Source organism: Clupea harengus, chromosome 8, assembly GCF_900700415.2.
Source record: "Clupea harengus chromosome 8, Ch_v2.0.2, whole genome shotgun sequence".
Taxonomy (NCBI): Eukaryota; Metazoa; Chordata; class Actinopteri; order Clupeiformes; family Clupeidae; genus Clupea; species Clupea harengus.
Genome location: NC_045159.1, coordinates 23,431,399 through 23,503,487, shown reverse-complemented (window position 1 = coordinate 23,503,487; position 72,089 = coordinate 23,431,399). Strand labels below are relative to the sequence as shown.

General features: G+C 45.0%; 2 protein-coding genes across 9 annotated transcripts in view; both read right to left on the bottom strand.

The window, feature by feature from the left end:
* The window catches only part of usp25 (ubiquitin specific peptidase 25), a 30,749-nt gene extending 7,878 nt beyond the window's left edge, over positions 1 to 22,871 (bottom strand). The window contains exons 1-20 of one of the 6 annotated variants that reach the window (XM_042708552.1): positions 22,648 to 22,871; positions 20,448 to 20,516; positions 20,084 to 20,228; positions 19,539 to 19,662; positions 18,934 to 19,096; positions 16,892 to 16,978; positions 15,515 to 15,652; positions 14,920 to 14,996; positions 14,631 to 14,717; positions 13,569 to 13,642; positions 13,304 to 13,455; positions 10,253 to 10,380; positions 9,834 to 9,929; positions 9,199 to 9,366; positions 8,086 to 8,294; positions 7,819 to 7,889; positions 6,069 to 6,297; positions 5,345 to 5,638; positions 3,652 to 3,791; positions 2,110 to 2,310 (exon numbers count right to left, since the gene is read on the bottom strand). In XM_042708552.1, the coding sequence (XP_042564486.1) occupies positions 2,110 to 2,310; positions 3,652 to 3,791; positions 5,345 to 5,638; positions 6,069 to 6,297; positions 7,819 to 7,889; positions 8,086 to 8,294; positions 9,199 to 9,366; positions 9,834 to 9,929; positions 10,253 to 10,380; positions 13,304 to 13,455; positions 13,569 to 13,642; positions 14,631 to 14,717; positions 14,920 to 14,996; positions 15,515 to 15,652; positions 16,892 to 16,978; positions 18,934 to 19,096; positions 19,539 to 19,662; positions 20,084 to 20,228; positions 20,448 to 20,516; positions 22,648 to 22,689 (2,694 nt within the window). In that variant the 5' untranslated portion in view covers positions 22,690 to 22,871. The remainder of the gene's footprint in view (positions 1 to 2,109; positions 2,311 to 3,651; positions 3,792 to 5,344; positions 5,639 to 6,068; positions 6,298 to 7,818; positions 7,890 to 8,085; positions 8,295 to 9,198; positions 9,367 to 9,833; positions 9,930 to 10,252; positions 10,381 to 13,303; positions 13,456 to 13,568; positions 13,643 to 14,630; positions 14,718 to 14,919; positions 14,997 to 15,514; positions 15,653 to 16,891; positions 16,979 to 18,933; positions 19,097 to 19,538; positions 19,663 to 20,083; positions 20,229 to 20,447; positions 20,517 to 22,647) is intronic. The other 5 variants (XM_042708553.1, XM_042708555.1, XM_042708554.1 and 2 more) reach the window with 5 other exon arrangements.
* A 10,737-nt stretch (positions 22,872 to 33,608) lies between these two features.
* On the bottom strand, positions 33,609 to 64,687 carry LOC105904441 (nuclear receptor-interacting protein 1-like). Of its 3 annotated transcripts, none has more exons than XM_012832326.3 (2): positions 64,455 to 64,687; positions 33,609 to 38,452 (listed from the first exon to the last, which is right to left on the bottom strand). In XM_012832326.3, the coding sequence occupies exon 2, from the start codon at positions 38,034 to 38,036 to the stop codon at positions 34,392 to 34,394; it is 3,645 nt and encodes a 1,214-aa protein (XP_012687780.2). In that variant the 5' UTR covers positions 38,037 to 38,452; positions 64,455 to 64,687; the 3' UTR covers positions 33,609 to 34,391. The 3 variants fall into 3 exon arrangements, with proteins under 3 accessions (XP_012687780.2, XP_031428258.1, XP_031428259.1); XM_031572398.1 differs by lacking the exon at positions 64,455 to 64,687 and adding an exon at positions 47,742 to 48,173; XM_031572399.1 differs by lacking the exon at positions 64,455 to 64,687 and adding an exon at positions 47,844 to 48,173.
* Between the last annotated feature and the right edge of the window lie 7,402 nt (positions 64,688 to 72,089).

Below are 72,089 nucleotides of genomic sequence, written 5' to 3'. Positions count from 1 at the left end.
GTAAATTCTGTGAAACCTGCTCATCACTAGTAAGCACAACCGATCAAAACTGAGATTAGTCTGTTGGCATCTTATTTTTAACAACATTATTTTGTTTAGCCGCATTAGTGTAGTAGCCTAGTCTATTATAAGACAGACTCCATGTTAAGAGCCACCTTGGGAAATCTGTCAACAAACTCACAATGGTTGCACATTTATTTGATCACATTGTTTCTTCTGAAATGTTTTTTACGGGCTTCGGAAAAACAACGTAAGAAAGAGACATCCGACAAATTCATGAACGCTTGAAAATGTGTTCCTACACAGCAGAAGTGTTCTGAGCTGTGCTCCACCGGAAGAGTTTTCTTAAATTGAAAGCGCGTTCTCGTGCTCCTGAATTTGCATACATACATGCCCCGCCAGCTCCTTATAAGGTCACACAACCGTGGTTAAGTATGCTGTCGGAATCTACCGAGTCCACGCGAAAGCAACTCGTAAACGAGTCATGTTAAAAGCGGAAAGCGAACACCGTTGAGTAAACGCAGAGCGACGTACATGGGAGAGAACAGTCAAGCTACGAGCAATAGAGATCTAGTGTAACAATAAATACTACTTTACATAAGAAATAGAAAAACTAAATAGAAAATAAAAACGAAGTGCAGGAATGTAACTGCTGTAAGTGCAAGTTAAGCACTAGTCGAAGTGCCAGTTAGGAAGGGAGGTGCTCTCTGAAGAGTTGGGTCTTCAAAAGCTTCTTAAAAGGTAGAGGGGGACACCCCTGCTCTGGTAGTGCTAGGCAGTTAGTTCCACCAACGTGGAACTACAAATGAAAATTCTGGATTGCCGTACTTGCACAGACGGCAGTGCCAAACGACACTCATTAGACCACCGCAGCATTCTGGTGTAGTCCTTTTATTTATTTTATGACATCACGGTACCTCGTAGAATCATGACTATACATGTGAAACGTAATTGTTAATGATACAAATATTCTCGTAATTATTATTAATATAATTAATTTAATCCGAGGATGTCTGTAGAGTTGATGTGAACGCAATCACCAACGATTTTTCACAAATTCATTAACACTTCTAACACGGAGAGTTTTCTTAAATGCGATTCCTCAAAAAACCACAAGATGGCCCCGTTTTTTAAGGAATCGCATTTGAGAAAACTCTGGGCGAATTACGACTGCTATTTCGAGTTCGGAAAGTCTTCTGAAGTTCAGAACAAATCCCAGATGAGAAAACTTTCATGAATGCCAAATGTTTTCCTAAATCCAATTCAGAAGAACTTCCTTCTTAAATTCTTCTTAACTGCGTTCGAGAATGAGGCCCAATGACATTTGTGAAATAATATTTGCCATTTTCTGATTTTATCAAATTACTTCCAACCAATTGACGGACCCTTTTCTGCTGTGGACATCCTTCCTCTTGTTTACCAAGGGCTATCACTGAACATGAGTGTGCATGAGATGCAGCGGCATGTGATTAACGAGTACTCAATGTTAATGTAGAACCTCGAGAGTTGATGTAACTGCTTGAGCACCTTGTGCAACCCCTGTACTGAACAGGATTCTGGGTAATGACCCCAAGATGGAGCAGGGTCCGGCTGGGTCCTTCCTGTTCCCTTGTGGTGTGTGGTAGGTTGAGGCAGAAGAACATGTATGCACACTCAGACGATGCAGAGCTATGCAGCCACACTACAGACTCTACACTACACACCAACTTCCTGCCACGCAGACACATTCAGGCTTATATTCCCATTTCTGCTGACCAACAAGACAAAAAGCTCAAAGCAAATAAATCATTTCACTTGACAAAAAGCTGCTCACCAACAGCAACAACAAAAACAACAAGCTAAACAAGATCAAGAACAAAGTACTCCTTCAGTCCGATCTGCCCATGCTCTGCCCCAGTCACATGACCTCACCTTCCTCATATAGTTTAGCTTTGATGCACATCACATTCACGTCTAGTACAGAAGCACATGAAGCTCATGTCTATGGATCAGCTGAAAGATCCCAGACTCCCCGGGTGCAAGCAAAAGGGCAAAGGTCACAGGCCACCATAGAGATATCATCCGACAGGCAAGGGTGGGGAAAACAAGGGAGCGAGGTGGGGGTGCTACCTCGTCATCGTACCCCCCCTCCTCTGTCTCAATGACGAAGGTTCCTACTTGAGGGATGGCTATCTCTGCTACCTGGGTGGTGGAGGGGGGATCTGCACCCTCCTGTTCAGAAAGAGGGGAGGCCTCAGGGCAAGAGGCAGGTGGGGGCACCTGAACAGGAGCTTGGGAGGGGGGGGTCGGGGAAGCAGGGATGGAACTGGACTGTGGAGAGAGAGAAAGAGAGAGAGAGAGAGAAATGTCTGGAGTGAAGGAGACAGGGTTATGTATGGAGAACAATAGGGAACAGATGTATAAACTCGGATCGAGAGAGAGAGAGAGAGAGAGAGAGAGAGAGAGAGAGAGCGAGAGAGAAAGAAAAAGAGACAGACAGACAGACACAGAGAAATGTCTGGAGTGTAGGAGACAGGGTTCTGTATGGAGAACAACAGGGAACAGATGTATGAGAGGGAGAGAGAGAGCGAGAGAGAGAGAGAACAAGCAGAGGAGAGGGTGACTGTGGAGTCATTGGAGGGCCATGCTGACAAACACAAATCCAGGTCAGTGGCCTAATATTCAGCAGCTAATCATCAAGACTGGAAAATGGGATTGGATCGGAGCACAACCCAAAAGGCTGCTTTTCCGAAACGTGTCAGAGGAACACTAAATCCTCAGAGTATGAAAAGCAATTTCTACAGGATCTACCAATTAAAGAGAGACTTGTACCCTAAGAATAACTATATGATCATTTCTTTATATGTCTTAGATCATAAGAAAATTGTAGAAATTGTAGAAAGTAGAGTTCAGTGAAATGAATTATTATGGCTTCTTGTCAAAAGAAGAACATTTTAGTTCAGCTACTTAGGTCATTCATGTAAGGATTAAGCTCTTTTTGATTTAAAGAACAGCACAATTGATGCAATGCAACTCTCAAAAACAACCAATGACCGCTACACATTTCTATGTTTACCCACCCTTCACTACAGGGTGCAGCAGAAGCTGACTGTGAAATGACTAAAGTAGGGCCAAAAAGAATCAAGTCTCCTCAAGCCCAATGGAGCTGTGTAGGACGGTATGAAGTCACTGATGACAGTAGCAGGACAGAATAAGGAGCAGATGATGTGAAATGACCACAGACGGATGCTTGACAGCCATTCAATCCACGGGGCGGGGCATGTGCGCAGTAACTATGGGCCTGCTGCAAATCATCTGCAATTGGCCCCTAGTAAGGCCCAGAGAGAGGTTTCTCCCTCAGAGAAGTGTGTGTGTGTGTGTGTCCTAGTAAGGCCAAGAGAGTGGCGTCATGGAGTCATGCTGGGCGGCCGCTTTGCAGATGGCCCTCTGTGTGTGTGTGTGTGTGTGTGACAGAGAGAGAGAGAGCGAGAGATGGAGAGTATATGTGTTTGGCATGATCCTACTGCACAGAGCAGAACTTCAGGGTCCTTGGCGTCATGCTCACTGTCTGCAATGCAGATGGGCCTCTTGGTCCCTCCCTCAGAGAGGTGTGTGTGTGTGTGTGTGTGTGTGTGTGTGTGTGTGTGTGTGTGTGTGTGTGTGTGTTCATACCGCGTTGAGCAGGACTTCAGGGCCCTTGGGGTCGTGCTCTGCGGCTGCCTGGGAGATGGCCCTCTCGGTCTCCTCCCTCAAGTGCCGAGAGTCGTCTATGGGAGACTGCTGCTCCATATACTCAGGGTCCAGCTGCTGGGCTGCAGGACAGGACAAGGAGGAGGAAGAGGAAGATGATGAGGTGGAGGAAGAGGAGGATGAGGGGGATGAGGAAGATGATGAGGAGGAGGAGGAGGAAGAAAGGGAAGAAAATATCACCCAACTATCAACAGCCTAAGCACAACACCGGAGCCTCTCACAGTAGCCGTGAGGTAAAGGTCCTGGTCAAGTCCGGTGTCATGCAGTCACTGTGTGACAGACCAGTACAGTTGGAGTGTGCATCACAGGTCATTTAACACACGCTCACTGTGTGACTGACCAGTACAGTTGGAGTGTGCATCACAGGTCATTTAACACACGGTCACTGTGTGACTGACCAGTACAGTTGGAGTGTGCATCACAGGTCATTTAACACACGCTCACTGTGTGACTGACCAGTACAGTTGGAGTGTGCATCACAGGTCCTTTAACACACGGTCACTGTGTGACTGACCAGTACAGTTGGAGTGTGCATCACAGGTCCTTTAACACACGGTCACTGTGTGACTGACCAGTACAGTTGGAGTGTGCATCACAGGTCCTTTAACACACGCTCACTGTGTGACTGACCAGTACAGTTGGAGTGTGCATCACAGGTCATTTAACACACGCTCACTGTGTGACTGACCAGTACAGTTGGAGTGTGCATCACAGGTCATTTAACACACGGTCACTGTGTGACTGACCAGTACAGTTGGAGTGTGCATCACAGGTCATTTAACACACGGTCACTGTGTGACTGACCAGTACAGTTGGAGTGTGCATCACAGGTCATTTAACACACGCTCACTGTGTGACTGACCAGTACAGTTGGAGTGTGCATCACAGGTCCTTTAACACACGGTCACTGTGTGACTGACCAGTACAGTTGGAGTGTGCATCACAGGTCCTTTAACACACGGTCACTGTGTGACTGACCAGTACAGTTGGAGTGTGCATCACAGGTCCTTTAACACACGCTCACTGTGTGACTGACCAGTACAGTTGGAGTGTGCATCACAGGTCATTTAACACACGCTCACTGTGTGACTGACCAGTACAGTTGGAGTGTGCATCACAGGTCATTTAACACACGGTCACTGTGTGACTGACCAGTACAGTTGGAGTGTGCATCACAGGTCATTTAACACACGCTCACTGTGTGACTGAAGGTGTGATTGAGTGTGTGACTGACGGCCCCACCATGACTCCATCTCTGAGCAACACATCCATGTTATTATCAGAGGGGGTTCATCTCAGGGACTCATCACCAAAACCCAGAGAGTACAACTAATGAACAGGGAACAGGAAACAGGAAGGACAGGGGGGTCACTGTAAACCTTGTCTGCATTGGAGAAGAGTTCCTGTTTGCTCTGTGTGTGATTACAAACAAGTGTTTGCCTTCCTTTGAGCACTGCTACTGCCCCATTCCTCCCCTCCATCTCCCACTTCTCTCCTCTCTTCATGTCCAATGCCCCACTCCATCTCATCTAGTCTGCTCCTGTCCTCTCCTCTCTCCCACTCCTTTAATCCTGTCCTCCTCTCCAGCCTGTGTGTAAAGTGCTAACTAACTCACCTGTACTGTCTGTTTGTGTGGTGTCTTTGCCCACTCCTGCTCCCGCTCCTGATTCTGTGCCCGTGCCCGTGCCCGTGCCAGCTGGATGTGCGGCGGTGGTGGTGGTGGCGGCGGCAGCAGCAGCAGCGGAGGCCAGAGCCTGCTTCTCCTGATGGGCCTTGCGGGCCTGCAGCATGTCCCAGACCTTCAGCTCGCGCTCAAACTGCAGGTTGTCCTCCTTCACGTAGTTCTGCAAGTCTCCCGGGAGCTTGGCCAGCCCAGTCACCATCAGGCCCGTCTCCACGTCAAACTCCTCTGTGGGGGGTGGGGGTGGGGCGAGAGAGACCGTGAGCAGATAGAAGCCATATAGGAGTGGAGTTATGCGTTATGTAACTGTGTTATACAAGTCCTGTGCAGCGTGACATAACACAACAAAGCATGTTTTTCTTCTACACTGCCATTCAGCGGATGCTTTTATCCTACATGACTTGCGGCACAGATACACATGAAATCATGTATGCTCCAGTAACTACTAGGCAGCTATGAGTCTCATTATTTCATTTCTGAGGATTATTCACAGCCATGTGCCTCAATAAGATCTTCGTCATCATTATCATCATCATCATCATCATCCTCCTGACAATCGTCCTACTTCCTCCCCCCGGCTCACCCTCTATGAGGAAGCCATGTGCCTCAATAAGATCTTCGTCATCATTATCATCATCATCATCATCATCATCCTCACCCTCTATGAGGAAGCGCTTCTTGTCGTTGATGTACATGAGGCAGTACGCGCTGGCGTTGCGGTAGCCTCCGAACGAGTCCCTCATGAGCTCCTCCCAGGAGGACTTGGTGACGGAGATGTCGTTGTACTTCATCCAGCCGTTCTGGCGCGGGTCGAAGATGTAGGCCCAGTAGTGGCCCGCAATGGCCTGGCCCTCATGAACCAACACCGCATGGAGCCGGTACGGCACCTGGGCCAAACACCAAACAAGTTCTTACATTTCTGTCTTCAAGCATTTTTAGGTGTAAAAAAAACTAATGTGTTTATTTAAAGCAATATGTCAATTCAATATTTCTCAATATCTCTGTGCATTCACTATGTGTTTTTTGTTTCAGTTTCAAGCCCTTTTTTTGCATCTTTTTGCGTTTTTCTGTCCATGTGCAGTTCAAAATAATAATGTAGAAGATTATCTTTTCACTTTCACATTTGCATCATAATGGGAGGTCTGAAAACACACACATACTGTATGTAAAAAAAAAAACACTTTTAAAATAACCCTATTGGGCTCCAAAGACCTTGCAAGTTTGAAAATAAGTAGGATTATCTGGATCATAGCTAGACACAACAAAGATGGCAGCAGAAGTGGGACAAAGTCCTTATTTTGGCAGGTACAAGTAGGTCTGAATAAGTCCTACTGAAGAAGTCCCGACTGAAGTACCAAGTCAACACAGAGAGTTCCAAGCAAGTCTCAAATGAAAGATTACCAGGTCCAAGTGTTTAACCTTATGTTGAGGCCAAATGTTTAAGCTTATGTTTCAAGCCGAAGTGTTTAACCTTATGTTTCGAATCCAAGTGTTTAACCTTATGTTTTGTTTCCAAGTGTTTAAAACGTATGTTTCGAGTCCAAGTGTTCGAGTCATAATCAAGTAACTGTGCATTCTTCGACTGATTTCATGCTCTTGCCATAGTGAATTGCGAATGCCTTTTACAATGTTCAAATTAACTTTAGAAAAGAAGGACTGATTAAACAGCATATTTTCAATTTTACACATCAAGATGTTCAAACGTTCCACACTGAATGGGCCAACAATAAGGAACCCAAACACTAACAAAGTTCTCTTCATTTTCTCAGACGAAACAAGTGGGACTGAATACTAAATACAGGGTTTGGCTTCTGAGCAGAGTGCTACTGAATACTGCATCATGCGAATAAAGCAACTTGACGTGAGTGGGCGAGTGAGGTGCGTGAGTAAGTGAGGTGTGTGTGTGTGTGTGTGTGTGTGTGTGTGTGTGTGTGTGTGTGTAAGTGAGTGAATAAGTGAAGTGTGTGCGGGTGAATGAATGAATGAGTGAGGTGAGCGAGTTGCTTTTACAGCGTTCACATTGAACAAAAGTCTGTTAGAAGTATGCTGACCAGTGGCTTAGCGAGCTTTTTCTATGAGGCCGCAACGTTATCCATCACTTTTTTCATTACATAAATAAATAATTTATTTTTTACCTATGAAATATGTCAAGTCATCCCAAGTCAAAGAGGTGAAGTCCGAGTGAAGTTATTTATTTAAGTCAAAACTGAGCTGCAAGTCATTTCTAATTGGGCAAGCCGAGGCTGATGTCATCAAAATCATGACTTGATTCCGATTCGGGTACAAGTCATGTGACTAGAGTCCACACCTCTGGTTTGCAGTGTGTGAAATACACATTCTTCAGCCAAGTTAAGCGCTTGTTTTAAAAGCTCATTGGAAAGGCTAGGGGGGTAAATATGACGTCATACCTGCATCATGCTTTTGTCTGAGTACATGAGCTCAATGGTCCTGTGGATCCGGGATATACTGCTCTGAAGATCTGTAAAGAAATAACAAACACACCACTCTTCAGTACCCAAACCGTATCAAACACGTGTGTGGTTATGTGTGTGTGTGTGTGTGTGTGTGTGTGTGTGTGTGTATACGTGTGTATGCATGTGTCTGTAACTGTTTGGCACCCCTTGAGGACCCTAAACTGTTGTGTGTGTGTGTGTGTGTGTGTCTTGTAACCTCACCTCGTGTGTCATTCTCCACCTCACTCCTCCAGCGGTGCAGGCACCCCTCCAGGACCCTGAGCTCGTCGTCTGAGATGTGGCGGGGGGCGGGGTGCATGGGCAGGTTGGGGGGCAGGCAGGACTGGGTAAAGGGCTTGAAGGGGGGGGTCTTCTGCTGGGAGGGGGGGGCGGCACCCTCCACGGACCCTGACGCACCCTGCTCCGCTGGGCTGCAACACAAGGAAGGACTCGCTGAAAACAGGGACAGCTCAGCGCTTCCGCTAGGATTCTCTCTTGCCGGCCCAAACACGTTTCAAACTTACCAACGCATGTTTAAATAACAATCTACGTGACAAACGTTTATTCAAATCTGATGCAACCAAAAGCTGTCAAACTGTCCTGCTTAGCACCCATAGAAGTGAAACTAAAGAAGTAAAGACGTAAAACTGAAGAAAGGAACTTAAGCTCAGCTTTAAACGCACACTTATCCAAGCATTCCAAGACGAAAATGACCACAGATGTGCATGTCGTATTAGAGAAAGGTCATGATGCTATTAGAATCAGTTTGAGAACCAGTTGAAAGGTTTTCAGTTGATTTTCGGAGATTGTTAAGAAATAGACAATAGAGTAAAGAAATGAAAACAGCAGTTATTGTGCTGTGTATACGTAACATGAAATACAGACACACTGGTTACACTTGGAGGAAAAGACAGTGCCTCTCCAGCTAAATAAAATATACTGCTTGTTTAGGGGAAAGCAAACGGACAATACTACTGCAGTGGGCAGTAAGGCACTTTCTAGAATACTAACACCTTTCATGCACAGCTGCTGTTTATAGGCATAGCAAAGGAAAGAAAGACAATGGAGCCCTCATATCAACAGTAAAAGGAGACATTAATCTAAATGATGAAAAGGTCGTACACAAACTAAAATTACTACAGATAAAACAGTCGCCGAGTGACGTTGAAGAGCACAATAATCTCAGTAATCAGAGTCATGAAAGAGAAACAAGCCTCCACCTTCATGTTCAATTTGAAATCACCAAAATTATGCAACATTCTCACAAACATCTTCAAATCAGCCGTTACAGTGATATGTGTTAAGGTACAGTGAGTAAGTGAAGTGAGTGAATACCTTGTGTGTGGGGGAGGCTGTTTTGCCGTTGCTCCACTAGGGGGCGTTGCCGAGTCGATGTCTTCTACCGGGGATGTGCAGACGGGCTTACTGGAGGCAAACTCCAGGGCGTACTGCAGGACGTCTGCCAACGGGAACCTCTTGGGGCCTGACCCGTAACTCAGATACCTACGGAGCAAACGGATAAAACACACTGACCCTGAAAACCAGCCTGACGCCACACACAGGCGCAAACGCAGAGACCGTAGCCAGCACGGCCAGCTTTGACTGAAAAGCTTTTATTGTATTTGCATACAACGCAATTTGGAGCGCTGCTTCTGTTGGTGCCACGAGGGACAACATATAACGACACAACAATACAATAAGCTAAAAAAGATTAAGACTACAGCAAAGTGCAGTGGTATAGAGTACAAGTACCTAAGGTACGTTGCAAATAAATAAGAGTAACAATCGCCCATGGGGGCCTCTTAAGTCTTAAGCTATTACAGAGGCTTGTCCCCATTATGATCTGAACTTTGGGGCTCCTCGCTTGAGAAAATAATGAGAGCAGAGCCAGAGCGCTGCCGTCCCGCTGCGGCCTGGTTCCGTCCCAGATCTGGGCCAGGTCCGGCTGGCGTGCAGGCCGAGACCCGTACCTCTCCAGGCGCTGCTGCAGAACAGTCAGGTGCTCCTTCAGCCTCCGGATCTCCTCGCGCTTGATCCGCGTGATGTCCCGGTTCTTGTCCATGTACCTGCAGTATGGAACACGGTATGGTCAGGTGATCGGCGCAGATGGAAAACAACCTGTGGAGAGCTCTACTACAGTTGTACTATACTATTGTACTATAATGTTACTAATTATCAACCCATTTCAATAATTTCACCCTCTGATGAGAGTGAAATGGTACATGATGAGACTAAAGTAATAATTATTTGTGTTTCTTAAAAATACATAATCCACCAAAACAAACTCAAGTCAACAAACAAACAAACAAACATGTCACTCAAAAAACAAAACAAACTAAGTCAACACACGAACAAACAAACAGATTGTTAATGCAGTGTGGCTGCGGACCTGTCCATGTAAAGCATGGGTGGGAAGTCCAGTTTGTTGTGGATCTTCTCCGGTCGCCCCAGGGCCTGGTTGAACTCAAACCTGGACAGCTCAAACGTCAGCACGGGCGGCAGCTCAGTGAACCAGTGCTGATGGGAAACACACAGAAGAGATTATATACACTTTTCCCCACAGTCATTCATCCACATATTACATGTTACACAAATCATCTGAAACGCCCATCTCATACACTTAGACCATTTTTACTTTTAAATCTCTTTAAATTCAACCTCTTGAAAACCATCTGCCTTTGGAACAATACTGGTGGCACAAAAATAAAAGCTGTAAAAAAAAAAAAGGTTTTGATTCTTTTCCCCACAAAGTAATAAAAGGGAAAGTTCTGCATCTTAAGTATTATGTTATCAAACACTCTGCACTCTTAAATCTCCTGCATCACATTCTCCTAACTCAAATGTCATAACTGCATGTTCTCATTCACTCTGCACTCTTAAATCTCCTGCATCACATTCTCCTAACTCAAATGTCATAACTGCATGTTCTCATTCACTCTGCACTCTTAAATCTCCTGCATCACATTCTCCTAACTCAAATGTCATAACTGCATGTTCTCATTCACTCTGTACTCTTAAATCTCCTGCATCACATTCTCCTAACTCAAATGTCATAACTGCATGTTCTCATTCACTCTGTACTCTTAAATCTCCTGCATCACATTCTCCTAACTCAAATGTCATAACTGCATGTTCTCATTCACTCTGTACTCTTAAATCTCCTGCATCACATTCTCCTAACTCAAATGTCATAACTGCATGTTCTGAGCCAAGAAAAGCAGAGCAGCTGCAAAGCTGCCTTAAGCCAAAGGTCTCATTATCATATTCATCGTTTCATCGGGTTTGTGTGTGCTTGGACAAACGCTCGGTGTCCATCAGCGGGACCACACTCCTCTCCTCCGAATTGGGTGTGATCCATTGGCTGCGCCCTACATCCATATGTGCCTGGCAGTGCAAACACAAGCTTTGGCGTCGCCCGCAGCGGGTCAGCCGCAGTCCGCAGAGCCAGAGCCAGAGCCAAGAATGGGTACAGATAGTACCGGACTCTGGAACGGAACCAGCCGTGTTGTGGTGTGGCTCCACACCAGATCAGAACAGGGGGTCAGGGAGCAGACCCAGACAGCTGTGGACACCAGAACACAGAGTCTACCTCTCTACTGCGCTAGAGCCATGGTTCCGCTTTAGCCAGAACACAGAGAGTCTACCTCTCTACTGCGCTAGAGCCATGGTTCCGCTTTAGCCAGAACACAGAGAGTCTACCTCTCTACTGCGCTAGAGCCATGGTTCCGCTTTAGCCAGAACACAGAGAGTCTACCTCTCTACTGCGCTAGAGCCATGGTTCCGCTTTAGCCAGAACACAGAGAGTCTACCTCTCTACTGCGCTAGAGCCATGGTTCCGCTTTAGCCAGAACACAGAGAGTCTACCTCTCTACTGCGCTAGAGCCATGGTTCCGCTTTAGCCAGAACACAGAGAGTCTACCTCTCTACTGCGCTAGAGCCATGGTTCCGCTTTAGCCAGAACACAGAGAGTCTACCTCTCTACTGCGCTAGAGCCATGGTTCCGCTTTAGCCAGAACACAGAGTCTACCTCTCTACTGCGCTAGAGCCATGGTCAGTCATGGAGCCACGGGAGAACCGTCCCAAGCTGCAGTAGATTCTGGAACCCATCCTGCCTGGTTCTGGCGATGGTCTGTACAGGGTCAGGACTGGTTCTGTTTGGGAGAGAGCTAGCGGGAGGGGCCAGACAGATGGCATCATACTGCAGTCATGCCCCTAAGAATACCACTCCCGAGGAGAGGGCTGGCATCCTGCATGGCTGCCTTCACTAGCTGTGGGTGGGTAAGGGAGGGAGGGAGGGTGTGTGTGTGCGTATGTGTGTGAGAGAGGGAGGGAGTGTGTGTGTGTGTGTGTGTGTGAGACAGGGAGGGCGAGAGTGTATGTGTGTGTGTGAGACAGGGAGGGCGAGAGTGTATGTGTGTGTGTGTGTGTGTGTGTGTGTGTGTGAGTGAGTGAGTGAGTGAGTGAGTGAGTGAGTGAGTGAGTGAGTGAGTGAGTGAGGTAGGGAGTGTATGTGTGTGCGTGTATGCGTGCGTGTATGCGCGCGTGTGTGTTTGTGAGAGAGAGCGAGGGAGGGTGTGTGCGTGTGAAGGTATGGAATCTGTTGTACTCAGAGGAGTAGACTTGCACTGTGTACATTTATTTTATTCATCTGACCTTCATTTACCCAGGGAAGATTTACAGCACTCTGGTCTCTCTGGAACACCCTGCCACACACAAGCTTACGCGCACACACACACAGGCAGGCTCGCGCACGCGCACACGCACACACCTGCCATTCAAACAGGCCTTTGCCATTCAGGCTTCAGTACTTTAGTTTTCATACAAACAGACACATCGCAGCAATTCTGCACCTTCATCCATATTGGGGCATTGCCCTAACTTTCACATAAATAAGAGAAAATATCTGAATCTGTATCTGAAAATATCAGAGTATCTGCTGCTCTGAACTTCAGTTTACTCCACTTAATGGATGGAAAAGCATCAGCAATGACCGGAGTAAAATAATTGGGTAACTATGCAGTTTAACCACCATCATTACAATGACATTACCTAGTCCTAAACAGCTTATGGCCAACGCCATATGACTTAAGTCATAAGAACTATATCCAATAACTCTTATCATGTGATCATTAGTCAACAGACTGGATGCGAGACTATGTGATATACTTACAAGCAGTTACAGCAGACATCATTTTGAAAGCGGTTTGGCCAATTATCAATAATAGTCACATGACACTGGTAAAATCAAGACAGGCTATGCGCCTGGACACGGCTATATCAGTTTTATGACTGAAGGGTTCAAATAAAGGGTCACCATGATTCACACTAATTTCACACTTGGTGCTGTCGGGTTGATGTCTTACAGTTATCTCACACACACACACACACACACACACAACCACACACCCGCACACCCGCACACCCACACTCTCCCTCTCACCTCCTGCCCAGAGCGGGCCGAGTTCTCGGCCGAGTGAAGGGATTCAATCTCGCCCTCCACCATGGCCGCCTCCAGACACTCGTGCAGGTCCCTGAAGCCGTTTACCTGCAGAGGGTACTGGCCAAACATCTCTGTGTTCTCAAACTTCTTACCTGGGGGGCATATAGATTACTGCATCATTTCAGGGTCAGAAATCAAAAAAAGTCTTAAAGGAAAATGCCTCAGCAAGTTACAGTCAACTCCGCCCCAGTTCACCATCACTCACCCTCCAGAACGCCCACTGCCACAAACCGGCCGTAGAACAGCTCCACCATCGGGTTCTTTGGCTCTCTGGGTTCTCTGTGCAGGGAGGGAGGGAGGTGAAATGTGAATGCTGACAAGATAACAGAACGTTGTGGCAGATGTGAAGATTTCCTTTTTCATACTTCAGGCATTAAAACTGGGAATGACCACAGCCCAAAACAGCTTAGAAGTGGTGGAAAGAATTAGACTAAAACTTAGACTAGAATTAGATCAAACTGATTGATATTTATAATTTTGGCATCACATAAGCAACCCAAGTAACTGCACTTTTTGTTACATGAAGGGTAGAACACACCATATACACCTGTCAACTAAGACCAGTGCTGCATATACAGACTTGGATTGCATATTACATATACATAGAAAGGTTCTCAAATGATTTTTTATTTTTTAAAGATAGTGGGTACAGAAATACTAAATTGAAACCCTCTGCATATTAAACCACACTGACAACCCTGGCCTTTCCTTCCTGTCTGTCTGTCTGTCTGTCTGTCTGTCTTTGGCAACAAACGCCAGTGCGGTGGTGACGACACTCCAAATGTCTCAGCGCCACGCTGCGAGAGGCACAACACTGAGCTCAGTCTGCTCTCACCGTCAGGTCTGCAGAGGCTTCAGATGGCCTCACAGTCTGACATTGACTTTGACTCCCTGCCACATTTTCTATGTTAACTCACTTTGGATTAAAAAAAAAAAAAAGTCTGCTAAATGAATTAATGGAGCTGTGTTCCACAGAAAATGCCATGGAGACACGAGAATATAATGCGCTCTCCTTCACAAACAAACCGTTCTTAGAGACAGAGTGCACAGCAAAACATCCTCTCTTCCTCTCTGAGGAAAATACTATTTGCTCTACGACAAAGATGGAAATCACACAAATGCATTACAGTCAAGCCTGTGCTGTACATCAAGATGGCCTCAAGTCCTACATTTGTTCAGATATTTTATGAGTATATGATGACTCATGCATATTTGCATTTACGAGGCTTTTATTTATATGGAAGACGCTTGAGTGCGGCATATTTACATGTTATCAGTCTGAGAGTCTTCTGGGAACAAATCCATGAGCTTGGTGCTGCAGGAACCCTGCCCTAGTGCCTGGACAGCAGTGTGTCTGGATTGAGCAAAGAATGACTCATTTGTATGTTTAAGGCAGCAGTACGGGGTTTTGTCTCAAACTAGCGAGCCAGTATAAAAACATGTCAAAAGAGGCAATGTTTTTGCGTACTGTTGCTTTAACATGAGGGGACATTTGCAATGAGGAAAATGGGAAAAGGAGTGCCCTATTCAAACAGGTAGATGTTTATGAGATTTACCTGGCTTCTTCTGCTGTCACCTGAAAGGCATCTTCCAACCAGTCCAGCAGCTTGTGGGTAAACTCACACACGTCCTGCTGTTGACACACACACACACACACACACACACACACACACACACACACACACACACACACACACACACACACACACACACACACACACACACACACACACACACACACACAAATATATCAACCAGTCCAGGCTATATTTCTTTGAGGAAAACGACTTCTAGACACATCTTCCTATATTGTAATTATGGTGGCATTTAAAGTTTTACAGTGCTTTACGGTGGTTTCCTTTTTGGAAATGACCATCGCTGAATGGAGAGTAAACAACGTTGCTTTGTTTCCCTGTCTTGTTAAAGGGTCTCAGGACTGAGGGTTTGGTGTAACCTCTCTGACTGAGGGCTGTGGGTCTGTGTGTTTGTACCTGCTGGGAGTCTGAGGGCTGTGGGTCTGTGTGTTTTTACCTGCTGGGAGTCTGAGGACTGGGGGTCTGTGTGTTTGTACCTGCTGGGAGTCTGAGGACTGTGGGTCTGTGTGTTTGTACCTGCTGGGAGTCTGAGGACTGTGGGTCTGTGTGTTTTTACCTGCTGGGAGTCTGAGGACTGGAAGGCCTCCTGCAGGATCTCCACAGCTCTGGATGGGTCCACATACTTCCTGTTAGAGCCCACCATCAGAGAGAAGAGATTCCTCAGCTCCTGCATGAAGGGCAGGTTCCTGCGCTCCTGCGGGGCAGACAGAGAGGCTGGTCATGTGACTACAGAGAGGCTGGTCATGTGACATTCCGTATGACTACACTAATTTAAGGGCACAGAGAAGGATCATGTGACATCGCATGTGACTACTTCCCAAAACCAACAAACCTCCAGACCACCGACCCAAGACCACGGCAAAGGAAATATTTGTCTGGTATTTGTGTGTGTCTGGTCTTTAACATTTGTTTAACATCAGTTCATTAACATGAACCTCTAGTGTGGCTGTCAACACCACTGGCTTTTTTTCCATGTTAAAGGAATTGGTAAGAGTGCGGCCGAACATTTGGGACATGGATAAACAAAAAGAATGTTATCAGACAAGACCTCAGTCTTATACATATGAGCAGTGCTGAAGTTCAATGACAACACAGGAGAGAAGAGGAAGAGAGGGAGAGAGAGAGAGAGAGAAAGAAAGAAAGAAAGAGAGAGAGGGAGGGAGAGATGGAGGGGGAAAAAAAGATCCTCATCAGCTCTTAGAACCAAGATTGGGTTCACATCAGAGAAGTGCTTATATTGATAACGGATTATGGGCTAAGTCCTCAGAGAGCTTCAGTGGAGGCGGCGGTGGAGAAAGCTGGGGAATTGGACAGAGTGTTCAATCTTGGCCTGGCAGCCTCTATAGTGACTGCGGCAGCTTAGCTGAGCTGAGATTAGAGGCACAGGGGTGGGGGGCTGCTGGGGTGGGCGCACAGGGGTGGGGGGCGGTTCGGCAGGGGCGACACGCAGAGGATTCACATCGTAGCTACAAGGAGGATAAATCAACATGGGATCACAGAGCCTGGCAAAGAGCAGATCATTATCACTGCATGATATTGACACACACAAAAAACATCTGTATATAAAGCTTTTCTTAATTTCTTGGGTCTTAGTAGCTCAGAAAAAAAGAAAAAGGGGTATCTTCACCAGGCCTCCAATCGGCTTGAGTTATAGCTGTTAGCGGTGGAAACGGGTAACAATGTATCTGGGTGAGATTTTCTTTAAAGATAGGGACTGAATTTGAGATAAGAAATAAAGTACACACACAGAAATGTCGTTTTTCCAGGCAAAAGAGCAGTGCTCGTCATTTGTTAACACCTTCATAAGGCATCAGATAATCTAAATAGGCGATTGATGCTGGTCATTTCTTATGAAATATTACCCATGGCTGCTCTAAAATTCATGCTACCTACTGTAGCTTTACCTATGTAGCTTGTTGGCTCCTGATCTTACCTTCTGATTGCGCGGCGGGTCCTGAGCACGTGCAGCCGGGGAGTAGTGTAGAACAAGCCTCTGGAACTCCAGCAGGTTGAACAGGGACTGCAAACAAACAAGGTCAACAGAAGAAAATGTTCAGTCGTGACACACTAAACCAGGGGTTTTCAACAGGTGGTCCGCGGCGGCATTACAGGGGGTCCGCGACATGAGCCTATGTTGATCAGGTCACCATTGAATTTTTTTATTTAAAAAAAAAACACTTTGGTATTTCAACACATTTCCAGATTACACTTTACAAACACACACACGCGCGCGCGTGCGTGCAGGCACATCAGTGGGCCGCAAATTACTTTCTAGTCAGAATGGTGGTCCCTGGGACAAAACCAGTTGAAAACCCCTGCCCTAAACGACCACTCTCATTGGCATTTCAGCATCCATTCTGTGGGACTATGGCTCTTATAGAGAACCAAGTTCCCAGCAAGTCAACTCTAAATACACAGTGTGACTTAAATGAAAATACCAGACATGAGTTTGATGTTGCAATCCTGTGGGAAACAGTGTGAGGGGCACCCATGATGTCAAATTTGCTTCAGTGGTAGCATGTTAGCTACTTCCTGTTTTAGAAACCACATATCTCACAGCATCTTCACTCATGAGAGTCCATCGCTACTGCCTACAGAGCTATTTAATCCACACCCTTATTCGTTATTCAATGCAATTCAATTCAGTTTTATCTATATAGCACCAAAACAAATAAATTGTCTTCATTGTCTTTACAGATCCCAGGGCCTGAACCCCCTTAGAGCAAGCACAATGACGACAAGGGCAAGAGAAAACTCCCTGTTAATCAGGAAGAAACCTTAAGCCGCGGCACATAAGGGAGGCCGCCTCTGCCTGACTAGCCTGCTATGCTCTATGTTCTTTTGCTGCCCAGCCCACAGCCTCTCTGCTCAGGCCCACCGCAGACACCAGATCAGCCATCAACTCCACATTAGAATCGTGGTTCTGTTTCTGTTCTCGTCTAAATCTCTATTAGGGTCAGTTCCTAAATATCCAATCAATTTGAGATGGGTCTTCCTCTGACTTAAAGTGTATCGATTAAGCTAAAACACTTAGCTTCACTATCTTATGCCTCTTATGGGTACGTCAGTTCCTCTCTCACTCTCCCCCTCTCTCCCTTTCCCCCCTCTCTCACACACTCACACACACACACACAGTCATCAGACCATCTGGTCTTGACCCCATAGTCAAGGCTCACTCATTATCTTTGACAGAGAAATAAACATTCAGGCATTTTCACAACAGCCGCTTTGCTGTTTGCATGCACCAACCATTACACAATCTTTAGCAGTCTTTCATTTTGTCATTTTTAGTTGGCCATTTTAAGTACATATTCATTTTTATAATATATAATGCCTGTAAAGCAGATACTATAAATATAAATATTCTAAACATTCAGACAGTGTTAGCTGGCATAAGCTTCATCTATAATAAAAGTTTCAGATAAAAATTCTACTCTTCGTCTACTGCAGCCAGTATGTTTACTCAGCACTGAAGCTACCCCACTGACTTAATTTAGTATTTCCCAAAACTGATTCTCCAATCTGTAGAGCCTCCTTCAGGGTCAGATTACACACAGAAGGCAAACAACATGTGACCATGTCTCCAGTGATCCCAAGGTACATTACATTCATATTAAGTTCACCAGCCAGCAGGGCGTGACCCGCAGTAAATCGACACAAACTGAGACATTTACAACTCCTGGCTTCATTAAATGGGATAACATTAGTGAACCTTTTTATTACAATACATCTAAATCAAAGAAAATAATGCAACTTCTTTTCTTCTTCCATCTTTTTTTGTTTTTTTTTGGACCCACACAAACAAGAGGAGGCTGTGACTGATCTGATCCTCAATCAAATCTCTATGTGGACACTGGTGACATATTAATACCAGTAATTACCTGTAATCAGGTAAGAAATCATATCTTGATACGATGTCTGTTGACTTGGCCAATGATGCACATGTGACGGACGGGCTACAGGTGAGAGACACACCTGTATTACTGCACTGAACCAGCAGGTATTGCCCACGTTCTTCAGTCCAACAGGACAGGTGTCCTGCCTCTTTCTGTCGTAGGGGTTGGGAGAGTCCCTCCATACTTCGGTGTGTGACCTCTTCAAGGTGGCCTTATTCTCTGCTATACTGGCCTCCAATATCCTACAACAGAGCAACATCAAAATCACCACTTAAAATTAGAACACAATCAAAATATCTATCTCCATAACTTCATTTGTAATACTCCATCGTATAATAATGATGCCATGGATTCATTTGAAGCAGTTCGCCATGTTTGCTGAAACACAGTGACATTGTCAAGCTGTAGAAATGACTGCCATACATCCCCAACGCCACACCCCAAATTCAGACACACACTCACAGCAGACAAATACATGCAGACACACACACGGCAGAGAGGAAACACACAGGGCAGAGAGGACACACACACACACAGCAGAGAGGACACACACATTCATCCACACACGGCAGAGTGGACACACACACACACACACACACACGGCAGAGTGGACACACACACACACACACACACACACACACACACACACGGCAGAGAGGACACACACACACATATATCTCTAACCTGCTGATGGCCTGTTCCTCCTCTGTGATGCCGGTCTCCCTGAAGGCCCTGTTCGACTCCTCCAGACTAAGAGCGATGGCTCTCTGAAGGTCATCCTTGTCGTCTCCAGTCAGATCGATCACGTCTGAAATAACAGCCAGAAAAGTGTTCAGCTAAAAAGATCACCAGTAGGCATGGATTGAGGGCTTGTCATACCCTTCAAACTAGCAGCCCTTTTTCAAAAGACCAAGGGAAATGATGTCAACATGTCTTCACTGATGTCAGCTACTCAATATTTCTCTACTGATAATATGCATTCGTATGCCTAGCCACTAACACAGCAGAGTGTTAAGGAACACAAAAACAACCTCTGATTTTTAATAGCAAATTCAACTCCATGGTCTTTATGTCAGTGGAATGGTCTTTACATCGGTGTTAAAACTATGGACATGTTCACTGTTGTTCTGTCAAATGTATGACTAACCAATTAGTCAGTGCTACGTGCCCCACAGAGAAGCACCCATGTGATGCCCTGCAAGGCCAGAAAAAGGGATTTAAATGCCTACTTGTGTCCGCCTGGCTGCCCACGCTGATGTATCGGTCGTTGCCAATCTGTGCCGTCTGGTAGTACGTCGTCTCACACACATTAGGGACCTTGGTGTTCTTCTCAGTCAGAAAGGCCACAGCCTCAGCCAGGTCACCATTGCTGACCTGTCAATTAGATCAGGGACGGCACTTACAACAACAACAATAATAATTGCACTAGTAGTAACAGTAGTAGTAGTCGGAATCATTCAGTTCAAAGTAGAACCACAGCAGAAAAGTAACACAGGATAGCTTCTTTAATTTGTAATTGAGAGCCATATCTATAAGTGTGCTGAGCAGCACCTCAAAGAACCAAGGACATTATACAATATGAAAATAATTTACCTGCAGGGCCTGCTGCAAGAGCTGGGAGTCTGTAGTTCCGGTCACTTCCTTCAGCTGGTTCAGTAGTGTCTAACAGTACACACAAATTGCACAACATTAAAGAGGCATACATGTCTTCATAAAAAAAGGAAAATGTTTCCCTCAAGTAAACTGTCTATGCAACACTACCAAGCAATCACAGAGCCACAGTATGTAACCTGTGCTGATGGCAATGGAAATCCTTTAAACTAAAATGTAACGGGACATAAAAGTATGAAAATGTTTGTTTATGTGTGCATATGTAATTACACTAACGTTATTTTGTTGTCACCGCAAGTGAAATCTTTTTGTGTATGCCGGGTACCAGAGCGCATATTATTTTATTGAGGAAATATCAACTGTTTAGCCTACAGGGAGGTGGACAACATCCTATGACATTTCCATTAAGGACTGTCCACATCCTCAGAGGAAAACAAATATATATATTTCCAAGAGACTGGATGAAAACTCTCATTTTCCGGTTTATGAAATGCCATCATTTGACACTAGTTAGCGGTTCATGCCCCTAAGCTAATAAAGACATTAACAGCAAACATGAAATCCAGCCGTCACTGCTATTACGTAACATGCTAACGCTAGAATGGCTAACAACAATGAGAACCACATTCGTTCTTGACCAGTCTGATCTAAATAAGAATTTATTTTTTTCTATTCACTCTTCACCGTTAGTAAACAGTCAAACACGGTATGTGCCCCCTTATTAGTCAACTAGCTAATCGAACAACCATCTCGTTGCGAACTATATTGAGAAGAAGCCAGGAGAAGGGTGAGATGTAAACAAACGTTTCACAACTGTAACTTGAGTTGGAACCTAACACAGGCACTTTGCCAAACAAGCTTTACCGAGCCAGAGAGCTAACAGGCTAGCACAAATATCGTTGGCCAACCAAGCACACGTTTCACTCGTTTCAGTAGTTTTGCTGAGTGTCGCTGTCAGTGTAATTCAACGTTATAACCGAGATCGGTATACGTTTACAAAGCCTTTCAGTACCGTTAGGGTGTAGTTAATGGGCAGGACAGGAGCACAAACAAAGACTAATGCCACCTTGAAATCATGTTGCATTTAAAGTTTTGTATTAAAGACAGCACAACAGTAACGTTAATTGGCCAAATCAGATATGACTAACTTAGATCAGCCATCAAATCTTGTATAACATTAACTTAGCTGCGATAGCTAACTAAGGTCAATCGTCCATCGCAAAGAATTCCAGAATTGACATTACGTTGGCGTTACCGACGCTGGCATAAAAAAAAGTAGCGACCCTACTTTAAAGACAGAAGTATGACAAGGATTTTTCTGAATAAATTAACTCTTTAAATACGTTAATGCTGGGTTGCTTAGTTATCAAATATTGAATTCACCCTTTAGTCAGTGCCCACCCAACCCATGTAGCTAGTGTAGATAACATGATTAAGGTAACTGGCTAGCGATATATATCCATTTCCATGCAAAACATCAACGTAAACCAGGATCACATGTCAAAAACCATTAACGGACCAGCCGTGTCGTTGATGCATCTATGACAAATGTTTATATACAGAATGTTTATTGCTACAACCATTGACAACTTACAATAATAATAGCAAAGGACTAGCGTTACCTAATGTGAGCTAGCTAGTCAGCAGTTTATTGCGCTGAAAAACTTGGCTAGCAAGCTAGTAAACCTTACCATTACCTAATGTAGCGATTGTTCTTATAACATAACCAATTATCTAACTGAGACGTTTACGGACCATGACGCCTTGATATTGTTATTTGACTTAAACTATTGAGTGAGCTACTGTCCATTTCAAAACAAACTTAGGCGTGTCATTTGTTTATTTGGCCAACGTTGACGTAAGCTATCTGCTTGCTAGCTAATTACGTAGCGAATAGCTGGCAGGGGTGTTCTGGTGAAGTTGCCATCTAGCTTGCTACATTGAGTGCACCGTGCAATAATTATAATTAACAGAAGCAACACGACAGTGCAGCTCACTACTGGTAAGAAACACAAGAGACATATCGGCGACAGTTTTGTTTGGGAAAAAAATCACATTCAGTTATAGCATGATGGATTGCTAGCTGGCTAGCTAACTTTCCTTTGCAGATCCTGGCGCAGGGTAAATAGCTATCGCTAGCTAGCTTCTGTGAGTTACTCATAAGCGTATGGACTTCACATACCTTCTGCGAATGCTGCTGGAGGACATTCTGCTCCACGGTCATGGCCGGTTACAATTTAAAAAAATAAAATAAATTAAAATCTGTTGTAAAACATGTAGTTTAACCAACTAAGATACGTTAGCTAATATGTCCCCCTACTTATCAGCAGTAGCGGGCGCCATGGGAAATGCAGTCATGGGGGGGAAATAGCTACAAATGCAGTTGGCAGGCTTTCCGTGTATTTCTTCTTCTTGCTTTTAGGCGGAACTGGGCGCTTTTGCAGCCCATTGCTGCCTCTCACCGTCAGTTGATGGAACTAATTACTCAGAAATAGTCATGAAGTCTCGTAGTTGGAGAAAACACGTAGAACTGCTCTTTGTACTGCAGGTTCTCCTCCTAAAATTGTTTCCAGTGAATATGTGTCCTTACCAAACTACAGTTGAAGAATGTGCAATCTAGAATTGCATGTTTTGGCCCCCATCACAATCAGAAAACTACACTAATCACTCCTGCCTTGTCAACCCAATGTAATGCCCTTAATAATGGCACTAATTCTGCTGTAAATACTGAAACTGAATAATTTACTCAAATCTGAAGTGAGGGCGGCAGGCCTACTGTATTCCGAATCCAACCTAGCTCTTTTGGAATCCCTGGAACCATAATAATAATAATAATAATAATTAAATTTTGTATAGCGCTTTTCTATATACCCAAAGTCGCTTTAACATTGTAGGGCAAGCAAGACAAGACAACAGTAAAATATAAGAAAAAGGGTCGAACAAAACAGACAAACAGAACATTATATAAAAAAGAAAAGTAGCAACTAAGTCTATTAGTGGAGGGGAGGGAGCAGGGGATGGTCAGGTGAAGGCGAGGTTGAACAGGTGAGTTTTGAGGGAGTGTTTAAATAGTTCTATGTTGGGAGCCAGGCGGATGGGGAGAGGGAGGTCGTTCCAGAGGGAGGGTGCAGCAGCAGAAAAGGCCCTGTCACCCCAGGTCCGGCGCTTAGTCCTGATGTTTTTGAGAGTGTTTGCGCTGGCGGACCTGAGGAAACGGGTAGGGGCGTGGAGGGGGAGGAGGTCAGGGAGGTAGGAAGGGGCCAGGTTATTGAGGGCTTTGAAGGTGATGAGTAGTATTTTAAAGTTGATCCTGTGTTTGACCGGGAGCCAGTGGAGGTTTCGGAGGACCGGGGTGATGTGTTCATAGCGGCGGGTGGAGGTGAGCAGGCGAGCGGCAGAGTTTTGGACATATTGAAGTTTATTGAGGACAGTGTTTGGGGAGCCATATAGAATGCTGTTACAGTAATCCAGTCTGGAGGTTATGAGGGCATGAATCAGAGTTTGGGTGGTGGCGAAGGACAGAGAGGGCTGGAGGCGTGCAATGTTCTTGAGGTGGAAGAAGGCGGTTTTGGTGACGTGGTTGGCGTGGGGTAAGAAAGAGAGGGTGGGATTTAAGATGATACCAAGGTTACGGACCTGGGTGGAGGGGGTGATGGTGGAGCCGTCAATGTTGAGGGAGAAAGTCTGGGCTGAGTGGGTGAGGTGTTTTGGGCCGATAATGAGTATTTCAGATTTATTGCAGATGAGTTTGAGAAAATTTTGTTGCATCCAAGATTTAATATCAGCAAGGCAGATGGTGAGAGTGGAGTGAGTGGTTGAGGTGATGGTCTTAGATGAGAGGTAGAGTTGGGTGTCGTCAGCATAGCTATGGAAGTCGAGGCCGTGGCGACGGATGATTTGTCCAAGGGGAAGGATGTAAATGATGAAGAGGAGGGGACCAAGCACGGAACCTTGGGGAACACCGTGGGTGACTGGGGAGGTGGAGGATTTACAGTTGTTTATGGAAATGAATTGATGTCGGTCTGAGAGATAGGAGGTGAACCAGGAGAGGGCAGTGTCAGTTATGCCAAGGAAGTGCTGGAGACGTGAGAGGATGATGGAGTGGTTGATGGTGTCAAATGCGGCGCTAAGGTCATCCATATATATTTGCAAGTGGGAGCCCCAGTGTTGCTGTAGGTGCCTTTCAACCACTCTTTTAGGACTCACATAGTCTGTTAATCTCCCCATGACCCTCAAATCTACATCAACCCCTTGTTAAAAGCCACTTTCCAACACATGGGGGCTCCCACCAACACATTACTAATCTTGCTCCCTCTCATCTTTTTGCATGGTATTTTTTGCATGGCATTTCTATCATTAACCCCTCTAAATTCCCAATGCTCCTTTAGTATGTCTTTGGTAGGAATGATTGGGTCATGTCCTCTCAGTTTCAATCCAAAATGCATTGTAAATTTAATTCGGCGTAAACTCAGCAGTGTCTCCCCCATTTCAGCTAACAGAGCTAGGGCGAGTTAACCCTGAGATCCTTTGTCTGTGCCACATCTAATTTATTCAGCATGGTTGAAGCTGCTGAGCCAAACACCAAATACCCATAATCAGAAACAGATCTAATCATAGCTATTTAAAGCTATTATAATATACAAGGTGTCCCTATCAGCAGCTCAAGAGCATCCTGAGATACATCGCATCAAATTAATAACTTTTTCACATTTCACTTTAGTCTTCTCAATGGTGGACTTTCCATCTTTGTATTTGATCAAATCACACTCTCAAATTTAAAAAAGGGCACTCTCTATTGCAACGCCTGAACTGATTTCCTCTTTCACCTATATTTAGTTTTCTTAACTGAAATCTTGAACCCCCATTCATTAGCCTACAGCACCACTTTATCCAAGGCTACCTGGATCTGCTTTATTATACTAAACATTCTACCTTTTACCCCAGCATTAATTTAATCAAAAGCCCTTCTCTCCTCAGTGAGTCATAGGCTTTTTCAATATCTAAAATTGCTGTAACCTCTGCCCCTTTAGTAACTAAAGCCTTCTTCACTTCTAAATCCAACATTAATGCAGAGTCCATCTTTGATCACCAAAATCTAAAGCCACTCTGATAAGGAACAAAAGACCCTTTCCTTTCAAGAAAATGCACCAACCGGTCTGTGACCCTTCTCTCCATAATCTTGCATAATACAGCTGTTAATGCTGTAGGCCCATATGACCCCAGTCTTGATGCTTCCGTTCCTGGCTTTAACATTGACATCACCACAGCACGTTTCCCTTCCGGGGGGGACTTCCCCTTTCTCCCATACAGAATTTGTTAAAGACAATAGCTCTTCTAAGGCTAAATCCCCCACGTTTTTTAAAACACTAGATCCCAGCCCATCTTTACCTAACCCTCCTCCATAACCTGCTTTAGTTCTTACATTGCGAAAGAAACATGAATTGGCTCTTTATTATACATTTATTATACATTATTTATGATGAGTCTGTTTAAAATTAAACTCTGTGGTTATTTGAATTATGGACAGCCTGAAAGACCTTAACAAACATGTGAGCCTTATCCACATCACTTATGGCTTCAACTCCATTATCTAGTAACCAGGCCAATGCCCTCCTGTGTACTACTGACCACACTTTACTGAGAGGGGTTTCGGGCTGTAATGTCTCACAACATATCCGCCAGCTGTTCTTTTTAGCCATTGCAATAACTCTACGAGCCGCTGCCCTTAACCTCTTGTACTCAATTGCATAAAGCTCTACTGGATATTTTCTAAGCTTACTAAATGCCTGATTCCTAGCTGCAACTGCCTTTGTGCAGGCCTTGCTCCCCCAAAGGACCAGCCTTTTTCTTCTTAAGTGTTTCTTTCTTTCCCTTTTTTTCATAGCAGCGCAATGATTTGCTCCACAAAATGTGGAGCTCCACTCTCTTAACCCTCCTATTATGTTTGGGGTCAATTTGACCCCATTCAATGTTTAACGTCTCTAAATAAATGTTTGACATAATTTGTTTTGCTTCATATTTAATGACTTTTCCTAATTTAATGGGGACAACTGGGTAAACACAAAATTAACATGATGATATGTTTTCAATGTCCTGTACACATACTTTACGCATAGGTGTTGTTTGGGGTCAATTTGACCCCAGGCTGTTTTAATTGTATAAAATATATAAGAAATATCAACTTTTTTCATCACATTGTTACTTTTCTTGATAAAAGAAATAGTTTTTTATTCCAAATGTTATAGATAACAACAATATGTACTTAGAAATAATATGAAGCCATAAAAACACCAGAAGGATATCTCTTTCCAATTTTAGGTCAATCAGTGAGATTTTATGGGGATCTGCATATTTCTCCATAGTCGCGTAACATGTATTCTGGATGTATAAAGGGAGTGGGTGGGGATATTGTTTTATTTTTAAGGGCTATTTAGGTAGTCAACAAGCAAACCTAAAGTACCTGACACATAAACTTGGGTAAAAAAAAATATTATAATCATTTTTTGGAGGTTTAAATTGCTGGGGTCAAATTGACCCCAAGCATAATAGATGTGGGTAAAATTTGAACATAATAGGAGGGTTAAGTTAACATTGCTATTCATATCACAAATGATTTCTGAACATTTCTCCTCTAATTGTTCGCAGTCAGCTCTGGCAAAATAAAAATTCTGAGGACCTCTTCTTACCTCACTGACTAGAGTTCTACCGAAACTACTCAATATGGGAAATAAATCACTTACCACTGAGCTCTGACCTAAACCGTCCCCTGCCCCACTGCTGGCTAGTTCATCTGAAGCTATAGTTAAACCAACACGTTTCTGAACCACTAACTATTTGAAAAAAGTCTACCGTCATTTATGATAGTTATCCTGCCTCTGACACGCCATACCTTAATCATTATACATTCCACGTGTGCCTCAACTAACCATGATGACACCAATTTCTTTTTTATTTTAATATAACGCCAAATAAAAGATTGGGGTCAAATCAGGCAGATGAATGGGTCTATGTGTGGTCTCAGTAAAGATCAGAAGGGAGAACGTATTGCTCCTATTAAAAATACTGATATTTGTAGTTCCAGGTCACTCTAGTTCATTTTAGATTTATTATCATAATATATACGTATATACTGTATATACATTAAATATATGTATAGGATATGATACGGGATGTTAACTGTAGAGGACAGATAAAGAGAGTAAGATGGAGAGGAAGACTGAGGCTGCAGTCTTAACCACCAGATGGCGATGTGATACTTCACTGCAGTGTGACTTTTAACTGAGCTGTGGAGGAAACGTGAAACTGTATAAGAGGGCATGGAAAGATCTTCAGGCCATTAAGTACTGTGCATAGACTCGCTCTATCAGTACAAAAGTAATAGAGAGTAGAATAGAGACTTTCATTTCTCGGAATATTCTATTATGGTGAACATTAACACCTCAGTAAAAGATCATGGTACAATGTGACCTGGGCCATAAAGATCATGGTGCAACTTGACATGCAACATAAAAGCACACTGAAGTTATAGTTGATAGTTAAAGGCGCAGTACGCCATTCTAATCCCAGAAACCTTTGGTCAAATTAAGCTAATTGCTCTTCACACTTCTCTAGCTGTCTGTTCAATGTTTGATTATAAAAGCTCAGTCCTGGCTCTGTAAATAGGAAAAACCATAAACAATCCTAGCAAATCAACATGGTGTTTCAGGAGCATGGAAGGGAGGGTTGTAATTTGATTGGCTGTTGAGCACAAATATCAACAACACACACACACAAATGAAAAATGTATTGTAAAACAAAAATGATGGAGACCCATGATTTGCCATGTCTGACAATACTGCATGGTTCTAACACCATTACATTTGGTATTACCAGACATTCCCCAGAAATATATTTTTGACCTGAGTATTGACATGTAGTTAAAGCGTAATTACTTACCTGTGTACACAATAGATAACAAAATAGTGATTCCTCCTGAGTGTTGTAAATAAATGAGACACGCATACAGAAATGACAAATGCGACACTTAAACACTGAATTTGAATAATTAAAATGTTCCTGTAACGTTAACCTAAGACTTCATACAATAGCAAACCCCAGCTGTTAATAAGTCTTAATAACAAAACATATTCAGATCTTCAGCTACACAGAACAATGGGCTTCCTGCTACAGAGAAGAGTTAACTGCTTCAAGAGGACCCCCTCGAAAATGAGATGCTGCATCTCAAGGGGTTATCCTCCAAACAATAAAAAAAAAAAAAAAAAAAAAAGTCAAGTTTCAGTTTTTGTTGAGAATGATAAATGTCTAGAATTAGTCTTGGTTATGGTAACATATATCAGATATAATTGCATATGTGTAACATGTTTTAATAAACAATATTAATACAATGATATTACACAAAACACAAGAGGCTCAAGTGATAGAGCAAAGTGATAATAATATGAAGGTCATAATAACATCAAGGGGATAATAACCTCAAGGTCATGGGTTTGATAACCAGGGATGACCACATAATGATAATAATGTATGTCTCTTACAGTCACAATGGATTAAAGCACCTTTTAAATGATTAAATGTAAATATGAATGTAAACTACTACAGAATAGATGTTATCAGAGAAAATATAATTAATCGGTGAATGATTATTTTTTTTTAAACTTCAACACACGCCTTTATATCAGTTACATGTGGTGAATGAATTTTCCTTTAATTATTAGACATTTAATTGTGACATTTAACTTTGTTGAAGGTAAAGTCCTTCGAACGTCCTTTCATGCTTTCAAATTCTAGATCCCTGGAGACCCAATTTGGCTCCCACAGAAAATGAAACACCAACTTAAGCCTACCAGGAAAGAAGGCACTCTATTCATTAGAAGCAGGTCGGGCACAAATTTCACAGCTAGCTTTGTTAAATGTTTGTTCAAACCGTAAAATGGAACAAGTGCCGAGAAATCTTCATTTACGTTATAAAATGCAAACATTGTGTGGCCTGAAGTGAAGGGATTGATTGATTGAGCTTAACAACACAAACCCTTCTGTTGTTATTGGTAGGAAGAGTGGGATAATGTCTGTCTGTTGTCGTATTTATGGGGATATTCGAAGAGTCGTGAGGAGAGGCTGGGGGACTCACAGCTGCAGGTCAACAGTTGATCCCCTGGAGCTGTGTCTGCGAGGGGGAGCAAAGGTCATGACCCCTGGGGGAGAGGAATAGAGTTCAGCAGAGATGCCCTCCAGAGCAGTACACAGCGAAGAAGCAAGGAAAGAGTCACAAGCCAGGGGCTTTTTTTTCTTTCTTTTTTTAAAAGCTTATAACATCAAGCCCTTGTTGTGCACTTAAGTCTACTAATAAGAGGACACAGAGGCTGGCACTCTATCATCTCCTCACTTAATTCATTTTTTTTTGTTGGCATAAATTACTATTCAATTGATTCTCCTTAAATCAAGTGGACCTCTGTATGACATCCAGCTCTCTGGCTGCCAGAGGAGGTCGGAATATCAAAGACTGAATCGGAGACAATCGCTTTATTGTCCAGTTTTGAGCCGTGACCTCAGTTTAAACTTGTGACTTGTTCGTTTATTTTCTCCCTCTGTTTTGCAGGCAGAGGAAGCGGGGGTTACTGGCAGGTCATGCGTGATAAGAATCTCTGGCTGGAGAAGTTCAGGGAGAGGAAAGGTTATGCGAAATTGAAGAGAAGAGGAGTCATTAGAGGATAAAAGGGAAGGAGAAGTCAGCGAGCGGGTAACAGTCAGAGTTCAAATACTGTAGGGTATTCACACACACTCACTGTTCAAAATCATTACAGATTTCCTCACACCCTGGACACACATTTTTCTACTCCTTCCCTCCGGCAGGCGCTACAAAACCCTGCATACCAAAACTACCAGACACAGGAGCAGTTTCTTTCCTCATGCCATCACCCTCATATATAGCTGACCAGAATCAGTTCTGATACATCCAAATGTCATTCCCATATGTGATTCACATTACTGTTGTTTCCACACACACACACACACACACACACACACACACACACACACACACACACACACACACACACACACACACACACACACACACACACACACACACACACACACACACACACACACACACACACACACACTTGCACTTGATGTACATTGTTTATCTTTTATATAATCTGTGTATTGCTTGTATATTGTATATTGTCTGTAAATAATATGGACATTGACTGTATATTGTCTGAATTGCTTGAGAGTCACCAACGGCCGGAACCAAATTCCTTGCGTGCTTCAACTTACTTGGCTAATAAATGTAATACATCTTAATCTGTTATCTAATATAAATATATATAAATCCAATCTAATATCTAATATAAATATATAAAAATCGTCAATTAATAAAATTAATCAAACAAATCAATTTATCAATGCCAAGAATATAGTTCACTGAATGGTGGCTGAGATCTTTATAGTTTATAGTTCTACAAGGACACCACACAAAACTACACTGAATAGGTAATGTTGTAAATGTTGTTGTATTTGACCACTCTGGACACACTCTGGACGTTCAGCAGAAATATAGAACCACAGGTGGAAGATCTTATCAACTAACACAGCATCATCAAACCACATGATCTCCCATGATCAAATTTACAGTAAGGGGCTTTGGGTAAAACCACCTGCCTTGACACAAAATGTGCTCGAGAGCTCTCGAGTCTTCAGTGAATCTGATCCGAACCGAATCCGTTTCGGAGTTAGCCTCTGTTTGAGGGTTTTGTCACGGCATGGAGCAGATTAAACGTGAGCGCTCTCTGGCATGTTTGCCTCACGCCAACTCTGCGGTTGCGTACTCGAGGTGTCGTCCTCACGGTCCCTGCTGCCAGCGAGCTATTTGATCTCAGGGTAGCTGAGTATGTATATATTCATTTAAGTCTCCCTTTCAACAGGATACCTGCTGTGCATCCTCGTGGCAGCTCATGATAGCGCTGTGCCATAGGCCTCCAGCTGAGTATCTCAGGGTAACAGCAGGCCCAAAGGTAAGCAGCTCAGAACCTTCACTCCAGCCATAATTCCTCTACATACTGATTAATGCCTTTGGACAAAAGGTGGAGATAGGCAGCTTCTTATAGAAGTCAGTAAGTTTAGAAGCCATGCTCGACGGTTAACCAGATTTGAGTGTGGCAGTTCCCCGGGGGCATATATACTGCTGTCTTCATGTATTTCCTACACTTTCCAAGCTCACTGGAGGAGGAGGACAGACTGCAGCTTTCAGCACTCAGCCCAGAGACTCACACTGAGGTTTGAGAAGTTCAGGCAGGATGGGAAACGCGGGTCAAGCAGGTTGCTAAGGAACTCTTTAGCTACATCAGGAACAGGCTGACCCTGAACTGGGATGCGTTTCCTTGAAAGAGTCCTTGTACAGCTGGCATAGTTAGGTGATAAAGAGACCATTGTTTTTGAACACTCTCTCTCCACGGTTACCATTGAGGTTGCACAACGATGGTTTCGGAAACACAGTCCTGGTAAATATTTGCCAGTATCGGGCCAAACCAGGGCTAGATATAGCTGTTCCAGGGTCGACTTCTATATGAGAAAGAAATGTAATAAATCTGAAATCTGGATTTGCCCTTCAGAAGTAGTGAGTGAGTGAGCAGTAGTGGTTCCAACTACAGTGGTATGTGAAATGTCCAATAAGACACAGCATGTACAAATCATTTGTATACATCTTCTTTATTTATTTAGGTTGTCAGTGCAAATAAACACCAAAAAATGACATTAAAAAAGAAACAGTATTTCTGGTTGTCTCGTTGAAATTAAAAATGTTATTCACAAACTAAATTAAGTCTTTAATGCACAGTGCAGGCCACCATAATTCAGACTGAAGGGTGGCTCGAATGAAAACAAATGCAAAACAGTAACAGAGCCCTCCACTTTCACGCACTCACACACACACACACACACACACACACACACACACACACACAAACAATGATAAAGTCACATTTGTCATCACAAGTAATTTGAAAGTCAATGATTGTATCAAACATACTGTTGCTGTTATAATAGAACAACCTGCCAAGGATAAAACATTTATTTTACTTTGAGACCCAGCAGTACCCCAATCCCAGTATTGATACACAGGTCCTTTCCATGCAGCAGCATGCAACAGGCAGCAGTGTAGAGCAATCGGACGTAACACGACAGGTTGCAGAATAAAGATTATCATGAGCTCACAACATAGACACATGCAAAAAACAGAGCCATTCTCCGCCATGATATGTACATATTGAACAGAGTATGCTTCCTGTACATCATAGGGCCTTTCAAAACTAGGGCAATATTTTTTTATTTTTTACTTTTGAACAATACAAAATAATTGTCTTCCATAATGAAAGCACTATTTACAGAATATTTAATTGTTGTCAAAACGTGTTCAATGGTTTAAAGACATATGGAGTTTTATGTACCTTCTCTGTACATAAAAAAAAAAAAAAATCACTTTAAGACTGCATGACCATACCTGGATGGGTTTATGTGCGCAAACTCACATACAGTATACATACATGCACACGGGGAGTCACACACGTACAAACACGCATGCATACACACACACATGCACACACGCTCACAGAGACGCACGGCCAACCAACCAACCAACCAATCAACCAAAAAAAGATTTACTTAATACCTTAAGTAAGCTTACTGCAGGTTTGCCATTATAGTAGCAGACCCAAATGTCACCATCATTGAAGGTCAAATGACATTTATTTTGAAACGTCTGATTGCCAGATGACTGGTCTGCGGTCTCCTGATACAGAGCATTATCAGTAATGCCAAATCTGCCATTCTAAAGTTATTTCAGTCAATATAAAAGCCCATACAAGCTGTTTCATATTTTAAACAAAAGTACAAAACATTCACTGTTTCTTTTTCAAAACTGCTACAAGCGGTTCATGCCTTTCAACTCCATACATGTTTAACATATTCATGAGAAAGAAAACGGTTTTGCGGACACAGACATTTACCGCGCGGCTACTCTGTGATTGCAAGTGAAATCATCATCACATGCTCCTTTCTGTGTCTACGCCTCCAATCATGAATCTCTCGACTGATTAGAGTTCGTTGTGATATTAGAGAGTCATGTGGGGTTCTTCATGTGTTGGAAATAAATAAATACCTGAATTAATTACACTGAGATCACTGTCCTGATTCTGTATAAAAATGTTTTACATTTCTCATCTTTTTCTTCTCTCATTTTGCCCTTGGGATATAATCGCACTAATGCCACTAATGGTTGTTGTTGTTGTTGTTGTTGTTGTTGTTGTTGTTGTTGTCATGTTGTGCTTCACATTGCAATGTTCTTTACATTTCCCTTACTTGTACAAAGGTGGAATGCCCTGGTTGTGATATAAATCAATATGAAAGTGGATGTCATAGAAATATTTTCAGAGTTAAGAAAATGATCAAATATTTTTGCCCTTTTCCATAGTTCACAGAATATAAGGATGAGGGGTCTTCAGAATGCAATGCAATGTAACAGGGAAGTAGAGCAGGATACACAATAAAATTTGACTGATATGAAAAAGTAAAATTGCATTCGGGTAACTGAAACTGGCTTAAAATAACTGAAATGTTAAAGTGCAATGATAGTGATGCTTTAATTTGGTACCTACTTAATCAAGCTATCATAAACTTGCACGTCAAAATCTACAACAATGAAATACAAAATGCTTGTAGTTTTGAATTCAAAAGGTTTGGATTTGGCTGTATTGGTCATATTATGCAACTTTGGATAGTCTTTAATAAAAAAGAAAGAAAAACTGAAAAGACAGAAAGAAACTAGGAATGAACTGGGTGCCTCAGTAAAACCGTGTTCACAGTCAATCTCAGTCCATGTATACCGTGTCCTTGTCGAGCTCATTTTTTTTCAGCGTGTGGAGGAGACTGCTACTGTGAGAAGCTCAGTCTGTGGCCGTACTTGCCACCATGGTCGTCCTCCTGCTCATCTGCCGCGGGCTCCTCTTTGACTTTAATCTCACAGTGCCCTGTATGGCTCTGATCCGTTGCCTCTCTCCCCAGCTCCCCTTTGCCCCGCTGAAGCATGTAGTATAAGATGGGGTTGGCCCTGGTCAGCCTTGGGGAGTCGGGACTGGACGCACGCTGCTCTTCCCAGCCGTTTCCCCCTTCCTCTTGCCTCGGGCTCTCCAACTCCCTCTTCACAGAGCCGGGGCTCGTTGTTGGGGCAGTCTCGTTCTGCCGTGACTCCTCCTGGAAACCGTTGCCGCTCAACTGCCAGGGGGCAGCGCCAGCGCTCCCAGGGCTCGGAGACACAGGCTGCCATGGTAACTGGGAGAGTTTGTGGTTGTAGTGAGGCTGGTGGAGGAGGTTCCCGTTGACCTTGGTGTGCGGGAGGCAGGGGCTGGAGACACCCCGGCCCTGAGACAGCCCTTTCAGACAGTTGTCTGACAACAGGAGCTGTTTGAGCACATTGAAGCCTTGGTGGTCTCGCGGAAGCACTTTGCTAACGGGACTCCTGGCTGGGGATTCATCCTCCTTTGGGCTCAGCAGCAGATTGCCATTGAGTCCCTCATAGGACTCAGGCCTTGAGCAGAGCTCACTGGTTAGCTGCTCAGCCAGTTCCACGCAGAGTCTCCTTCTCTTTGGACTGGGCCCCTGACAATCCTGCTGTTCCTCCTTCACAGCTTTTGAATCGTTGTCTGTGGGTGTGCCAGGGTTGTAGGTGCTGGTCTGTTGTTTCAAGAGCTGACTGAGGAGACCATACTTAGAAACAATATCTGCAGGACACGGTTCAGATTTAACATCACCCTGCTGCTCAAAGAGGGGTCCCTGTCTCTCATAATGTCCATGGTTCCAGTGATGTACCCCGTTGTCATTCTCAGGGGGACCTAAAAGATGGCTTTCTTCTGCTGGCTCGGTTTTGATTTTGATATCCAGCAAGGGCCTGTTTGAGCTGTCACGGATATCGGGGGCACTGGATGGCATCTCAAAATGAGCGCTAGGCACCTCCGTGCTCCTTATTGCCCCGCCGGATTTCTCAGTGTGAGAGGTAGAGCCCAACAGCAGCTGCAGCATGGTTCGTCTCTCCAGCAAACTCTCGATCTGTGACGTCGCCGGTGATAAGGGCAACTCTCTCCTGTGTGACTTGAAACTGCTGTAGGGTGGGTCTAAAACTGGACTAAAACTTTGGGTTGGAGGGTTTGAACGCTCCAGTGGAGCTGAGAGCTTATCTGGGGGCAGCCCAGGACTTGGTCGCTTGCTGGGCCTCCAGTTCGGTAGGGGTGGTGGAGAAGGGGAGATGTTTGTTGGACTGCACTGTGCCAAGTTCTGCAGTAGTTTACTGGCACTAAAACCCGGCTCTGCAGCCTTTTCACTGGAGTAGGGCTTGGATTTGCACAAATCCAGAGGACCGGACTGGACATGAGGAGAAGAGACAGAATACGGAGACGGACTGCCACTTATGTCTCCATTCAAGGAGAAGGTTGTCATGGTGCGACTAACCCGGCAGTCTACAGGACTTTGTCTGTGGCTCTCCTCATTTGACACGCTACACGTCATTTTATGTGGGTCTGTGGGCATGCTGCTCAGGGTTGCGTCACGCAGCAAATCTGGATTATCTCTGATTTTATTTACCGTTTCATTGTTTCTGCGATCCAACAGTAACTGCATGAGAGTGACCTTATGATGGGATTTGGCGTCTGGGCTAATTTCCAGCTCCCCTGCCTCGGAGACCTTTGGTCCTGAAGTGTCTGGTTTCCACTTGTTTAACAGCGTCTCTGTGAGCTTTTCCAGAGAGCAGGAGGAGGAAGATGAAGAGGAGGGTGGTGCTGAATAATGGCTGGACACTCTGGTGCGCATGGAGAGGTCGATGGGGGAGCAGCTGGAAAAGTAGCTCTCTGCATCGCTGTTGGATTTGGTTGGGCTGTGGTACCGGTTAGAGACTTGATTCTCCAACAGGAGAGAGGGCGCCCGGCTTGGCGGGCTGTGGTACCGGTTGGACACCTGGTTGTCCAGCAGGAGAGAGGGCTCCCGGCTTGGCGGGCTGTGGTACCGGTTGGAGACCTGGTTGTCCAGCAGGAGAGAGGGCTCCCAGCTTTGCGGGCTGTGGTACCGGTTGGAGACCTGGTTGTCCAGCAGGAGAGAGGGCTCCTGGCTTGACGGGGTGTGGTACTGGTTGGAGACCTGGTTGTCCAGCAGGAGAGAGGGCTCCCGGCTTGGCGGGCTGTGGTACTGGTTGGAGACCTGGTTGTCCATCAGGAGAGACGCCGCCCGGCTTGGCGGGCTGTGGTACTGGTTGGAGACCTGGTTGTCCATCAGGAGAGACGCCGCCCGGCTTGGCAAGACGCACTCCTCCCTCTCCAGGTGTCCGCTCTTGGTGGGCTGGGACTTCTGGGAGTTGTGGTTGTTGAGCAGCAGCAGGAGCAGGCTGCTGCAGTTCTGTGGGGGCCTGGAGACGTGCCTGTCAAAGTGGCGCCTCTCCTTCTGGGGCTGAGGGCTGGTGCGTGGAGTGATGGCCCCGCCACTGTGTGTGGAGTTCAGAGAGGGGCTTGAGTTTGCTGATGCGAGGGGAGGCGTTCGGTTTTGGCCATTCAAAGAGTTCAACATGTCTGGGACCATCAGAGTCTCTCCCACGCTTGGCGGTCTTGAGTCCTGTGATTTCTGCGACGCCATGGCCACAAGCCTCTCGCTGGCTGACTGTCCGGCTATTTGTGCTTTGAGTGCCTGCTCTCTAGAGTACTGCTGCAGGTGGGCCTCGCTGGAAAGCAGCAAGGCTAGCTGGCTGCAGGCCATGCTCGGTCGGGGCGAGGGGGCAGGGCTTGACCTCGTCTTCACCAGATTTGCCACAGCCTTCAGCCGCTCGGCGCAAGACACAGAGGAGTCGGATGGGCTGGCCTGTGCCGCGGCACTTGCGTTCGAACGGGGCGACTCAGAGACTTGGTCCTGGCTGCCTTTCCGGCTCGCGTCATGATTCTGGATCTTGCTCTTCCTCACAAGGCCCTTGAGGCGGCTGGAGGCCGTGCCGTACCCTTGAAAGGCGTTGTGGCGTTCGTCTGGGGAGCTCTTGCCGCCGTTTTGTGCTTCCGGCTGCTTTGGGTTCTGTGAGAGCTGCTGGGACATAGCCACTCCTTGGAGCCTGGAGCTGAAGGTCGTGAGCAGGGAGGCTAGCAGCGTGCTCTCCCCCAACGGAGACCCGTCCTGGCCTGCCCTCTGCTGCTGCTGCTGTTGCTCCCCTCCTTGCCCATTCAAGCTTGCGGCGGGAGGTGTCTTCCTCCGGCCATCCTCCGTCTCCCCCCAATCCCCTGACCGCAGGAGCCTGGCCTTCTTTAGGTGCTGGCTGGCTCCGCCTGGGGGACTGACCTTCTCCCGTGCGGCAGGGCCATGATTGGGCAGCGGCGGCCCTTGAACCACGGCGTGGTTCCGTTGTTGATTCTCATCGCTGCGGTCGGCCTCTGATCTCCTCGTTGCCGTGGCGCCGGGCCCAGTCGCCACAGGATGCATTAGTAAACCTTCCAGATAGGTCAGAACAGCTGAATCCTGGTGTGTCTCAGGGCCAGCGTCTTCCCCATGAGTCATGTTCAACAGCAGGAGCGCCCCCTTGTGGTGTGCTGTGGAGACTCGTGACTATGAGAAAAAGCTGTGACCTCAGGATTCACGATGACATTAACCTCTGCACATGAAGCCAGCTGAGCTCACTGTTTAATTCCAGTCAGTTGTTTTTCAAATCAGTAGTGCACAGTGTGGCAAAGGCCATCATATAGGTCAGGCAGGCAGGCAGTCAGTCTTTTGTGATTGTGGTGATGACCTGATGCAGTGCAGGGCTTTGGACCAGGTTTACACAGGGAGCCAGTGAGGAGTCAGGCAGACTTCTCCTGAGCCCTGCTGAAGCGTTCCATGCCAGTGGGGATGTTTGGGATGTCTGCCGGTTGGCCCGGGGTTGGCTCTGTGTTGTCTTTCTGTCTTCCTGATCTCAGAGGGAGGCACAAACAGATCTGTGGGGGGTAGAGAGGGGTGAGGGAAGAGAGGAAAATATGACATGAGTGTCAGTGTTTGGCACGGAGGCTCATAACATTCATTTCAACACATTGCCTGCGCTTTGACAAGCAAGGGGTTCATTGAGATTGAGACAGGCCTGTCATAAAACTATGTTGTCTTTCAAACCGTGTCACTCATCTTTATGCATTCCCAGCACCTGCTGCGGGCTATTTAATTAGAAACACCTTCACCCCTGGGTACACCTTGTCTGGTGTTTGACTCGGGGAAACTAAAAACAGATCAATGAATATGTTAGAGGAAAAATAAAATGACTGAAATTTTTCTTATAACTCCAACCATAATCCATAGACATTCGCACAGCAGCATGCAAATACCATCTACAGCCCCTTGTGACAGTGTGCCTCTGATTGCTCCTGCATGTGAAGAGCTTTCGACTGCAGAGAATCTCAATATGTGATAATATTCGCAGTACTAATCACATCACATACTGTTCACATATTGTTTCCTTCAATTTCATTATTATTATTATTACGCCAGTTTTGGGCACCTTCAGTCCAACTACAGTAGTCTAGATGTCGACACCATTCTAGAAGGTAGCCTATGTTCTCAGTCAGTAAAAAAAAAATTTAAAACAATATTTTTTTTTACATGCAAACGTTTTCATCTCTCTGTCCCTTAATTGTCATTACATTATATCCCATTGTGGTTATAAAAATGGTCATAAAAATGTATGCGCTGCCGATTATCATACAGAGACATTCAGAATTATTTCAGGCTTCATCAACATTTCTGTCAGTGCAGAAGTCCATAAATAGGCTACAAGGTTTGATAGCTTATCCGCTCTGCAACTCAGATGGCCTACCTACGACAAAGTTAGATAAACTTTTATTTTCTCTCTCTCTCTAAAGTGATTAGTGACATTCAGAGTAGTCTGCTTTAAGTTCTGCTCTGTTGGCACAGCTCTCATTAAACTGTATAATCAAGCCGCAGCCCGGACAGACAGGTCACCCAGGGCCAGATCTAAAGCTGATCCTGAGGCAATACTGACAGGCTCGGGCTGGCTGAGCTGACATGAAGGACTTAAAGCCAGTCCACACCGTCAACGATAACGAAAACAATAACAACAACTCTAAATACTAGGGCTTTAAATACTCTAGCTCATAACTATGGCAACGTCCACACCACACACTATAACAATAACAACATGAGGAACAATATCCTAATGTTATAGGACTTATACACAGATATAACTAATATACGCAGACTCTTATAAATAGTCGTACATAGAGACAAAGAATACAAAGCGGCTCATATACACAAAGATGTACACGGAGAGGCTCATACTGAGAGACACTACTTTTCACTACTTTTAAGATGTGTCTTTGGATTTCTGTACACTCTTGTTTTTGTTTTTGTGTGTGTGTGTCTGTGTGTGTTTGGGTATAGAGTGTAGAGTGTGCCTCTCTGGAGCCTGGCCTCACATCTATCAGAGTGTGTGGCAGGTCTGGAGTGTGCGTCTGATAAAGAGCCGCGGGGTCACCGCCCCCTGCCTCTCGTCTGCCACCCGCAGACAAGCACCAGCGGCCCAGGTATCAACAGCCACGGGCCAGTAAACACCAGCGTCCTCAACACCCTGCCACTCACAGCAGAGCAGAGCAACACAACACAACACAAGGCAGCAGGAGAGGAGGACACAGGAGGAACGGAGAGGAGAGGAGAAGAGAGGAGAAGAGAGAAGGGGCGAGAAAAAGAGAGGAAAAGAGAGAAGGGGAGAGGAGAAGAAAGGAAGAGAGAGAAGGGGAGAGGAGAGAAAAGGAGGCAAATGCAGATTTGAGGAGAATGGTCTGAACACTGGCCTCAGCACTGTGTGGGATGAGTATGAAGATAGTAATCAGGCATCATTCTGTTCTTGTCCTGTTAGCATCTAAGGGTATATTACTGTGCAACACTCATATAAATACTGGGCAACACTCATAAATACTGTGCAACACTCATAAATACTGTGCAACAGGCATTTTCTTGGATGAACTTTGTATGTCTTTTCCAGTGGCTATTAGACGGCCTTGAATCCTGTACCATGCCATTAAGCAACGGGTTAACACACATTACTCAAATGGATGACGTTAATCTGACGGAGGTATATAGAGCCATGTTTAAGTTTCTAAAATATTCATTTGATTATACTATGTCCAATTTTGATGCAGATTAATGACTAAGATTAAGCACTAAAATGAAGCACTAAGTCATTGCCTCCTACTGGCATTTCTGAGTGATGAAGAACACATGACTAGATGTGCTACACGAAGATGGACTGAATCAGAATAAGAGTTAGAGTCAAGAATGAGAATGAGACTCAGAATGAGAATGAGAATGAAGACATAAAGATTTGAGTGTTCCTCTGTGTGTTCCTGGTGAAGTGTGTTCCACAGTGCTGGCCGAGAGAGGGCCCACACAGACCTGAGGCAGGGTATTATCGCCTGGCTTTGCTCTGGATGCCAGCCACTCTGTGTGTGTGTGTGTGTGTGTGTGTGTGTGTGTGTGTGTGTGTGTGTGTGTGTGTGTGTGTGTGTGTGTGTGTGTGTGTATTACTGTGTGTGTGTGTGTCTGTGTGTGTGTGTGTGTGTGTGTGTGTGTCTGTGTGTGTGTGTATTACTGTGTGTGTGTGTGTGTGTGGCTGGCAGGTGTAGAGGAGGCAGCTTGGTGCTCCTGTCAAGCTGAGGCGGGGGTTTTGCAGGGCAGAGGCTGCAGCGCGAGGCTCGTCAGATAACGTGACACCGCCACGGGCCGCACACATATGCACCGACACACAGTCATACACACACACAGAGGCACACACACACAGTTATACACACAGAGGTACACACACAGGCACACACACAGAGGCACACACACAGAGGCACGCACACACAGTTATACACACCCACAGGCACACACACAGACACACACGAACACAAGCACACGCACACACACACACACAAATATATGCACTCTCACACCCACCCACCCACACACAAAGTCCCCCAGTCTGAACTGTGTCAGCCCTGTCTCGGCAAACACCAGCGCCCGGCCACAGTCACAGCCACAGTCAGTGGCACATCCACAAAGGTTAATTAATACAGAGGCCTTCTCTTCACCTCCCTCCAGCCCTGCTCACTTGCCAGGGACCGTCTTCTCCCCTTCCGCCGTTCCCCCTTGGCACCCGCTTAATGTGTTAAGTGTAGGCCGAGAGCGCGGAGCCTGATTGCCACCGTGGGTCAAAAGAGGAACGCGGACGTATAATTCACAGAGTATGCGTGTTGCTTTAGAGTGAGTAAGAGAAAATAACAAACTCAAATCCAATTACTGGAGAGTAGGAGGTGTTTCATTGATAATCTGTCTGCACGTCGGGGTTGTTTATCTAGCGGCGTGACATGATTAGCGAGTTGTTTTGTCACCTTCTGTCACACTGCAAGACTTCCGGGGATACAAACGACCTGGCTTAAAACAAACACCCGTGTCACTTCAACTTATTTCAAATGTCATCAGAGAAGCGAGTGCGGACACCCAAACGTGCCCGGCATGAGTAATTAATTAATAAATTAACTAACCCAGACTAAGCTATCGGACTCATTCAGCCTAAGCCAGTGACCCAAATTTGACTCCAACAAAAGGCAACCTGGTAAAACTGGGCCATCTGACGTCTCTTGTTAATCTTAATGGACAGGATTAAAACTACTTCCCTGCCACTGGCTTAGCTCCATTTAAAAAACAGAAAACAGAAAATGATGTGCTATATTTTGGCCTTGCTGACCTACAAACATATTGAGGTATTGTGTGAATCCTGAGGAAAGCCAAAGGGAAGAGCCTCATTCACCCCCTATCCCACCACCATCACACAGCAGGTTAAAGTCACACCACACGTTTCATTGTGAACGAGGGATCATCCCTGGGGGCGGAGGAAGGAGGAGGCGGGCAGGCAGCAGGCAGGTACCAGGGGCTGCGTGAAGGGCTGACTACGTGCAGGGCAGCACATGTGTGTACTCCCAGCCTGCTGGAGGACGTGTGCCGTGGTGCAGGAGTCAGGCTCAATGAGACCTGGCGTGTAAGGACAGGCATACGTGTGTAATACAACCGCCCTCGTTGGAAATGACCTCACACATCTGTAAATGTGTCCTTGCACAAGGCTCCCCAAGCACGACTCACTCTGCCGGACATGAAAGAGGGGGTGGGGGGGGAGAGACAGACAGAGAGATGGAGAGAGAGTGACAGAGACAGTGGGAGAGGGAGAAAGACAGACAGAGAGGGGGGTAGGGAGGGGAGGATAAAGAGAGAGAAGGAAAGTGGAGTGAGAGAGAAAAGGGGGGGAGAGAGAGAGAGAGAGAGAGAGCATACCTCCTGAGCTACTGGGCCCCGAGTAATTATCCATTATCTTTGACAATGTCAAGCAATAACACCCAACAGCATTTTAAGTGATTTCGCTGGCCAGTGGCGAAAAAGCACGGCAAGGACGCAGGGAGCTTCATCATCTGCGGGTGTCTTTTTTCTCTGTCACACACACACACACACACACACACACACACACACACACACACACACACACACACCAACAACAGGAAGGTCACAACATTATCAGTGCCTCAGAGCCAATTTCCAGGCACAAGTCACAAGAAAATGGACTCTGCAACCAGGACTGGACCCCATGCAAATGTCAGGGATTTTATATCCAAAGCCAATCTACTATCATTCACATGCCGAGTACAAGATTAATTGCAACCCCCCCACCCATTCCCCCCACCTCCCCAAGAAGGGCTAATAAATGACTTCTATTGTCAGGGATTGTAATCCATTTAAGGCATTTAAAATGCATGATTAGAGAGAAGAAGAGAGCCGCGGGATGCATGTTTAAAGTCAAGGTCACTCCTCTCGTCTGGGCGGGCGGGCAGGCAGGCAACTTGATGCAACAGCTGGTGTCTGTGTGAAGCCCTCCATGTTAATTTAAAGTGACAATCTAGCCCTTGCTGTGTATATCACTAATATTTGACATGAGCCTGGCAGATGCCTAGCCTGAGCTTTAAAGGTAAGTCAAGGTTAAAGAAATGTATTGGGGGGGGGGGGGGGGGGGGAGGATGCGGCTACATGCCATTATATTATATGTTACCTGGAGTTTCATAGCAGTACGTGCCCCATGTGCAACCTTGCCTTCATATGCAGCACGCCATTGATCAAATGCAGTTCTGAGACCTGTGTGGCTGAAGTCTACCCATATGTGGTGTTTGTGGTGCAGTGGTTAGTGTATAAATACAGATTTATAGCATAGTATAGATTTATACTACTATAAAACGCCACAAGGTTAATGTTGTGGTAACCGTGGTGAAACATACAGAGGGATTCAGCTGAATCAAGCCAGCATGCTAAAATATGCACATGTAGTCTACCTGGCACACACACACACACACACACACACACACACACACACACACACACACACACACACACACACACACACACACACACACACACACACACACACACACACACACACACACACACACACACACACACACACAGCCAGTAGCGTGCTCATTATTTCTAATTACAGTATCAAGCAGAATCAGAACACAGAGTGACCTACATTGCCACAGTCAATTCCCATGAAGCTTGCAGAGTCCCACTTCACTCCTTACATAAAGCACTGCGGTGTTAAAATAACACTACATTTGATTACACTACAGCGTCATGCCATTCCTCTACACCGATGATGCCCAAAATAACAGTCCTGAGTAGAAGCACACACAGACCTACAGCAGGGCCACTCAGACATGTGGTAAACCATAGACTCACAGCCGCTAGATATTTACTCTTCACATTTGACGCAAGACAAAAAACTTATAATAAAAATAAAAATACAAATTTAATTACATTTAAAAATATCTTCTTCGGTACGCTTCTGTTCTGTCTTTCCCAGTTCTTTTCTGTGTGCTCAGTCAGAGCGTGAATGGCAGCATAACATTTATTCCGTCGGTCACAGTCGCTCACAGCTGATATTGTTATGATCTTTGTCAACAGTAACTCGGCGGCCATGAAGAACAGGCAAATGGCACTACAGCGCCCACTTTCACGTCGGCACCACCAGGATCTTGCGAGAGTTTGTTGTGAGTGACTGAATTTTCATGCAGGAAGTCTCATTTTCTTCCGATCCAATGCAGGAGTTCCTAAACATTGTGATGCCACCAGGATATTGAACTAGTGGACAGCCAGTTACAACAAACCCTCTCATCATATGTAGCATACATCATGCTTCATAACTGAAATAAAAGTGGACTTCATTGTGTGACATGTGGATTACTTTCAGTGGAGCCCTTGAAATTTGGTGCATTTGTATTCGGGCCACACTCAACATAATAGCAGAGGCAGACACGCATTAGCACAGTGACAGGTAGGATCAGGTAGAATCGCATCTATGTCCCTGGCACTTTTCAAACCAAACCGCACGGCAGTGCTAATTAGGACAGCTGCGGTTTAGAAATGGCCTACTTCAGTGTACAAACATATTTTTCTTCGAAGACTATCAGGGACAGGAAGGATTAATGCGTAAATAGAACAACCACTGTTCCACTGTTCAACTTCTTTTCACTTTCTATTCACTGGAGAGATTTTTATCTCCAGTTGTCACAAGTGGTGGGGACAACATTGGTGATTGCAACAAGTGGTGTGGACATGTCCCCAGCATCCCCAGCGTTACCGACGCCTATGGTTGTGATTGTTGCGGCAAAAAGTGCGGTGGGAATTCTCAAAAATTGACAATAATTTTTGATAATAACACTTTAATAATAAAAGCAATTGAGAAAAATGCAGAAGTTCCATGACTTTGTGTTTTTTTTTTGATAATAACACTTTAATAATAAAAAATATTTGTGGAAATATTGCGGCAATAAGAGAAAATTGCAACCCGCAAGTGCAACTGTGGTAAATCCTAGAATTAGCAAAAATTGGCGAAATCACAAGATCGTGAAATCGTAGAGGTCAAGTTAATAATCACCAGTCAAATGTCCAATCCTTGAGAGAAATTAACATAGACCATGTAGGACAACAATAACTTAAATCTTTGCACACAGGCCACTATAAAAATGGGCTAATGTTCCAGAGGAGTCCTGCCTTATGACACCCATACAGCAGAAGAACAGTTAGGAACATTGCAGTAAACATGCAATGCATCTCTTCAAGACAAGAACATCGTTCAGCCTCTCCATCTACATCAGTCTTCGGCTGCTTCTTTCTTTCTTTTTGTTTCTTTCTTTGTTTCTTTTTTTGCCTAAACTGTAAGCCTACTGATGGCTGTTTGTGATTAGTCAACCGATTTTGCCACTAAAATGGTCTTCAGCATGATTAGTTACTAAATGTGAGAACACTGGATCACCTGTGCAACTGCTAGCAGCTAGCCCATGTGAACACCACCCAACCAATGACACATGCTAAACTAAGCTAGCCCATGTGAACACCACCCAACCAATGACACATGCTAAACTAAGCTAGCCCATGTGAACACCACCCAACCAATGACACATGCTAAACTAAGCAAGGGGGCCTCTTTCCCCTCCTGCTAAATTCAGACTGCAGTGGTCCCTCTCCCATGGCATACCATAATAACCCTTGTGGGTGTCGTGATTACATTTTATATGGCCTACTGAGACATAGCGTTTTGAAGCAGAGCCGTCACGGGTGTAAGCGGCAATTACCCACGATTCCACAGTGAGCTCCACGGCACAGCCTCAGTAATAGTTACAGTTGGAGAGGCAAGACGGCTCCAAAAACAAACCAAAAAATCCTTCTAAATACAGTGAAATAATTAAATGAGAATCAAATCAATTAAGTGCACCTCCAAAGGGGTAAAATTATGATATTTACCCTTTAGGAGCAATCCTCAGGTGCCACCCTTCCAGCTGACATTCCAGGCACTGGTCTGAGGCCAACGTCATGTCACATCACACCAGGGCAACTCAGAGTTCTAACTCTCAGACCACATTCACACATAGCCGGGTATTTACAGAAACGAATATTTCTGCCCCTCCGTTTTCAAAAATAGCGTCGTACACACAAGATCGTTTTCAAAAAAGTTTCTGTTTACATGAACCCGAATAAATACGCCCCAGAGCTGATTATTATTGAAACGGCCGATCTAGACAGACCGAATGCGATTGCCGTTTTACGTAGTCTACCCTCATCAGATAAATAGTATAGGGTGAGGGCAACTTTTTAAAACTAAACTGACCGGCGACCGCATGACAGTAGTCTGACCTTCTATGGAGGAATGCAGTAACTCCGAAAGAGACAGTAGTGATGAGCGCGACATTCGGAAGTTCTCATGCCATTCCTCAGGGAGGACGTTTTCCCACCAATGCAAACAGGCCAAACGCGTTTGCATTAACGTATAAATGAGCACTACCTTAACAGCATCCATGATCAGTAAGCAAACTAACTGTACACATAGGACGCTCACATGACGTGATGCATTTTTAGTTGCATACTGTGACGTTTGAAAACCTAAATCTCCGTTTGACCTGGTTTAGACGCAAACACAAAAACGGAGTTTTCAGAAATCTCCACTTTGGCCGGAGTTTTTAGAAATGATCGTTTTCCGTGATAAAACCTCTGTTTTCGTGTAAATGAAAGGCCAAACCGCATGAAAATATATGCGTTTTCCCCCCGTGTAAACGGGGTCTCAGTCCTCCTCTCTTCCTCTGCGTTTCAAACCTTTCCTTGTCTTAATAACTCTCTGGAACTGCAGCACCACACTCAAGCCACATCATATAAGCTATTCTATAAGCAGTTAAAGTTAGTGTACGAAAGACTAGCTTAGTCATCGCATAGACTATCACTGTAACCTTCAATGTGCAGAGTGCAAAACAACTGGCAATCAGGGATGTCTGTCCCTGTACAGTTGAGCCATGTTGACATTTTACTTGCTGATTACAGAGGCCAGTAAAGCCCAATTTTCCCCCAGTTTCCACCACTAGAACTGCTAATACCAATACTTTACAACAGCTATACCACTTAACACTAATAAATACTAATACTTTACAACAGCTATACCACTTAATACTAATAAATACTAATATGCAGTTATTTATTCCCCATTATTATGTCTAATATGGCCCACTGCCACTACTGTTAACACTTTTATTCCTATACTACTAATACATTTCCAGCTAATACTTTTGAACTGGTACACTCCTTATTGAGTATCCTTCTAACACATACTTATACTTTATAACCAGTATGGTAAATATTTAGTACCGGCCTCCTTACCCAGTGTGCACACTGCACGATTACTACTTAGGCTCCTGTCCTTTGGCCTACTATCCTGCTAATCTATATTGACCGCTAATACTTTCTCCCTGGCACACCCACTTATTTAGTATCCCCGTCCTCTCCTACGTGTCCAGTCTCTCCTCCTGCTGGTGCCTCCTTGGCCTTGGTCTCGTCTGACCTGACCTGCCGCCTGGCCCTGGAGCTGCCTGCCTGCCTGCATGAAAATGGGGCAGACAGGCTTGAGCACAGATAGCTGCTGCCGCTAATCAAGACGACGTGTACTGGGGCACCGGATTAGCCCGCTCCACGCATGGCTCCGCTCACACGCTGAACAGCAGCGACGCGCACAACAAGGTCAATGTTAAACCTGCGCTGACTGAGCAGTGCTATCTCCTCTCCAGACACTCACTCACGCACGCACACACACACACACACACACGCACGCACACACACACACACACACACACACACACAGAGAGACACACACACACGCACATGCACACACACACACACACACACACACACACACACACACACACACACACACACACACACACACACACACACACACACACACACACACACACACACACACACACACACACACACACACACACACACAGAGACACACACAGAAGTGTTTCAAAAAGCAACGAGTAAAGTAGTAACTAGAAAGGGATAAGTAGTAAGACGTAAGAAGGGATAAGTACAGAAAAAAAACATTACATTCTGACAGAACCCATTCAAGTATTGCTGTTGTGGTAGCTGAGGTATCAACAAGTTACCATGACCCTGTTGTATAAGCTCATATGGCCGTTTTGTAAGTCGCGAGGAAGATTACACGTAGTTATAAAAATATGCACACATCTCAGCAAGCTTCTAAAGCCTTACTCTAAGTAGTACAGTTTGTCATCAATAGCTAGGCTACTGCTATGAGGACAATAATATCATAAAAATATACAGATATCTTTTTGAATTGGATCTGGCCCAGATCTGTCAGTGGTCCCCCAGAACAGACCCAGAGCACAGAGCATGGACTGCATCGGCACCAAAGCTGAACTGGATCTGGTCCAGCTGTCCAGGAGCTTAATTCTGCATAGCAATACTGGAATTTGTCCTCACCAGTTACTTGTAAGAGAACCCATTTATTGCAAAGACACAGAATCAGCACCAGCCCTGGCCCTGCGACTCCAGCGGACTCAGTATGAGTACTCCGGACTGGTGCCTGTCTAAGACGAGCGCTCTGATTGGCTTAGACAGGAGACAACAGTAGCCAGGCTCAAACACAGACCCCTCCCCTTCTGCATCAGCAGGAATATTTCATTATGGGCGTAACGAGTGCCATTAATCGCTCTTAACTAGAGGACACAACCTCACCTTGGCAGTCTAACACACAGCTGGGGGGAAAACAGAGGATGGGGGGGGGGGGCGGTGGGGGGGCAGGTAGAAATTAAAAATCACAACACCCAGAAGTGTGCCATCTTCTGCTGTTTTTGACCTTAAAGTGTGAATACAGCCAGTGGCACTGAAACTGTAACAAAACCCAAACCAATTGGAGAAAGGGAGAGGGTAGGAAAAGAAGGGGGGATGAAGGGAGAGAGAGAGAGAGAGAGAGAGAGAGAAAGAGAAAAGAGGAAGAAAGAGGAAGGTTGCCGTTGATCCGACAGTGGAGCGCGGTGCCCTTGACACACTGACATGGGCCTCGCGTCATGTGACACTTTGTCATCAGCCACCTGGCAGACTCCCCACCTTCTCACGACCTCATCCTCCAGTGACCCAGCACAGCTGCAACACACACACACACACACACACACACACACACACACACACACACACACACACACAGAGAGACACACACACACACACAGACACACACACACACACACACACACACACACACACACACACAGAGAGACACACACAGACACACACACACACACACACACAGACACACACACACACACACACACACACACACACACACACACAGAGAGACACACACAGACACACACACAAACACACACACACACACACACACACACACAGCGACATGACTGCCCCAGTGAGAGCCCCTCCCTCGCGGCTGTGCGGGAAGGTCGAGTGGGTCACCATGTCCTCATCTGTAATCCTTTGCCATTCGTCAGCAGAGAGAGGGAGAGAGAGAGACAGATAGAGAGAGAGAGAGAGAGAGAGTGAAGGGGGGCCTGGGGGGAGGAAGAGAGGGAGGGGGAAGAGAGAGAGAGAGAGAGAGAGAGAGAGAGAGAGAGAGAGAGAGAGAGAGAGAGAGAGAGAGGGAGGCGGCCTCGCTACAAGGGGAGAATGCCCAATTAGGCAGCTGTCACACAAAGCAGAGGCAGCAAAATCATCCCCCTATCAGACGCTGGAGCGAGTGAGCGAGAACGAGAGTGAGCGAACGAGGGAGAGAACGAGAGCGAGCAAACGAACAGCTGCGGGTGCCAATTCCACATATGCCTTAACCCCTTCAGCTCCGGACGGACGGGGGAGGCACGGCCACTCTCACCCTCACCCACTAATACTCATTTTAACCCAAGCGCCTCCCCCCGACTGGCACAGAAACACCAATAACATCTCAACACCATGAGGGGATTGTCTGGCAAAACTGCTGAGCGGAAACCTTTAAATCGGAATAAACTTCTGTGTCTCCCTCCTATCTCTCTCTCTCTCTCTCTCTCTCTCTCTCTCTCTCTCTCTCTCTCTCTGTCTGCCTGTCTGCCTGTCTGCCTGTCTGCCTGTCTGCCTGTCTGCCTGTCTGCCTGCCTGCCTGCCTGCCTGCCTGCCTCTCTCTATTATAGTCGTTTCCCCTGTAAAGTGATTAAAGTACTCTCTCCTCCAAGCCCCAAAAGGAGTAGGCGGTCGAGCCACACAAGTTTAATCAGCTCGACATGAGCCCGCAGCCTCCATAATCTCTCCCTTTTCCAACTGAAAAGGACTGAAGCAAGGCTGGGGAACCAAGCAGAGAGGAGCTAGGCTATGGAAACCTGTGGCATTGTGCACAAAGTGCCCATGTGTGTGCATGAAACTGGGATTATACATGCACATGCATGAGTGAGTCTGAATGTGTGTGTGTGTGTGTGTGTGTGTGTGTGTGTGTGTGTGTGTGTGTGTGAATATATGTATATGTGAGTGAATGTGTGTATATGAAAGTGACGGTATCGGTGTGTATGTCTACATGATGTGTGTGTTTATGTGTTTGTTTTTGTGTGTGTGTGTGTGTGTGTGTTTGTGTGTTACTTAGATGAAACTCCCAAAAGAAAAGGATTGCCAGAGCATCGCAGAGTGGAAGATATCAATTGGTGACAATTTCAGCGTAATAGCATAATTCATCTTTTCTAAGCGCATCTGTTTTGAGTAATGGCAAAACTGATCTGCAGAAATGAAACTGAATGAGCTGGATTCCAGCCCGAGCTGATTTATGCTCTGCCAGATGACTGCAGTTATTGATCATTTTAGTTGCCATGTTTTTTTTTTTTATTTAATCAAAAAGTGGAAGGGAAAAGCAATAAAAGGTGTTTGATGAACAAATGAGTTTCTGAACGCGTGACGCAACGAATTGCTGGCTTTGTCTGCGAATCTCTCTCTCTCTCTCTCTCTCTGAGTGCCTTATGAGGTATGGCCGAACGTGCTAAAGGTTAAAGATGTTCAACTCTACTTTAAATCCAGCTTTAAGCAGCTAGTCCTCAAACCTATTACGTCACAAAAGTAGGGGACAATTATCCCACAAATCCTGTCTGAGAAGAAAGTGCAGTTGAGTGAAGTCAGCCACAGACGCAACATCATTCAACAGCCTTGTGACCTGAGAGAAAGATGTCACTCCCTGTTCTCCATATCTGAACATTATAGTGACTTTCACTAATTACGGAGGAGTGAACCGGACCAACATGTCATAATACAGGTCGACATCAGACAAGCACAGGTTCTGTGCCCTGCCAACTTCAGCCTCAGTGTGTCACCAGTGTGACACCAGAGGATGATTCATAAGGACGTCTCAAGGTCAATGACATGGCGTGACGGTAAACAGACTGCTGTCTGTGACGATGTGAGGACACTCCTAGTGCCTTCACACACAACAGCCTTCACACACAGCAACCTTCACACACAGCAACATCAACACACAGCAGCCTTCACACACAGCAGCCTTCACACACAGCAGCCTTCACACACAACAGCCTTCACACACAACAGCCTTCACACACAACAACATCAACACACAACAGCCTTCACACACAACAACATCAACACACAACAGCCTTGACACACAACAGCCTTGACACACAACAGCCTTCACACACAACAACATCAACACACAACAGCCTTGACACACAACAGCCTTCACACACAACAGCCTTCACACACAACAGCCTTCACACACAACAACATCAACACACAACAACATCAACACACAACAGCCTTCACACACAACAACATCAACACACAACAGCCTTCACACACAACAGCCTTCACACACAACAGCCTTCACACACAACAGCCTTCACACACAGCAGCCTTCACACACAGCAACATCAACACAGACCAACAGTGAGATCTGGCATGGCACCCACTGATCAATGCAGACTGAGCTGTGCGTTTGAATTCATCTGTTGCTAGGGATACTACAGAGACGAATGTCCAATTTAACAGGCAATCCGCAGATGAATACTGTTTCTACCGTTTCAACCGATTTCTACTAATCTCTATCTAGCTTTCAACGTCACCTCTCTCTCTCTCTCTGTCCCCCATCAGCCACACACCACACCACCCATTTTTTGACATTTTAGTGTTCTCTTGTGTGACATTGCTCCATGAGTCCATCATTTGAAAAATATATATATATATTCTTCTACTGCAGGCAGGCAGACACAAGACACAAACTGGCAAAATGACTTGCAGGAGTTAAATATCAGGTGGTGTGTGTGTGTGTGTGTGTGTGGGGGGGGGGGGGGGGTATGATGGATTTAACAGTGCCCCCACTTCTCCCCCCTCTTCCTGTTGTTGCTGAATGTCACTGGGTTTAGCGTGAGTGACCTTGAGCCTCAACGCTGGGACTGCGCGAGTGGGCTGCTCTGCCTGCAGGCGTCCTTGAACTGGATCTGCAAGACAAAACCTTCACACTGCCTGATAGACATCTCAAATCTCCTCAAATGTCTCTCTCTCTCTCTCTCTCTCTCTCCCCCCGTTCTTTTTTCTCTCTCTTTCAATCTGCACTGCTGCCCTTATCGCTCCCCCCGGCGGGAAAGAGATTTATCAGGACGCTGTATCTTTAACCTTACCACTGAGCTGCGACAGAGACAGAATTTCAAAATGTCTCACCAATTTATTTTTAACCTACACACACACACTCTCTCTCTCTCTCTCTCTCTATATATATGCTTCTATATCCTCAACATCTCTCATTGTATGGATAGGGATTTGAATGAAGCGGTCATTAAAAAGTGAGCAAATCCCAGTTTCACATTACATACCTCCCTACTCAATACATCCATGTAATATTCACTCACTTTACCCATAGGCAAATAAAGGGCCAGGGGTGAATGAGAATGAATGAGAGATCATATCTTTATATAACCAATCCATTCTCCTGCAGAAACGACTAAGGAGTCTTTACCCTGGGCACCTGTGCCCTTCACGACTTTTACTTCTAATAAAAACTTAAAAACACGGCTAGCGAAGGACACAGTAGCGTTGCGTAGCGGGACGGATAGGAGTAGGGCATCAGTGTTTATAGTGTTCAGCAGGAGACGCTGGACACCTTGTTTTCTCAAGTCCTAAAGAGTGCTGTTAGACAAATACTGTCCGTATTCTCTCTGTGTGAATAAAAGCATGTTAGCGTAGCGTAGGAGGAGTGAGTCACATGAAGCAGCATCGCCTGGTTCTGACCTCAGCCGTGTCTCAGTGGATCTCCCTCAGTGACTCGCTGACTTCCGTGACGGTTCAAACCCCCGTACAGGACACTCTGCCTCTGACCCGCGTGTGTGTGTGCATGCTCTCTGTGCCTGTGCTCCACTGACATTCTAGTCCACGGTGACCTATAAACTTATGGCGTTAGGCAAATACTGTCTGCATCCTCGTGCTCCTTCTCTGAATCAAAGCACCAAAGCGTCGGGAGAGGGAATGGCATACGTGTGTGTGTGTGTGTGTGTGTGTGTGTGTGTGTGTGTGTGTGTGTGTGTGTGTGTGTGTGTAGAGCCAGCAGCATCTCCCGACGGAGTGTTTACATGCCTGTGTTTACTAGTGGCTCTCTCTCTGTCCGTTCCAGCCTCCTGCTCTGTGGCTGACCTTTCCTCCCGACAGTAATGTTATCACATATCCTGCTGGAGGCCATCTGCTCCTGGCCACCTCTGCTGGCCTCTCCACAGGGCCAGACAGCCAGCCAGGCTTGGGAGCGGAGCACAGAGCTGTGAGGCTCACGCTTCCCGCGGACTTCATTGGATTACTAGACCACGGCAACGACTCAGAGGTGCCCGTGGTCACCCTCGTTAAGATCGCGGTCAACACTTCAACTCGGTCCCTAGAGGCGAATTCTCACGCAGGCGAGAGGATTCCTGAACTGACAGTAATGATGGCGCACACAGGCCAAATGAAGGAGGGCTGTGACCAGGAGCTACGCGCCGAAATACAACAATGTTTATTACACTTGTTTTATTGTAACGATGCCATTAAGTACAATGTAACACACTGATTGTCAGTGTGCATATCCCCAATCTCTAATTATGTTTTGTGTAAGTGTGTCTTTGTGACTGTCTGCATTGCTTCAATCTGTTATACAGTACTTAAGAGTACAGTTTAGCTATTGCAAGGACTGTAGTATGTAACTGTAGTATATGACTGTAGTATATGACTGTATTATGTAACTGTAGTATATGACTGTAGTATATGACTGTAGTATATGAAGTAAGGCCAAAACACCTATGTAATTTATATGTTCATTGACAGTTACAGACACTTGGTTCATGTGTTCACCACTGTTGTGATAGCTTGGTTCTTGTGGTGTTTTGGGAAAAATATTGTGCATCGTCACTCAGAATACAAATCAATAAAACAATCATCGATCACAGAAAATATTCGGTGATGCACTTCATCCTCTAAATTCTGCTGTCACATTAAAAGTACATTTCAAGAGGCATTTGCACATTCACTGAATAACGCTTATAAGAGAATCAGTTTCTATTGTAACACAATAATGAAAACAACCCCATGATCCAAGATATATCCCATGAGTTCTAGTGAACTAATTGTAGCTTGTTTACCAGTAGGCTACATGAAGAACTTTTGGCTAATGACATTATGCTCCAGGTTACGAGGACAGGGTGACACAGAAGTCGTCACCAATCCCAAGAGAGAGCTGGGCTTGGCTGGGTCATCTGATATCCATAGCTTCACGCTGAACCCAACCACAATCTGACTGGAACAACGGGAACCACAACAAGAGAGCCATTCCTGCTGGGAACGGCATTCATCTGGGGCTGATTGGAGTAGGTCAGGTTCTGAAGGAAGAAGACCTCTCCACACTCCCACACACACACCCCCACTCACACTCCCATACACACACACACACACAGTCCCACACACTCACACTCCCACACACACACCTTGGGGCATATAATCTACGGTTCATTTGCAGCTTTCTCCACAATATGCCGGAGCGGTTTGTGGAGACGTGGGCCTTCCTTCACTGCTGACCCAGTTCTCTCTCTTTCTTTGTGTGTGTGTGTGTGTGTGTGTGTGTGTGTGTGTGTGTGTGTGTGCGTCTCGTGACAAGGCCCTGCCTCCCTATCAGACCCTGCTCCCCATCTCCGTGACAACAGCTCTGCCACCCTCTGTCTCCCTGAACTGTGAGGAAAATAGGTCGCCATGACCCACTTTTTTTTCTCAGAGCGAGGAGTTCTACAGAGAGAGAGAGAGAGGGAGAGAGAGGGATGGAGAAAGGGAGGAGTTCTGCAGAGAGAGAAAGAGAGAGAGAGAGTGAGGGATGGAGAAAGGGAGGAGTTCTGCAGAGAGAGAAAGAGAGAGAGAGAGTGAGGGATGGAGAAAGGGGGAGAGACAGAGCGAGAGGTAGGGTGAGAGGGAGAGAGAGTGAGGGAGATGGACAGGGGAGAACGAGAGAGAGGGAGCAGAAGAAACAGCGAGTGGTGGAAAGAGATGGAGAGAGAGAGAAAGAGAGCGAGATGGAGAGAGAGAAAGAGAGCGAGAGTGGGGTAGAGAGAGAGAGTGTGAGGAGGAAGACTGACGGCAGGAACCGGGGGAAGAGTGCTCTTTCATTAACACTGGCGCTCAAAGAGCACGCTCAACGGCCATCGCAGATGCATGAGACCCTTATCAGAGAGAGTGCGTGGGAGTGAGGCTCCTCTCGCGCCTTAATTAAATACAGCTCACAGACCAAATCTGACAGCCCGGCTTTACACCCACACACACATATACACACACACACACACACACACACACACACACACACACACACACACACACACACACACACACACACACTCACACTCACACTCACACTCACACTCACACTCACACTCACACTCACACTCACACTCACACTCACACTCGCGCGCTTTCACAGTGACTTCATCTCCAGAAGGTGCCGTTTTTCAATGCGCACCGACTGTATTCGCACTAATTAAAACATGCATAACTCAGGGGGACAGAGAGAAATGTATTCATTTCTTTTTACCCCCTTGCCCCCCACACACACACACACACACACACACACACACACAGCACATGATTTAAAACCTCCTTGGGGTTTGCTGTACATCAGTAGTTTACTAGGGTTGTTCACTGCCCCTCTTCCTACTGCAGTGGCAACAATGGTGACAGACAACGTGCCCACGCGCTCATCTTACAGCGAGCGGATCCTGAAGGCAATCCTCTCGCAATGTGACCTTTTCTTTCCATGAAAGACAACAAAGATATAAAGATAATCACACAAAGATCAGATGTATTGATAAAGGTCAGACATATTGATCCTGAAGAGTTTTGTCCTCATTATAAAGGCTTGCTACATTGTGCACAGTCAATACAGTAGTCTTAAAGGAGGATCATGTGCCAGTGGTTGTCAACAAAAGAAAAATGGCCGACAATAATGGCAGTTCTTGGTCAAACAGTGAATAGACTTCCGTTTATAGAATAGAGGTTTTTTTTTTTTAAATAGTCTATGCGTCCTGATTGTTTGCCTCAGGTGATTTAATGCATGTATTCTCATTTAAAGACTCCAAACAACATAAACGAGAACGCAACAACACACCAACAACAGAAACAACAACGCATCAACACACCAACAACAACGCAAAAAACACACCAAACAACAAAAACAACAATGCAACAACAGAAACAACAACGCACAGGAATACTTTACACAGTTACACAATACTGGGAAGCTGTCTTATTTCCATGGTGCCCAGAAACATACACAGTATGATTATTTTGTTTTGATTCAGTACTTTAATCTACCGTTTCAAATGTTACCTGCATGAGCGGTCAGGGACTATAGCCTACATAACTCAACCATCTCCTACATGTTCTGCTAATGTGATGGCTTCTACTCTACTTCCTGTTGTTGGTTTTACAGGAAGTACATGAGCGCGAGAGGAAGAAACAGAGACACAACCTGATGCCTCATTACTGACACCACCACTGAGCAACACTTTTTTCAGTCTTTTAATTTTGTTTTGTGTGGCGTTTGGCACTACTGGGCCACCGTAATGCAGAAGATAACCGGAGCAAAAAGAAGAGAGAGCACAACACAACCAGAGAGGATTTTCCCCGCCTTCCCTCAGAGAGAAGCTGTGCTCTGGTATCTTTCCAGCACAGACTTATATGACATAAAAATCTATTTGCCCAAAATTAGACCAATCAGTGGCCTGGCCCTCCCGCGTCTAAACCCTCTTTGGGTGTATTAAGGCCAGGGCCAACCTGCACTTAAGCATCAAGGTCAGCAGCCCTGTAAACACAGGTGGCCGTGTAACAACAAGCCCATCTGAGTCTCTCAGTTGCAGATACACACACACACACACACACACACACACACACACACACACACACACACACACACACACAGTTACACAAACACAGACACTCACAGTTACACAAACACACACACACACAGTTACAAAAACACACACTCACAGTCACACAAACACACTCAGTCACACAAACACAGACACAAACACTCACAGTTACACAAACACACACACACCTACATACACACACACACACACACTCACAGTTACACAAACACACACACACCTACATACACACACACACACTCACAGTTACACAAACACACACACACACACATAAAGTTACACAAACACAGACACACAAGTTACAGAGCAGCACCCAGAAAAACACTGTTATGCTGGAGTTATTAATCCGTTTGGCCACAATGAGAAAACAGTTAGATTATAGATTAATGATCCAATATTAGAACAGCATTACAAACAGTAACTATGGGGCGAGGTTTGTTTCCTCTTAATACAGATTAACAAATAAGATTTGACGGGAAGTGCTAACTGACCCTGCTCTACATCTCCAGAGATGTAATCTATCAAAGCTTACATTTGCTGATTACTCACTTTCCTTGGCTTTTCAGTGAATTGTAGACAGTTCTTGACTGTTAAAGCGAAACGGAGCCAACAAGTGTCTCATTAAAAAAAACAAAAAAAAAAGAACTGCTCTTAGTCATTCAGCGAGGGAGCTTTTTTAGCCCGCAGGTGGGGGGGGGGGGGGCTGGGGGGTGTCATGTGACTTCATCTCATTTTGGAGCGTTGCTTAAAAGCTTCTTCAGCAATCAGGTCAAGGTCAGGTTATGGCCTTAATGCTGCTCTTTGAGGGCTGGCTCCGGTTCTGCCCGGCCTGAAGTAGCTCACTAGGACACAGGCGGGCGCAGCATTTATCTTCCCGTCTCTCGGCTGCCAAGGACATCTTCAGGTTGAAAACACCGCTCCCTGCCTGGGCCACGACTCCAAATCATCGTGCACCGCACAGCTCCCAGCCTGGCCCGGACTCGGAGAGCTCATTGAGATGCAGGGAAGTGAACGTGCTGCTCCGGCGGTGAATATAAAACACGAGCAGCAGGAGAAGGAAGAGGAGGAGGAGGAGGAGGAAGAGGAGAGGGCTGGACAGATCCACCCCCAAACAACGCGCCGAAACACACAAAACAACTTTCAGCAGCCCACACCGCTCCTCTCTCATTCCCACTTCATAACCTTTCTCTTTCGATGACAGACATGACTGTCTGGGTGTCTGAATTAAACACACTGTTGAAAGGAACAGCTGAGCAGACTCAGACTCAAAGCAGAGAGAGTGAGAGACCATATAGGACAGCTTTGTGTGCTGTGGAAGTGTCGCTTGTTGCCCAGCAACTGCAAAACTCCGTTTAACCCCTGAGTCATGTGTGAGTCAGCAGTCTGGGAGCTGTGTTTACTTATGAAGAATAACAATTACCCACTTTCTTTAAATATCTGGATGATCTGGTTATGAGGTCCAGCGCAAACACAATACTGACTGACCAAACTCTGATCATGCTCCCAAACAGATGGTTATAATTCGTTCTTGCTTTCCTTATTGTTTTGGCTTTACTTCTCACACATTAAGATCTAATTGATCACGGTGAATCCTACTGAAGACTCAAAGTTAGCGAGATCAAGCTAAAGCACTGATTCTATAATGGAGGGACAACATAAAAGGCCCATACAAGATTCTACTAAGTTTTACATGAACTTCCCCATATGCGTTGATCCTGGACTTTACCTGCATGACTACATGTTCTGACTACGACTGCAGCTTATACTGACAATGTCACCTTTCAAAGAAGAAATTAAATGGTCTTTGTCATCACGATTACCATCATCACTGCCATATCAAAACAATCATCAAAATGGCCTGACGCACACTCCTGCCACTCAGCTACTTGCTTCCAGACTTCAGTAAAAACTGACCCGAGGACTCATAGTCTGGTCAAAAGCCCCCAGGGACCACACCCCACACATGAAACATGAATGTGCACAAGCTGTTGTTCATGATTATTTTAGCCGTGAACCCCCTCACATGGCATTTACACTCCCAGCAGAAAACCCTTGAGAGTGAACTTGACCAGATCACAGCACACATTCAGCATAAGAGCACATGGCACATCCAGGCGTCCCATGCAGCACATGTTAACAAAGTCAAGGAATCCTTAAGCAGTTAGCTGTATGAGATATTCCCAGTCAAAACTGAAATCCTTTATAAGACAGGGTGATAAATTCAGAGGGTAGGAGGCTGACATATATGCAGTGTCAGACGGTTGTGCTGAAGTGAGATCATTGCGTAAATCTCTCCCCTGTACAGCTTACCCGCTCCAGCCCCGCTGCCCTTGCCACAGCTTTGAAGGTTCCCAAAAGGACAGCCTGCTAAAGAAGTTTTTGCTAAAGAAGGACGAATGCCACACGGCCGCCGCCACTACCCGCCACTGCTGCTGTTTCTGTGCGAAGGGCTTTGCAGTGGCCTTGCACTTTCAATTCCCCGCCAGACAGGCTCACGCATCAATCCCTCAGCTTACCCAGACAAGCCACTAACCTACACAGAACCACCAGGAACGACTATCATCTCACCCAGCCACCCCCTCACTGCCACAGCCCAGACAAGCCACTAACCTCCATAGAACCACCAGGAACGACTATCATCTCACCCAGCAACCCACTCACTGCCACATCCCAGACAAGCTCTGTGTCCAACCTGGGCAGAATCAGACACAGCTGAATAGCTACTGCCAGAGCAAGCCAACTCCCTGGGCAGCAGATGGTGCATTTGAATTGGACCTTGATGACCTCTTGTTCTCTGACTGCGCTCCTCTAACCTTCCGGATGATAGGAGTTATGAATATGAACATTTCTCAAGGTTATCTGCATTTCTAATTATAACTCTCATTAAATGCGACATAGAAGTGGAAGCCAAAATACTGATAACACCTGACTCACATATACATTATGCATCAGCTTATATCCAACACTGGCTAAAAGATAATTACTTTATAATTATAATTTCATATAATCATCTACTTTATGTCTACTTGAGCATATTTTTCCTTTTGTAAATGTGGCAGACAGAGAAATTATCATTGTTTATTAGTTTAAACGGTTCAACCAACACAGAAACTGCCTTCAATTGACTGCAATGGCGGGCGGCACGCCTGATGCACATGATTTGAATTGCGAAGTACACAAGATGTGACCTCCTTGCAATCAGGGACAATCAGTTCAGCAGAGTAATTGAGAGGCTTGTCACCAGTCCAAGGCCAGGCTGCGACGTCATCCAGCAGATGAGGAACGAGTGCCTGCCCATAACTCACAACTGACGATACCTTCCGTCCATGCCCTCTCCTGATTCATCACTTCCTGCTGGATTCCAGGGCTGAGGTAATAAACATTAGCTCAGTTCTGTCTGTGTGCTTCTCAGGTTCATTACCTTTGGTACACCAAAGGGTTGGTCGTTGCAGTACCTTCACAATTTAGTAAAGGTAAACAAAGGTTTAATCGCACAGTAGCTTTTCTGTCCTCATAAACTCTGAGCTAGTATGAACCTTTTAAACATGGTTCAAACTAGAAGGGCACTCAGAGAGCCAGACCTCTGCCAAGGCCGATATGCCAATATATCTCACAATGTTACAGAAAGTAAAAAATCTGGCTCATGGTTCCAGATCTGCTCCAAAATGCAATCGGTTCTCCCTCGGCCTTCGCTCCACCTTCCACCAAGCCTCGTGAAGAATTGGTATTTTTTGCCTAATCCTGCCTACAGACAAACAAGCCAACAAGCGGTTATGAAAACATAACCTCCTTGGCGGATGTAGAAAATAGCACAGTCTCTCTGATTCTGATCTCTTAGAATAAATATTATTGAACTACTTCCAGACTCTGTAGATGAGATTGTTACATTGTGATGTTAATCACTTTAAATGTCTTCCTTGACTGTGAGGATAGACACAAATGTCTCCCGACACGAACTGCCAAAGGTCGCTAACTAACCCCATCGTGTGAAAGTGTCACTTCCAGGTGAGCGCCACAATGAAACACGTGACTTTGAAGTTGATTCTCCTCATACACCATCAACACCTCCTACCGTCTACCCTCCTCTACAGTCTCTAAGCGCAGTGGATTAACATGAACAAACAGGCCAATAGTCAGACACTTTCCAAAGACAAAGGTTTCATTGGGTTTAGGGTTTAGGCTTGACAGCTCTTCCTGTTCTGACTTAAAGGCACAGTTTACATCTCAACACATGGATTCATATTTTGCTCCAAAAACATTTAGCTTTGTTTTGCAGTATTTAAAGATGCAGTCCATGATTTGGGTTTGGTTTGGCAAAAGGTTGTTTGAGCTCCAATGACACCCCTCCCCTCTGTGCTCCTGGGGCACCGTGTTGATTGGCTGGGATTGTTTATGGCTTGGTCCAAGCCCCTATGTTTGTTTCCCATTTACAGAGCCAGGGCTGTGTTCAAAAATGAGTTTTTCTAGACAGCTGGAGGACCATGACCCATTCTCTGCATTAGTGTCTTTACAATTTATTTAAAATAAAAAACTTTGTGTACACATGAGCTTATATACATCGACAGTATATTATCATTCTATGTAGTTAACAACTTTGCCGTTTACTGTAAATTTGCAACATGTGACCACAGAAGAAAAACGTAATACTTTTTTTATGATAAACACATGACTGATTAGTTGATGATGATGAATATATCATTAATTACACACTTCTTTACCTATTTCTCAGTCTAGTGGTAAGGGAGAAAAAACGATTAAGCTCTTGTTATCTGCCATAGAGGCAGTAAGCTACAGGTACCCATACAGGTACAGCCATGTCAGAGGACAGACTGTATTAGGAAAACAAAGTAAAATCAGGTGTTGAAATTAGGTATTCCATGCCCCTAGCCTTAAAATGAATCTTCACCTGGAAGTCCCTTGGCAGTATCCTTGCAACTGGACTCAAGGAAGCAGAACAAGCAGAACTCCCTAAAGGCTGAAATTAGCAGAAAGACAGGAAAAAGCAGTCTGCTTGGCCAGGTCTTCACAGCTGTAACACATGTTTTAGATGCTTCACATACTGAGACAGCTAATTTAGGCATGTCTTTACCAGTAAGAGGCTACATGACTGAAATGTTTGCTGATTACAACTCACAAGTGTTGGGGGGGGGGGGGGGGGTTCAGAGAGTGTGTGTAAGTGTACTGAAGAGTACAGCATCTAGTCCCATTGAAATAGGACTGTCACACAAAATATAGCCAAGTGTCTCTAACATGTGTAAACTGTGAGTTCACTCCAAGTGCAAGCACAAAAGCACTGTGTTGGTGTTTGTGCTTGACCATTCACCAGGCGAACATCTGCCAGCACAAAAGACAAAAGGCACTAACTGCTGCCATTTACACATCACACAGCGCCACTCTCACCCCTCCTTTCTCATCCCACAGGCAACTCGCGCTAAGGCTACAGCACTTAAGGATCTTATCGAGCAGCTGAGAAACAAACTTAATTAAACCCCCACAAACACATTAACATGGCTGTCTGGCGATTTCAACTGTCAAACATTGAATTACGTAGGCTAGAGAGATGGGTTTAGGCCACTACTATGATAATAGGCATTTCTTTTTATCAATTATTGAAACCAACTTGTCAATTCATTCATACAAACATGATTTACATGGGAGAAGGGCTAATTGGCAGTTGTGGAGGGGGTGGCTGAAAGCACCTGAGGGGAAACCTTGCACTGACCCTTCATTACAGCCTACAATGACCTCTTGGCTTGACCCTTTGACCTCCAGTACCTCTCCTATTGACGAAAGCCACAGGAAACCTCATGATAACTCTAAACACAACACAATCTTTAATCCATAGCTGTCATATAAGCTGCTGCTGCGGTTAAACCAGTAAAACACACGTTTACCAAAGTAAACAATATAATAACCATTCAAAGACAGCTCTCCTTGCCAAACACACAAAGTCGCAAACCACAATATAAACACGTAGGATACTACCAAAATAAGGAAAAAACTCGGCGCTCTAAACACTGTCCTCGCCATCAACACAAGCGCTATGCTAGCACCAGTAATTTACAGTAGAAAGAATTTCTCAACTCACTCTGATGCCCCCGGGCTCAGGTCTTTGCAAGTATAATTTCAGTACAGGTTACCTTGTGAAAAAGCTAAGTAAAAAGCGCAACTGCCCCGATCTACAGAGACATGATGACTCACCTATGCTCTGGACACCGATGAAACACATTATTGCGTTTCTAAAAAGATACCGAAAGAAAAAAAATGGCAATCCCTACCCACATCAACATCACCCACTCCTTGTGTAAGACGATGCACTACACGTAAGACTGGGATGCAAGGGTCGGAATGATTCTGTCCTTGGAAATCATTATCACTTCAGGGATAGAACTATGCAAGATGACACAAAGGTTTCTCTGGAGCTATATTGACATATTCTTCAGGCTATTTCTACGCATCATTTCTCTGTCGACGGCGTGCATATTCGCACAGAAAATGACTGCCCAAATTCAGCATTCATTCAGCACTTCAGACATGTTGTACTACTTTATGAATTGACACCAGTCTACATTCGGGCTTCCGGGTTGTAAAGTATTCGAATATATTTTTCACAAAGATTTTCCAGCTGGTTTGAAATATTTATATTCTGCTCCACACATACCTGGTTCCGCTAATAGGACATGGATAGTACAGTCGAAAAGGCGCGAGCTCTGTGGACACAGGGAAATCCTTCGGCAAGTCTTCGGAAAACAATTTCAGTCCACATACGTACGTTCACTAAACATGCATCTAAAAAGAATATGTTACGACTCCAAAGAGCGGATTTGTTCGTGTGAACTGAACTCCGCCTCGACCTGTAGTCAAGACTGACGGAATTGTTTATTCTCGGAATCCCCTCGCTGTCGAGAACTCTGCAATGAACACTCCCCCTCTTCGTTCAGACAACACCCTTAAAGGTACAGTGACAGATTTGCATGGATCCTGCGCCTGTATCAGCCGAGGGTTCTTTGCCTTAGCAAACTATAATATTTAAAATACGTGTACTTTCTTTGTAACGAGTACGATTTCTTTTCATACAGTCAGAAGAAAAGGAACAACTTACTTTGTAACATCTAAATGTACATTTAAAGGTAAGTTCGAAAGTGTGTTGGACGAGAAATTAAGAGGAATCACATGTTTTTTTACACTGAAATGAAAGATTAAATGTGCTGTAGGCCTACAAGTGTAAGTCATTTAAAAGCCTGCAATGTCGGAAAATATGTAGGCCAACTTGAATTCCAACATTATAGCATATCACAAAGCTTAGTCTATACATTCTTGCTGAAGTATTTTTTTGTTTGTACATTAGAGTAACATGTTGGTCACAAACAACTCAGATGAGGTGCCCAGCAAACAGAAAGCCACCTTGCTGCCCTTCCTAATCCGTATTTATTCTGACAAACCAGTAACTTGTCTGTTAATATCCAAGTTTTACAAAATGTTCATATCTTTGATCTGGTTTTGCATTCTTGCAACACAGTCTACGTTTGAGGTCACAGAAAGTGGTCGGATCAGCAATTTAAGCAGGATCTTGCCAAGATGACCTCTGAACTGACATGACCTTTCATCTTTGAACTTTGACTCCAAATGCCACATGAATGGAGATACAATATCCTGCCTTTCATTCCTCCCCCACGAGAGCTCCGTGACCCTTGACCCCGTGACCCAGAGCTTTTCACAGAAATGTGCCTCGTGGACCTTCCACCTTTGACCTGAGTGAAGGCAAGCATGTGTGTGTGCTTTTCTTAGTAAAGATCTTTGACTGTTTCTTAGTAATTGTGCAGAGAGGGCTCAAAGTCTGTACGATAATCACCGCACAGGTACAGTGCTTCATTTTAAAGCGACAGCACAGGCAAGGTTAGTGAGGTTGATTATGGACTATTGATTTCATGGATTTGATTTGATCAGTCAAATAAAGATACAAGTGAACATGACATGTGCATAAATAAATATGACCCCACTGATTATCCGTATGAGTTGGTTTTTGATTTCAAGAAGACCCTGAGAGCACGGCACCCGAGCTGTGTGAGGTTTGGACGATTAGTGAGCTTTAAGACAACCCTTACACCACACAGATGAGTCGTGATCGGATGTGGAGGAGGGAGTGGATGCATCCTCCGCAGACGAGGGTTCAGCCAGCGGCTACTGGGGCAGATTATTGTCTGCATGAAACTCACAGAGAATTTATCTTTCATCCAGAGATTAAATAATCCACCACAACCAGACCACATATTTTTAAGCAGTATTATTGTCCCCAAACATGTCAAATGTACACAGTAATACTGTTAATAATATAGGAGGGGATCTAGAGGAAAGACATCAGGCTGTATGGATGGACATAGGGCTGTAAATCCTGCTCAGACACAGACGCCAAACTGTCTTTGGGGGATGTGGTCAGAGTGTCAGTGACCGTTAACCTTAGACCTCCGGGATCCAGCGGCCATCTCTATCTCTCATCTGTGCCATGCGGCGGAGGAAGGGCTTCACAACGGACCCTGACGCAGCGAGAGAGAGGCAAAGACTTCAAGAACGACTTGTTTTTGTTTGGGCCAGTGGTTTGGGTGACCATGCACCAGTGACCACTGGCAAAGAAGCCAGATGTCGTAAAACTGAGGTTAACACTTCAAAAAAGAAGACTTTTCTTACTCTCTGGCCAATTTTAATCTGAGAAGAACTTTGGCTGAGAAAGACCACATTTTGAAAACACAAAATGATATAATGGCTTTGAGATCAATAATAATATACAAGCACATTTCCCTACATTTCTTGTTGACCTAGTGGGAAATACAATAGGGGACGCTATACCCTTTTCAGACAGAGGTCACGTCTGTTTTAGAGGTGAGTCTGTCCTGGTCATTGTCCTAATACCCTGAGCATCAGGATGTGAAAAACAACATTATAGAAATGAGTCCTGTGTACAGTACATCAGGACAAACATTATAGAAATGAGTCCTGTTGACAGTACATCAGGACAAACATTATAGAAATGAGTCCTGTTGACAGTACATCAGGACAAACATTATAGAAATGAGTCCTGTTGACAGTACATCAGGACAAACATTATAGAAATGAGTCCTGTTGACAGTACATCAGGACAAACATTATAGAAATGAGTCCTGTTGACAGTACATCAGGACAAACATTATAGAAATGAGTCCTGTTGACAGTACATCAGGACAAACAAGTCTAAGGACCACTAGAAATAGCAAGAAAGAATACTGCGCAGCTAGCATATATGTCACTGTCATCACTTTCATGATCAATATGCCCGAACAGCTCTGATCAGCGAAGCGGGGAGAGAATCATGACCCATTTATTAATAGCTCCACGCAGAGGACTTTGATGTGAAAACATCAGCGACTGCTAAAGCATACTAATGATGTGTACTGCTTCTGTGTGTCATGCATCTATGCTCTCAATACATTTCCAAGCATGCTAATTATTGTGTACCACTTAAGTGTCTTGCACATCTTTAGGTTCAGTGTTTTTCTCTGTAAGGTATACTGATGATGTGTGCTACTTTTGCATTAGCGTCATCTTCAGTTCCACAAATATTATTCATGGAATGCAGAGCGTGTCAATTGAGCCCTGTTACAGTAACATCCACTCGTGTTATATATTCCAGGGATGTAAGTGTGTCATTTCTTATTATCTTTGCCTTCTTTACTCTCGCATGGAGACATATGGGTGAAGTCTGAAGTCCCTTGAAGAGATCCAGTGCTGATTGATGCATGGGTCTGTTTTTCACTGAGATCAGTGAAGAGGAGAGGAAATGTTATCTCGTCTTCGTTTCTCCCCAGTGCGTTTGAGTCACGGGGTGTGTTTAAAAAAAAAAACTGATGTCAGTTTGGTTAATCAAAGATGATGAGTGGTTAGAGTTGTACCATCATGAATAAATTAAAAGCGTGGAAACGGCTCCCTGGCGACTGACAGCAAGGGGAATATTTACGCTCCCTTCAGCTTCTCACACTGATTCAACATTTAACCTACATTTATAGGGCCTGGAATGCTTCAGATACACAAAATATATGTGTGTGTTCATGAGTGTGTGCGTGTTTATGTGTGTGAGTGTGTGCGTGTTCATGAGTGTGTGTGTGTGTGTGTGTCTGTGTGTGTGTGTGTGTGTGTGTGTGTGATCTGAAAACAGAGGCACATGTGAAGACCTGCTGCTCGGAGACTAGCTGTAGTTGTCTCCTCCGTGTGTTTGCCAGCGTATCTTGTTAACCTACTTTGTGCTCTTTGGCTAATCCGTGGCTGCTCCACACACACACACACACACACACACACACACACACTCTCTGCTGCTCCACGGGTGGTCTGGGAGGAGTTCGGCTCTGGTTCCCACATTTGAATATCAGATGGCAAGGGCACAGCCCTCTAGCAAAAAAAAAAAAAAAAAAACCACACACAACCGGGCATTTGAATGTGCATCATTGTTGTTACCTTTTCAAAGGTCTGCTATCTCTCTGGTTACACTAGTTCATTGGAGTTGAGTGTTCTGCGATACTGAGATCCGTTTGGCCCAGCTGGTCTTTTCACCACTCTTTGTCAGTGGAGAATCTGACATGTGGTTAAGCAGCAATTGAGACCATTTCCTGAGTCATTGTGAATCATCTTAACACTAAACACACCATAGAAATGTTTTGTGTGGTGTTTTACAGGATCTCATTTCTCAGGCCTCAAGCTTGAGAGAAAGACAGAGAGAGGAGGAAGGGTGGAATGGGGGGGGGGCAGATGGTTTTGTGGGACAGTCATTTTGACACGAAAGCATACATTTCCACAAGGATCAGACCACAACTGCTGAAAAAGCTCTACAGTCCTATTCTCATCACGGAATGATAGATGTTCTTATGAAAACAGATCACCTGGCCATAAACAATTCCAGTGTTTCTCACTGGAATATTGAACAAATCAGATTCATGCCAATATAGCTTGACGACGCATTGACCCTACGTCTGAATTTCTGAATTCATTCTGAGAGTAAATGACCTAAGAGTGCAATCAATGAATTCATTGAAATGCAGTGAGTCAATGAATAGATGTCCTTTTGTTTGAGCAGAAACAGTGAGCAGGAGATGTAACCACACAGTATTGTCACGACAATACACTACTAACAGATTAGGTTTTTAATGAGTAGACGATAATTCATTAGTTAATGTCTATAAAGTCGTCAATGGGATAAAATGGAGTTTGATGCAGCTAGTTTGACAGCACTGGACTCCTCTGAGGCGTTCGTCAGACAGACAGAACTGTTCCTTTGGGGAGACTCAGATGTCTGTGCGTGCCCCCGCCCTATCTCCCCCCCCCCCCCCCCAAACACACACACACACACACCCTCTCAACACTTACCAACAGAGCAGAGGAGAAACAGACAGCTCTGCAAGGTTATAGACTCCGGCTGGTCCCCCCCAAACTGAGGTGGGGGTGGGCAGGGTGTTGTGAGGGAGAGGTGAATGCTTGCATCCCCCCCCCCTTCCCCGCCCCCACATTCCCCCCAGGCACGTTCCTCCTCGTTCCCACGGGGCCATTGACATTCAATCGCCCCTGTTTACTCATTATCAGATCAGCATGGAACAGTCTGAGGCATTTTAACAGGCCGCCTGCCGCACTGATAAGTCAGGTGTTAAAGGGGAAATGTGCCTGTGTGTGTGTGTATGTGTGTTTGTGTGTTTGTGTGTGTGTGTGTGTGTGTGTGTGTGTGTGTGTGTGTGTCTGTGTCTGTGTGTGTGTGTGTGTGTCTCTGTGTGTGTGTGTGTGTGTCTGTGTGTGTGTGTGTGTCTGTGTGTGTGTGTGTCTGTGCGTGAGTGTGTGTGTGTGTGTGTGTGTTTGTGTGTGTGTGTGTGTCTGTATCTCTGTGTGTGTCTGTGTGTGTGTGTGTGTGTGTGTGTGTGTGTGTCTGTATCTGTGTGTGTGTGTGTGTGTGTGTGTGTGTGTGTGTCTGTCTGTCTGTGTGTCTGTGTGTGTGTGTCTGTGTGTGTGTGTGTGTCTGTATCTCTGTGTGTGTCTGTGTGTGTGTGTGTGTGTGTGTGTGTGTGTGTGTCTGTCTGTCTGTGTGTGTGTCTGTGTGTGTGCGTGTGTGTGTGTGTCTGTCTGTCTGTGTGTGTGTGTCTGTGTGTGTGTGTGTGTGTGTCTGTCTGTCTGTGTGTGTGTGTGTGTGTGTGTGTGTGTGTGTGTGTGTGTGTGTGTGTGTCTGTCTGTCTGTGTGTGTGTCTGTGTCTGTATGTGCTGCTACTCTGTCTGAGCCTGCATCGGGGCAGGCGTCACAAGGGCTCTAAGCGTCTGACTGGCTCAACTGCGGACATATGGTGAGAGAAGCGTGGCACTCCTGCATGGATCAGGCCTCAGCTGTTAGAACACATCTCTGTAGAGCTACGATCATCACAGAATGACGGATTAGCATTCTGACAGCGTAGATTACGCGGCTATTAAAAATCCTACATGTATGACCCCACTAGTCGTACCCGACCCTACGCGGCGTCACATGGGCTCTGCTGAGGACATATGGTGTGGGACGACTCGGACGAGTGGCTGTCCAGATTAGAGGTGACCAACATTGCTAAACACCGCTATGACTACAGGCCACACTGTAAGTAGGTGTGAGGTGGCAAAAGCACATGAAGTGTCATATGAAGTGAGGCTTGTTTACGCAACAAGTTGACAGCAAGTCTCTGGCCAGCTGTATTAAGTGTTCTCCTCTGCACAGCTGTGTTAAGTGTTCTCCTCTGCCCTGCTGTATTAAGTGTTCTCCTCTGCACAGCAGTGTTAAGTGTTCTCCTCTGCCCAACTGTGTTAAGTGTTCTCTACAAGTGCCAGTAGCTGAACGTCAAACCTATTTTACTGAAATAAAATCTAAAATATATTTTACCTACACGGGCAGTGTTAGTGTAAGTCACTGTATTTATGGTGTCACTCTGCAATATAACAGTTAAGAACCAATAACATGTTACCATCTTCACCTCTTTCAGGGTTTTAAAACATTTCTTCAGGTTTAGAGCAAGTTTTAAAAATGTCAAATTTAACACCCATTAGCTTTGAGCTATGGGCCTAGCAGAAGTGTATTTCAGCACAATAAAATCTACAAAAGATACAATAGATAAGGTTAATAAGCGATCGTTCCTGGCAACACATCAGGAAACAACACAGATATTTGCTTTAATGTCTAACCATGTCTGTGGAACAGGCCAAAAGGCTAATTGAGTGGGAGGCTATGGCTATGGCTATGGCTGTGACTTGGTAAGGTGCAGATCTACAGATGTTTCCCTGTTTCATTAAACAGAAGTGGACATGTCAAGCTAGCGATAGTATACGTTGAAAGTCATGGGTGAAAAAATATTACTTTAAAATCCTACAATATTAGAATCTAAATGTATTGCAGGCTGAAACATGCAACTGATTTACCAGTGAAGACAGCCAGCTCATGCCTCACCTTCACCTACACCCCCTGAGCCGACGTTTAGCCTTGGAGAACTTCCAAAGGTCCAATGGCCCTCTCACCCAGTGGTCTACCCAGGATGGATGGTTCTGATGCAGGCTCGAACGGCGCCAAAACTAGGTTTCAGATGGCAGAACCAGCTACGTTTAGCTGTGTTTATCTCTTCAAAAACTGCAATAGGCCACAAGCCTATAAGATTGAGCAGATGAACATGTTAGTCGGACCTAACTGTGCTTCTTTGTATCTGGGTGTCTGATATGAAGAAGACAGGGCTGGATCCCCTCCATTGATAGTTGTTAAATAAATGAAATCTATAACTGAATTTTAAAATTAAAACATTTTAATGTAAACCGGACCGGATCATTTCAGAGTGAGTGGTCTAAATCTAAAATGAATCTAATGCAAACATGGCAGTGGTGTTAGTAACAGAGCATTTAAACCAGAATACAGTGATGTTGGATTTATGGGCAAAGACATTTTGCAATGTGAGACAGACCAAAAAGGATGTCATCGTTATAAATGGAGTTTAAATAAGAGCCATCCGCCTTGTGTGCTAGCCGATAGCATTCTTGACCCGAATCAGCAGAGGACAGATGCCCTTGGATTCTTCAGCTAGCCCTCTCCTTATCTTCAACTCCGCGCGCGAGAGAGAGTGGGGTGGGTTTTAATCTTCTCCCCCGGAGAACATAAATGTTACCAAGCCTTCACATTGCATTTCGATGGATTGATTGTTGTCACCGAACAAAAGTACAAGGTGACTTACGTATAGCTATATCTGTCAAATGTACAAAGATGGGATTTGGAAAATAATGTGCTTTGAACTCA

Excerpts from the sequence above, each read along its gene's own strand:
- LOC105904441 (XM_012832326.3), bottom strand. The coding sequence starts at position 38,036 with ATGACTCATGGGGAAGACGCTGGCCCTGAGACACACCAGGATTCAGCT.